Source organism: Pseudomyrmex gracilis, unplaced genomic scaffold (genome assembly GCF_002006095.1).
Source record: "Pseudomyrmex gracilis isolate BER0280 unplaced genomic scaffold, ASM200609v1 scaffold_38, whole genome shotgun sequence".
NCBI classification, from domain to species: domain Eukaryota; kingdom Metazoa; phylum Arthropoda; class Insecta; order Hymenoptera; family Formicidae; genus Pseudomyrmex; species Pseudomyrmex gracilis.
Window position 1 is genome coordinate 923,491 of NW_018020622.1, and position 72,089 is coordinate 995,579.

The 72,089-nt window shown below is 36.2% G+C and overlaps 1 protein-coding gene across 3 annotated transcripts; it reads right to left on the bottom strand.

The window, feature by feature from the left end:
• Positions 1-10,310: 10,310 nt before the first annotated feature.
• On the bottom strand, positions 10,311-35,937 carry LOC109852849 (homeobox protein abdominal-B-like). Of its 3 annotated transcripts, none has more exons than XM_020424392.1 (5): positions 35,044-35,937; positions 20,125-20,217; positions 19,889-19,929; positions 15,414-16,351; positions 10,311-10,864 (listed from the first exon to the last, which is right to left on the bottom strand). In XM_020424392.1, the coding sequence occupies exons 1-5, from the start codon at positions 35,275-35,277 to the stop codon at positions 10,413-10,415; spliced, it is 1,758 nt and encodes a 585-aa protein (XP_020279981.1). In that variant the 5' UTR covers positions 35,278-35,937; the 3' UTR covers positions 10,311-10,412. The 3 variants fall into 3 exon arrangements, with proteins under 3 accessions (XP_020279981.1, XP_020279980.1, XP_020279982.1); XM_020424391.1 differs by having other exon boundaries at positions 10,311-10,903; XM_020424393.1 differs by lacking the exons at positions 19,889-19,929; positions 20,125-20,217; positions 35,044-35,937 and having other exon boundaries at positions 15,414-18,020.
• Between the last annotated feature and the right edge of the window lie 36,152 nt (positions 35,938-72,089).

The following is a 72,089-nucleotide window of genomic DNA, read 5'->3' on the forward strand; positions in this document are numbered from 1 at the left end:
AACAAGTATTTATTTAAGCTCATACTTCGAAAAATATTTTTATTGTATTTTAGATTTTCTTCCTATTCGTTTTATTATTAAAACTTATTTATTCATGAACGTATAATATAATAAATAGAATTCTGCATGAAAATTCCAAACATGCGGGAAGAAGAAATATCTTTTGCTAAAAGCAAGTCGGCTGTGCCGTAGGAATTCTCGAGACACCGCGGTATTCTCCAATTACAAAGTTGCAAAACGGCAGACGTAGCCCGCAGCATGTTCGCGGCGGGATTCACAAAATGTCAGCTCGGTAGCAAAGCCGGTCTCGGATTAAAACGTGAAGAAACTTCAAGCACGCCGAAAGAAAACAGCCACATGCATGGCTGAGATCTAACACATGTCGCGATCGTCGTCCATATTAATCCCAATTAAAGCGAGGGTATCAAGGTACAGGTTAAAAGCTCCTCCTCTTCGCAAACGAACGGGGATACAGCGATATAATAAAATCGTAAAATGACGGCACTGACCGTGCTGGCGATATTATCCAGTAAGGGAGAGAACCGGCCATAAGAGAGAAAAAGAGAGAGAGAGAGAGAGAGAGAGAGAGAGGGAGAGAGAGAGAATCTTCTACATGTGAAGCATAAAATACCCGGTTAAATGCGCCGAACGAATACGAAAAAGTCTAATATGAAGAACCCCACTTAGGAGAGACAACGATTCTGAGTTTATGCCGCGGAACCGGACTGACCAATCGGAGCATGGGATTTCGCGGGACGAGTAAATAAATTGGTCGGGCAACGACGAGCTTCCTGGAATTCAGAAGACATCTTTTGTGGTGCGTACTTCTGAAGCTATGTATGTAGATGAACGAAATGCATAACGAGAATACAATGTTGTTGTACAAGATACTCAGAAAAGTTCAGAGGACGGGACAATCGTTGTGCTTTTGCGCACTTTTATCGTCGTTTTCTTCAGGACAAGTTAAAATTAAGTATAAAATGTTATTCTCTTCAAATAAAAAATTGATATTCACGTCCAAACTCAAATCTCTTATCAAATCCCAAGCTGAACCTGATCGCAAGCTAATCATAAAACTTTACACAAATAATTTCCTCACTTCAAATTCTTAGAAAATTTTTTCTCGAGAGAAGCAAAGGATATTTTCTAACTTTGTTCGCACCTAGTCACAAAGTAAGGACGAGGAATGCGAGAGAGGGAGAAAAAAAGAAGCACAAAGTTGCATGGTAGGAGAACGAAGTTCCACATTTCAGCGGCAGTCAACATGGTGGCCGTGACGATAACGATTCCTGCTCCGTCCGAGAGAGGCCAATGGACAACGACGGTCTCGTCCCACCCCATAATGCCCCATATACTCGGCAATTTATGCGCCGAAACGTATTAAATAGCTTTCTGCCCCGCTATATGCGCGATCTTTTCGAAGCGCGCAGACTTCTAGCCACACGGCGGTAACTATATATTAAAGCCAATATTTTAAATGCGATACACCTACATTGTAAATACTGGTGTTTTGTGCGAAACCTTTCTAAGAATAGATCCACTTGCGACATTCGGACGAGCCGTGGAGGCGATCATACGATGTATAGTGCACGTTATAACGGCAAAAACGACAAGAAAAGATACCATGGTCTTTGTCGATGACGCTAAAGCTTCTAAAGCCTCGAGACGTCTCGAGATTCAAGGAAGTTGAGAATGTCGCGAGACGCATCTTGAGAAAGCATGAACGTAAATCGATAACCAAGCACTAATCGCGCTTTCAATCGTAAATCCTGCATTATTATGTGTATTTGCCAACGCTGTGTACTATGTGTGAAGTTTTAAAATGCCACTCGATTCTTCTCTTCATCGACCTCGTCTCGCGAGGTCATGCGAAACGAAATTTTGACACAACAAATTTCAAATTCTTCCAACAAAAATTTCAGTTATTTCTGCTCGTGTTTTATTGTTAAATTATCACAATCGTGCCAAGTATATTCTGAAGTTTTTGATTCAACAGTTACATCTAAATTAAAAAATGGCGACCACCACGCGTTCGTTTCACCTCTATTTACTCGCGTGTTAATTTACAGAGAGTAATAAAGTCGCGGTACGTCAGTCGTAACCGCTCATCCAGAAATGGAAAAGTGGAGAGAAGTTTGCCAACGTCTCAATTCAGCTTGTTATTCGTTCGACCGGAATTTGAGATACAGAATTATCCCTCCCCTCTTTTCCAGACGGTCGTCTATCTCCTAATGGAATTGCCAGTCCCCAATACGCAAGTGAGCGAAGCTTAAGTAATGGTAAAATGTTTCCAAAAGAAAAACGGCAATATTCTTATTAAGTTATGTCGCTATGTTTCTCTCTCTGATTCAATTGTGTAAAATAAAAATCATAACTTCTGCGTCAATTAGACAACAGTTTAATTTTGTTGCCATTTTCAATAGAAATATTTTTTTATTAGAAGATACTAATAAATGCGTTTTAAAAACGATAAAGAAAATAGAAATATATTCGTATTTACAACATGTGCGGAAACTTATCTGTTTATTTAACAAACTACTATGCACAGAGTGCGTTCGATTTAAATAAACAACGTGAACTACATTACTCCTTTCCATCTCAAAAATTCCATCAAGCAGAATGCCGCGCGCGATGTCTCCTACTTCTCTCGCTCACTTTATAATCCAAGCGGAAAATTGCTTTTCCAGACTAACGCGCAATCCGAATGAAATGGCAAAACTGCATGGAGTCGCGACGTGTTGCGAAGAGACGAAACGGGAAAAGTATAGAAACTTGAGATTATTTCTGTGTGTGTCTCGGGAAGGGAAACTTTTATCCGCTTTATACCTCCGTGTGACACGTCGAATACGCGCTAATCCCCGAGGGAATGGAAAAGTTGGCACGCGTAAGTCAACTCGTAACGCAGAATTCAATTTGAGTGCAAACGACAAAATTGAGCTACGGAAATGTGTAGGTTAGTTTCGGATTCTGCTTGAATGTCTAGTTTCTAATAGTTGCACTATCTCTTGGCATCGAGTAGAAGATAGCATGTAAAACGAATAGTTTTCTTAGACTCTACTGACTCGGAGGAAGAATGTTTTCTTTTTCTCCATCGTTGCCATGCTTTTATTAGAATAAGTCTCACGATCATCTTTCTTTTTGTTATTTTTTTCGGACAAATGTGTGGATTGTAACTTTCACTTAAATATAACACAAAAAATTAATTTGTAGATGTCTTCATAAAATTTTTATTATCACTCTAAATAACAATATAGCTACGCTATGTCAGTTTTTATAGTATTTTTAACATATTTTTGTGTTCAACTTTGTTAGGAAAATATTCCTTCGCAATAATGTGATGTAATATTTCTAAAAGAAAAAACACCTCCTTCTCTTTGAGAATACTTGGACATTGCGTATAAGCAATGTATATAACAAAATAACAAAATACATCATTACGTAACTTGAGTAATGGAGTTTGTCTCCGTGATTGGTAAGATAATTTCCAAGAAAAAAAGAACGAGAAGAAAATGCTTGAGGCTAGATAAGTAGCTAGCTAGATTACTGTCCTAACCTTCGCATGCCGGATGTAATTACAGACAAAAAAACAATTAAATTTTTCTTGCAATGTTTGTAAGAAAAAGAAAGACAGAAAGAAAAAAAGAAAAAGAAAAAAAGATACAGAACAAGCAAAAAACGAGTAAATTAAACTTTAAGTGCAATTATAAAAAGTATAAAATATATAAACTATGCAATATTAAAATAGTATTTTTTAAAATAAAACATATACAGCTAATTAATAAGTTTTATGCAGCTAATTAATGAATTTTATAAATAATTAGTCAGTTATTAATAATTAATCGATGTCCTCTAGACACAAAATTAATTAAAATATATAAAATACTTACTTGTAATTAATGTTTGAAGATCGGTATTATTTCTGCATTTATTCAAATACTGTTCACAACAAAAACAGTTTTATTAAAGTAGAAAAACATTCATTGCAATAACGGAGTTCCAATAAGACACAAAGAAAAGAAACACATTTTCTATTTATTTAATTTTGTCACACTTTTGTTTTTTCACACTCTTTGTGTTTCACACACAAACTTATACAAAACTGTATTTAATTAAAAAACCGAATACACAACTAGCTTTTAAACTTTCAGCAACATTGTTTACATGACAATTCAAATGATAAATAATCAGTAAAAAGTAATGATTATTAAAAATAAATTTTGATTAATTTTTAACCTCGCGAGTGTTTGATCATAACAAGTCGAAGTGCAACACAAAACTGGGGATGTAGGTAAAGCCAGTAAAGAAGAAAGTTGATAGAAGTTTCTAATTTTTTTTTGCATTAGGGGTAGCATATTGAAAGGTACCGTTCTTTATGGCCGGAAAGGAACTTGACCGACTTGGAAAATAATTTTTTCTATTAGTAGAAAGTTGAACTCATGCAGTTAACGGGACAATAGGTCACAAATAGGTCAAATAGACGCGCGAGCTCTAGTTTTTTCTTTACTATAAAATGTACCGTTGTACTTTTGATGTTTCGAACTCAGCAAACGTGTTATTGTATACGAGATCCCTATGAATAATAAGTAAAAGATATACTTCTTAAGAATTTATTTGATCAGATCGTCATTTAAATTTTATTCACATTACATCATTTGTTCATGGCAATGAAAATTAATTTTCAACAATTTCTTTACATATTAATATAATAATTTCTTTGTAGATACTTACCAGTGAACATTCGGCATTTTCTTCGATACATCTGTAGAAACACTAAAATATTGCATAACAGAGAAAAAATATTATACATATATATCTGATAAAATTTAAATACTTTATAATAAAATATTTCTACACAAAGAATTCACAACAATGAAATATTGTGTTTTATATTTACAGCACGTATAGTACTACAAACATACCCAAATGCTAACAGCGATTATCGACCGGAAGCCTATTAATTGCATTATAAAAGCTACCAACCCGATAGTAGCAGCATAATAAATACTTATAGCAATATGTTTCTTTTACAAAATACATGTTTTATTTTATTAAAGTTTTATTTTATACTTTTATAATAGATGTACAAAACATTATCAAATCTAGAAAAAAAGAATCTACACAAAAGTATATATTTAGATAACTTTTAAGAGAATGTTTATAATTATTTATTTAAATAATTTTTAAATATATATTTTTAATATTTGAAACTTTGTCCACGTAACATCTTCTTGCATTTTGTCCATGAGTTATAAGTTCAATAAAAATATGTACTTACTCTCTCTGTAAAATATATTTTTAAAATATATCTATAAAGAAATCTTGCTAACTACTCACGTTTTATACGGAGGGAACTTCATGTTGTTTTCTCTGCAAATACTTTGGCACTAATATAACATATTTTATTATTGCACTTCGATACAGGAATAATCTTGTGGTTTTATTTACAAGTATATAATTTCTATCTTACGGAGACACATACTTAGTATCGTACAAATACAATTAAAATGAAAATGAATAAATGTAGGAATGAAAAAATGTGAATAAACTGCACATTTCGAAAACATTGTTTAAAAGTAATGAAACAACTGCACTTTTTTCATTTCTTTCAGATTTCATAGATTCATTATAAAGCCATAAAGTCATAACTTATAAAATAGTGTTCCTATTAATGTTTCCTATTATTTCAATTCTTAAATTTCACAATTTTAAGCACAAATGTCAATTGAAAAATTTTTATGGATTAAATAGCATTACGTTTTAATTGACAAATAGTTTTAATGTAAAACTTCAAAGTAATATAGTCTAATATTTTGTAAGCAACAAAATAAATCATAAAGTAAGCAATATATTACTCGAGTAATTTTTTATTTTAATTACTGAGTTGTAAATATTATGCCTCTATATATTATTTTTATTTATAACCGTAATGCATTTAACCACAAAAATTTGTAAAATAAATAGGTGGTCATAAGTAAAACTCGCAAAATTTTGTATTTTATAAAGAAATATAACCAACATAAACAAGTGAAAAGTTATAGACAAAATTTGATAACATGTAAAAACACCATACAGTTACAAAGTGTTTTTAATATCTCAAACTATTATACAAAATAAAATAGCGATGTTCTACCATTTTATGCATTTTTTAACAAACAATTGTGTTCAATTTCAAAAAAACTTTTAAACATACATATTGTTTTATCTTATATAACAAAAACCTTTATATTATATTTTAATAACTATATAGTGTTTGTCTCTGTGTTAAAATTCATTGTACAAAGATTGCAAAAATATGTTTCATTATTTTTTTACGCGCATAATGGGTCAAAAAAATTAGTTTTAATAAAAAAACATGACAATTTATTTATAATATTTCGTTATATGTTTATGCATGTGATATAAGGATGGAGAGTTTTAAACGGAACATTAAACAATTAATATTCACGCATATAATTTACAGATACAGCGCTTGTGACAATATACAGTATGACATGAAATAGCAAATCGATGATCTAACAGTTTGTTACTGCTTACGGAACAATACTGAACAATATAAACGGTACACAATTATAATCTTTACATTTTCTTCATATACTAGAAATAACTTCACTGTTATAATTTTTTTTATCATTTTGTCACATAAAAATAACAGAAATCTATTCTTTAGTAACTATAGGTCACAAAAGTATTTAAAAACATTTCTATACATAAAAACAAATTTACTGTCAAAACTAAAAAAAAGTGCTGTTTAACATCCCACTATTCTTTCCTAGTGCCTCAACCATGTAATATAACTTTTAGTTTTACATCGTTTGTCTTCCAGATGGTATTAAAATTTAATACAGTTTAAAACAAAATTTGTTATACCATCAATCAAGAAAATGACAAAATTTGTTTTATAAATTAGTAGATTAAACGTTTTTCTTCAAATCGGGCACTATAATCTCGAATATAAAAAAAGACATTCTTGTCAGTATTAAAGAGCGGACAAAGATAATAATTTCTACTTTCTTTCCCCGTTCTTTTACTGGTGTCTGTGTTACGTGTGCAAACATGTATGTGGATTATTGTAATAATGTTAATATCATAGGCTGATAGGTACATACAAAACAACACACAATAAAAACAATAACATAATATTAACGTGACGCTCACAATAATAATAATAATAATAATAAAATAATAATAAATTTTTTAATAATATAATAGTCTTAAGAATTTTAATAGTCGCGTAATAAACATTGTCAGTGATATAAGTAATAACTAATTACAATCAACTCTTGCAGCGAAGCTCGAACAGCACGGTAAACGCAATGTAATGATTGCCACCGTTTAGTCAAAATTTTTCCATTTCCATCGTTCCACTTGAAATTATTTATTTCGCGTTATCATTTATAGTATGTTATAATGTATTTCATCATTGTTATATATAATTAATCGTTACAGTACCGTGGCAGAACTATACAGTTGTGTGTCTGGAACTCAGTCTCTCACAATTCACTCTGTAATTCTCGTCTCATCCTCTTGCATCCTCATGCACTCATACATTCAATTTATTCATTTTTAACATCCGTGACTATTATATAGGAATTTTTTACTCAGGTATTCTCTATTTTTATTTCTATTTCTTCTTCGTACACATACGTACACTTTTTCTTTCTTTTTCTCTCTTTCTCTCTTTCATTTCAATCTCACTCTTACTTTTCATTCTCTCTCTTTGTCTTTCTTTCCTCTTCTCTCTCTCTTTACTCCTATCGATTTTTCTGATGCAGAGCGCGTGTCTACTTTTTATTTTGTACGACCATTCATATTCCATGCATATAAAACAAACACACTTCCTTACAGAAGTACGTACGTACATGCGTACGTAAATATTACTTTCACACACGCACACTCCCCAGCACACAAATTTTAACACACATGCAGAACATATATAATATATTGTAGCTATTCACGCGGACTCGACAGTCCTTTTCGTAATTTAGATAATGTTGCACCTTAGAATAGAGATCTGCTGAAACAGTTTCTTTTTTTTTTTTTTTTATTAAACATGTCCGATTAAATTATCTACTTTATACTCGCTGATTTTGTTTAAAATTATATTCCGGCCGTGTTTAGGACTTCGTTTAAAAAAGTTCGGAGAACTTTGAGTTTATTTCTTCTTTTTTTTCTCGTCGTGAAATACATAGTCACGAGTTTAAAATAAAAACAACAAAAAACCGCCGTAATACATTTATTATATTGTCGAAGATCATATTTTTGATATAAGTAAAAACAAAATTAGCAATAATTATATACAATATTAAGAGATCAACGAATATCTTTAAGATATTCAATATTAAATGTTACGTTTCCGAATTTTTTATCACCAAACGTTTTGTTAAAACCTTTTTTGTGGTCAACATACATGTGTATATATGCACACATATATATATATTATATATATACATATCTTATACATATATAAACATATAAACATTTATAAAAAAAAGCCTTTGAAATTTGTTAGCAACAACAACATAAGTCAAAAGCTTTTATTACTAATATTATCGCCACTAAAAAGAATCTAATTACACTATCACCAGCAAATGTAAAATTACTTAGCTCGTTTTAAGTACCACAACCTCTTTTATTCTTTTCACGGCAAGAATTCTGCCCACACGGGCTTCGAAATACTGAACGTACGATCTTTGACCCTGCGCATGCAATGTAATTTTTGTGAAGATCCCAAACTCAGCCTAGAACGGTAGTACAATCGATCGCTTACTAGTCTGATTACTAGGTATGCTTTTTTTAACATAAATTGTTTCTTTTCAAATATATTATAAGAATTATAGATACTAAATTTGCGATCCCCTCTTGGCAGGCGATTAATACGACATTGTGGACGTAACTACCTAAAGTTTCCGATACGCTCGTGTTTTTACATTGACCTCGAAATTTATCATTGTTCAGTTTGTCACGACAGGCATCAAGTGACTGAATAGCTGAAGGAAGAAGGATTGTAAATCACAAATTATTTTGACCTTCTTCCTCGGTCGAGAATCATAAATAATATACATTCCGATAAACGTGGACTACACTGTATGTAATGCTCAAACCGAACGTGACATTGACGATAATTGATGTGTAAATCAAAGGCTATTATTTGCAAAGAAAAAATCAAGATATTTTTATGTCGCAATTTACTTATTAATAACATTCTTTATGGTCACATCTTTGCTATATTTTAAGATAGATGTAACCGCGCAAACAATGTGTCGTAAAAAGCTTTGTTTTACTATAACTAGATATATTAACATTAGGTGTGTATAGGTACTTGACAAGATTTGTAAGTCTTTAACGCGATCGTAACCAATGTCAAAGCGAAAGGTTAATTGAAAGTACAAATGCACATGCATTTACGCGAGATCAGTGAGTCCACTTACCCCTAAAAGCGACTCGTCCAGTTTACAACCTGCGATTCTCGACGAACCATCCAGCCCTAACTGTAAAATCAATGATGTCTGATTGGATCAGTTCTCCCGGGTGTAACGACACATCCCAATCTCCGATGTATGACCCAGGCGACAATGACGAAGTAAATACACGATACGACTGGATTGGGAGAGAAAGGACTTTGGGGCGGTGGGAGAAACGGGGGTACACTAAGTGACATTAATTACCTCTTTTATACTTTTATATATATATATATATAACTGGAGAAAATACTACTGAATTACGAATTGGACAGATTGCTTGTGTGGTCTCGCTTCATGATGCGTATTACTTATGCGTAATACCAACACTCGACACCGACACTTGGAAAGAGAGTCTTCGGGCCGCTTGAAAAGCCCCAAACGCGCTCTTTTTATACAACATAGCGAAGTTATCGCTTGTTGAATAATAATAATTATAATTAATAATAATTATTAATAATAATATACTACGCGCGAATTTGTTTTATCTTTCCTTAATAGAGGCAGTCTTTGAATGGCTGCTCGACAGAGTCCATGAGGATTTTTCATCGTTCCCGTGGACGTGGATATCGATTGACGGTTTTATGGGATCGTCTCGACGCTCCGAAGCGTCGTGACGGGTTTTCTCTGGGGTGTCCGATACGTTCAGGCGGCTAATCCGTGAGGTGTTTGATGGAGAAGTGCGGGATACTGTTGAGCCACGTGCGCCAGCTGATGATGGTGGCTGCCGGTGTGTGCGTGCGCGTGTGTGTGTGGATGGACTACGGCTGTGGCGGGCGTCACACTGCCCGACGACGGCACGTGAACCGGTGTTAGCGGCGTCTGAGACTGCGGCGCGTGGAGACTGTGACCTGTTATGAGGCTGCTATGACTGCTCCCGTGGCTACCACCACCATTGGACGAGGTGTGGCTGTGATGATGATGCCCAAAGACGACCCCAGAGAAGGCCACGGGTCACTGATGATGTTTCGTAGAGCCGTTCGCGTGATGCGCCTGCGCAACCACGTGGTGACTCGAGGGTGGCGCGTGCGCGGTACTCGGATGGTGGTGACTGCCTGCCGCTGCGTGATGATTCGCATTGTTTGCGGTGGTGCTGTTGTTGTTGTTGTTCTGCTGCTGAGACTGTCGTTGACTGTTCTTCTTATTTTTCATCCGGCGATTTTGAAACCAGATCTTTACTTGACGCTCGGTTAGATTCAGATTGCGCGCGAGCTCCCATCGTTTCTGCTTCGACACGTAAGCGTTGAAGAGAAACTCCTTTTCTAGCTCCAGTGTTTGGAATTTCGAGTAGGGTTTGCGTTTCTTCCGCACCGTCACCTGACCCGTCCATTCCAAGGGGTTAGAACTGCCGCATCCGACACCCATCCCGGCTACGCCAACCCCGACGCCGACACCCGCAAGCGAACCTGCGGGAAACAACGAAGATGGGGAGGAACCCCACATCACTTAACACAATTAGTTGGCCGATTATAAAACAACCTATAGCTTCTAGCTATTAATATTTGGCAAGGGGGGAAATTACAGTTCAAAAAGTAATAATTCCTAAAGCAGATTGAAATAATAATTCCTCAATTTTACAAGAGTTTTCAATTTAAGAAATTCCAGATTATTTATTCATTCATAAGAATAATTTTTTTGACACAAGCCAGAGATTCAAAGTGACGAGTTTATTACAGCTTGTATATTGGTTTCATTTACTCGCCGAGATGTTCAAACAGATACCACATGAAGAAAGCGGTTGCACATTTTCTTTCTTTTTATGACTATCGCCAATTGTTACTAGCAAGTGGTAGAAATGAGCACAGATCGGTTCGTCAGTCTGTGTATTGGCGCGTAACCGATACCGTTATTCTTTGTTTTGTTTTTTAGAAAACGCATTTATTCTTTTTAGTCATCATCTACTACCAAAGTAAATATAATTCTGCCGTCCAAGTTGTATAAAGTAATCAAGCCAAAATGAATTTATTTACTGTGTAAAATCATTATCATCTTAAAACTGTAGATATCTGCCATTTCAAGAAAAAGATCGTAAACCTCAAATGCTGTAAAATAGCACATATATCATTTATTCAATTATCTGTCGAGTATTTAAAGGTGTTTAGATTTTAGAATTAGCAATTCTAAATGAAGGAATGCGGTGGTTATATAGCTTTTAATTAACTCGTAAAATTACTATAATTCATTAAAAGATATTCTGCGCGAGTAAACAAGATATGTTGATATATCGCGAGTACAAGAAAAGTCGTTCTTTTCAGAATCTTTACAGATGAGAAATAATAATTTTGACAAAAATGTGTACGTTAATGTATTTTGCATAGGGCGCATCAGTGATTGAATCCGCGCCTGAAACAACTCCGAATGTCAAAGTGTGCATTTCAGATATACGTGTGTACGCGCAAACGTTACTCGTGTGTACGTATATATATCATGCACATGAGGGTTGCCGCAGTCGCTCCTGGCACAGCGGTATGATATAATTGGACTGGTTTCTACTAACCACACGAAAAACATAAAGCCACAGCCTCAAATACGCAGAACCGTTGTTAGGTTGTTAGATCTGGTCTCCTAACATCTCAACACTGCCCGGTGGTTTTTAACAGCGTATAGTAGGTACGCTCCGTTGCAGACACAGAATGTGGAGCGACACGAATGCATTTGTTAAAGCGAAATATACGACAGGATGGTGTAAGGAACATACAAGTAAAGAGCCGCGCCAGTGGAATGAAGCGATTACGAAAGCTCGCGACTCATCATCCGTCTATCTTTAACTTAGCCATGGACTGGATAAACGTCTTTTTTAAAGATGCACGAGAATGCAACAAAATTGTTTTTGTTCCACGACAACAGATGTCTTTATTGTTATTTCAAGGACATTTAGATAATTGTTGTAAATATTTTTTAAAATTTATATTGCAATGTTTTTATTGTATTTTATTTTTGTGAGAGAGTGTTTAATGGGTATTATTTTAGCGCGCGCCATTGACATATTATATCAATCTGTAAAAAACTTAAAACAAGATACTTGTAATGTTTCAAATGCGTTTCCTCTAAAATCTCATTTCTAATATAGAATAGAATGTATACGAAAATTAAAATTACTTAATACAAAAAACTCAAAGACAAAGAAAAATTTCAGTATAAAAATATGTTGTTTTATTCGAAGGAACCGCGGGCCATCTATTTTTAGTCTATCTCAGATCTGGTCACACACACAAACATTGCTGCCGGATGCAACATTATCCGATCCGTCGGACCATGTGCTTTGGATTAAGCGCCGCTCATTATTGTAATATTTAAATTATTTTTCTTCGATTAGTAATAATCGAATTAAAATATTTTTGATTATCGACACTCACATACTCACATAAGGAAAATTAAATTTAAAAAACATAAAAAACCAAAATTTATAATTTAAATAATAAGAAATTTAGAAAAACAATATGTACTTTTCAATAAAATAAAAATAAAATAGATTTTTTTTAGATAATTAGATGTGCAACACAATTTTCATACGAAAAAAGTAATATATAAAAATTGGAAAAAAATTGTTCAAAAACTATTCAGAAATTGCAGCAAATTTTTCCTGGTCGACATTCAAAGTCCTGATAGAAATAGCTACCTACTCGAAGGGTTCGTATAGCTAGGGTTGTCGTGTATAACGGAGTATAATATCGATCGGGAACAAGTCGATTTCTGTTATATTTACCACATTTTTTGTTACGACTTTACAGATTAAACTTGACTAAACGTTAGATAAAAAATCGTTTAGCATTAGATAAATATTACATGTTTAATGACGTCAAAGATTTGCTTGAGCAATAATTTAGTAAATTATTCAGAAGATTATCATGTACATAAGATTCTAAAATCTTTAAAATCACTTTCCTATACGGTAGCGCGCGCGATTTTATTTCAAAGAATTAAACTAAAAGAAGAAAAATGTTTTAAATATAAAAAACACGCACAAATTATCCTGTCAAACGGCTCGTTCATATTTTATTATTCGTACAGGAATGAACAGAATATTTTATTTCAGAGAAACCGGCAACTCTCTTGATAAAGCCATATTTTAAATGCTAAATGTATTCCATCCATGATGTAAGTGCGCATAGTGATGACCCAGTGAGACTAAAAAAAGGCTTAATTAAGCATGGGCACAAATCCGTAAACGCGAACCAATAAATGCTTGCGAGCAATCTGCGCTATCGCGATACTAAGATAATATCTTATACAAAGATCTACACTAGCACGCGGACACCTGGGCACACTGTAATTCTTGCGAGATTACCCGAACTAATATGTATAGGACGGCCTGGCACGCGGATACGGTGCAAGCGGCGCGCTCTCTTGTCCCGTACGAACAGGCAAAGATAATGGAGCCGCCATCTATTGGGTCGCGCTTAAACTATACACGTCACTCCGGCTAGTATATATATTTGTATGTATATACACATATCATATAGCACGCGTGCGCGCACGCATCTCGCTCTCGTGCGCGTACAATTAACTCGCGGCTTTATTACGCAAATGCTATCTATTGGTTATCAGAGCGTCGTCGATAGTGGTCGCACAAGTACAACAAAAGTACAAACGATAAAACGCGACAACGAGCGTTGTGCCGCATGCAACAGCGATGCAAAGACTTTTTGTAAGGACAAGGCAAGCGAACGATACAGTGCGATTAATGAAATACACGATTTTTATATGTCTATGAAATTCAAATATTGTTATGCGATATATTGATAACATATGTAATTATGTAGAATATGATTTACAATCTCTAATAGCTGTGATTATGACGTAGTAAAAGTTATAATACACGCATATACCTATATTACCTATAAAAATCAGGTTTTGACAAAACTCGTTGTAACATTGTATGAATTACCATATATGTGATAAAAGACCAACTCGATACATGTTTTATCATGTAAATGTGTTTTTATGTTTTTTTTTTCATTTTGCAACAATCTCACAACAAATAACGAACGATATTCTCTGTCAGGAGTGTAACGGCGCAAATAATGGCGTTTAGAATTTATTAATTTTTTTCAAAGAAATATGAATTGACATGAAAAAGTTTGTCGTTCGAAAGTAAAAATAATAGGGAAAGAGAGTCTTGCGACACAATAATACAAGCGCCGAACAGCCGTTAGCCGGAAAGACTGAACGTCTGCACGGGTCATGGAACGGATCAGCTGATCGGAGGCGCGCGCTAGAGTTTACGAGTTACGGCCGCCAATAAACCCGCCGCCGTTCGTTGTTGCTCATGCGACGTTTCATGGGTTGCAGGGTCCCGAGAAAAGGACAGAGATGGAAGGCAGCACAAAAGAGAACGATGTGAATGAACGATGACTGCGATCTTTACTTGTGTAGTAAGTTTGTTAGAATCGTTAAGAAAGATATGCGAGAGATACACTCGGTAACAGCGAATCATGCGTGCAATAATAATAATTATTATTATTAATATTATTATTATGTAGTATGAATTAAGGACGATCTCTTTTTTTTCACGGAATCGCATTTCAAGTCTTTGACAGATTTTTCGTTACGACAAGTTAGTGAATAAGTTAAAAGGAAGTTTCATGTTATATATAAGTTTAATTTCGAATAATTTTTCCGAACGCACGCCAGAAGAACGTTATGTCAATTTACGATAGTGCAAAAAGAAAATTACTTGAGGTTTACGATCTTTTCGTTATATATAGAAGTGTGAATATATTTCAAACAACAGATAAACACTTCCAGTGCAAGTCGATCTCTTATCTATTTAAAAATTTAATTTTCAGAAAAGAATAATAATTTAAAAAAAAACCAAACTATTATCGTGAAAAATGTTTTTACTGTCACGATAAAGTTTCTAGTAGATTTATATGTAAAAAGAGATATAGATTCGAGTCTCTGTTGTGAGAAAAAGAAAAAAAACAGGATTATCGAGCCGGAATAGATACTTACCTGGAGGTGGGTAGGGACTCGAAGTAACGGGTTCGGGCGCTCCATAGTTTCTCAAACCGCCGTATCCATCGTGAGGAAAGGCACCTTCTGCAGCGACCATAGCAGCGGTGACCCTACCGCGGTCATCTGCCGCGGATGGCGCCAAGTACGGTACTCCCGCTTGCGAGTGAGGATGATGATGTCCAGCTGTGTCGACCGGATGATGATGCCTCGCGGTTGTATATGGCGTATAGTTACACCAACTCTGAGAAAAACTCTGATGGCAGGACGACACAGCTGGGTCGGCGGCACCGGAGGTGGAGCCTCCGGTAGACGATGGTGTCGTTGTCGCTCCGGCAGAGTTATAAGATTTGTAATCCGAGGTAGAACCGGCCGATCCAGCAGTTGCGGGCGACCAAAAACTAAGGGTAGCCCCGGCCTTCCGGTTGTCCCTAGACGAACCGGAGGTCGAGGTAGGATCGGCCGCCAGGTTGTAATACGTAGGGGGATTATTACCCCCGTAAGCCTGATGATGGTTCAACGATTCGCCGGCTGCTGTGGACGAGTAGTGGGAGTCCTGAGGAGGATGCGGACTGTAACTCCAACCGCCTTGAGACCCCGCCGAGGATGAGTGAGAGTGCCTTATCACGCCTGCCGCGCCCGTACCGCCTGAGGATTCTACGCAAGCAACTTCCCCGTAAGTAGAACCACCCGGTGTAGCCGTTAATCTCTTGGCGGGTATATGGAGTGGTCCGGCCGCACTGTTGCTCGCTACCGAAGAAGCGCTCGGTGAAGTTGAACTGGCGCTCGCAGTAGGCGCCGGTGGCGCTGTCGTTGCCGATGACACCGGTGCACCAGGTGAAGTCGGTGTTGTTGCCTGCTGATGAGAGCCCGGTGTCGAGGTCGTTTGCTGTTGAATGGATATGAGGGTTGAAGCTGTTGGTGGAACTGGCGGCGGGCTGTCCTCGTAAAGAGAACCGTTCATCATGGCCCACCAGGTCACCCCGGTGGAATTCCCCGCTCCGGTTGCTGTCCCCATCGGCGTAACGGAGCCAGGGTGGCCCATGCCGGAGCCACATAGCGGCGCGGCATGAACATTGTCGTACAGCGTCGCCGTTGAGCAAGCCACGTGATCGGCGATGGTGCAGATGATGACGGTTTATTACCGGTGTTATAATAATATTTATGCCGATGTCGGCGTCAATACGCGTGAATGACGGTTCCGTGACCGTCAACAAGTTCGATAATCACGACCGGTTTGTGCGATACAGGGAACACAAGAGTAATATTAATCACGTTTAAAAAAAAAGTTCACCCGAAATATGAAAGTCGTCGTGCGGTCATCATGACCGGAATAAATAAAAAAAAGTGAAATACGCGTTAGCAGTTTTTCCAATTTTCGGAAAATTTACAACAATTGAACGAAATGCGACGATGTAGATTGTCCAGAAAGTTCAACAATTAACGAATACGCAGTAAACGTGCGCGTAATGCAGAAGCGCCGACGCGATTTTCACCGAGGAACGAAAACCGGAGTGGTCATCGTGTTGGTCCGTGAATTCACAGAGTAAATAAAGAAGGCGCGTGTGGAAGAAACGGAGGTGCGAGGAAGAAGAAGAGGCAGGTGGGGATAGGGAAAATCGTGCGGGTACGCGCGTCCGACGAGGGGTTGGTGGCGGGAGAGAGGGTGTGCAGCGCCACGACAGACAGGTGGAGGGGTAGATAAACGCGGGACGGAGAAGCGGAGAGACACAAGCGGCAAGAAGGTAGACGGGGGCGCGATAAAGTGCGTGGCAAATCCGCCGACAAAAGATCCACACGCGGCAATGACGACGGCAACGACGAGGTTGACGACAACGATGATAGGATGATCGATGTGACAGCGAGAGAACCACGTGCGATGTCGTCAAACGTGTAGGTCAGTTAACAGGTCGTGTATAGCAGATTACACACGGTTGTCCAATTGGTCGATCCACCGATGCGGGATGAAGTTTTGAAACAAAAATAAAATGACACAGCGCGATTTAGAGAGAGTACATCGTTTAAGTCGGAGAGCAAAAGTTCGGAGCAGCGAAGTGTGCGCTCGATTGTCGCACGTCAGCGTTTAAAGAGAAAACGTTTAAAAAACTAGCGCGCGCTTTAAATCAGACAGGACACTTGGCAATCGTCGATGTTCTCGGCGATCTAATTCACTGCGCGACTAGTTGCACTATCATCGTCCCGCAGCTTATTATACGCAACTCGCGTAACACCCCGTCTCTGTCACATCTTACTGTCATCCCCATCGCGAAGGGATGCCGAAAGCACTTCATTCGATGTTTTGCTCGCTCACGGCTGGTATGCGCTATAGTCTATCTAATCACGGAACGCACTAGTTCGAAGCATTAAAGTCAAAGTCTTTGCAGAATTCTAGGAGTGAAACTGTGTTTTTAATCGGACCGGAATCCTTTTTCTCTTTTCAGTTTTCTTGAGATCGGTCAGGTAGTCATTCCCTTAGTGTGATGCGGCGAAGAATTTTTAGCAGGTAACAACTTTTTCGTATCGAGATATCGTGAGCCAAATACACACATGCACGACTCTCACACACATAGAACTACCCCCTTACTTCTTGCTGGCCTCGCTGAGCCGAACTGAACGTCAACTGAGAGCTCTGCCAGCGGCTTGGACTCGAACGGGCCGAAAGCCGACGCGGGCGCGATCTCTCGGATCGTTTGGTAAGTGAAGCCCGGACGGACTCGTTGTCTCCCACTCTCTTCTCGCAACCGCTTCTCGCTCGCGTGCGTTATTCTACGTTCCCCTCCTTCACACGCGTTCTAATCTGCTTTCCTTCCTTCTCCGCCGTCGCAAGCCAGTGAGCGCGCAAACATATATCAACTATCTACGGAAAAGACTACCTTCTGGCTTTCAAGTATTGCGAGCCGCGCTGATTCTCAAATATGTTGCGTTTTCTCAAGAATGTACTTTTAAGAGAGATTAAGAGAAAAAAAATTTTTTTTTAATTATCATTTATAATTCACATGATAATTACAAAACATTATATATGTATATACAAAAAATATTATCTAATACTTATAGATAATTTAATATTACTTTTTTAATTCTAATTTTTTTGTATTTTCTATTTTTAATGATGACTAAACAATTTTCTTGTAAAACTTTTTTTTTAATAAATAAATTTGCTAACTTTTTTTCTCTCTTTCTCTTTTTATTTATTTATATCTCTTTTTACCTCCGTCTTTCTATCTTTATTTAACTTTTTGTATCTTACAAATTTTTGTCAGTGAATGTATCCAAACTTTTCCCGCCTTCCTTTCTGTCACACGTGGTGAGTGAAATACCCTCATGGATCACGCTTGGTGGCAACCAGAGTTATCTTTGATAGTGTGTATGCGCATGTACACGCAGTGTGAGCAATACGTCATGGCAGTATTGCAGTCTAAATCTCGGTACTTTTATGGGCAGTAAAGTAAAACGGTCTGACAACAACTCCAGTAGCACACACGCTTTCCATCTGTATGTCCATCAGTGTCGTGTGCCACCAGGTCGTGCTGCTCACGAGAGAATCACATTCTGATAATTACAGAGATAATATTCATAATCAGAAATATAAAAATCCTTGAAATTTTCCAAAATAAATCTTTTTTTATTACAACTCGTAATTCAAGAAGACACTTTATAATAATAAAATTTCAGATTTTTAATCTTGTTATATTCTTTGTATTAATATACGAATTTATTAAATAAATAAAACTAAATCAAACATACATTAATTATCAAATATGATAATTTAGTTTTGTTCTTTTTCAAACTATTTCAGAAAAATTTGTGATGTATGATAAGACATACATTTATAACATGTTAGAGCATACTTAAGAGTATATAATTAAAAGAATATGTAATGAAAATCTAATATAACGTGCAAAACAAAAATGAGGTCGATTAAACTGTCATCAACGAGCCAGACAATGCGACGATTTTAAACGCTATTATATCGGCATACACGTGTACTAAGTAGGAAACACAACTCGTGTCTGAATACGAGTGTAATAAATCGCGCGGGAGGCGCGAGCCACCCGACGTTTGTTGTACAGGCGACGCGATCATGAATGGACTTTATAGCAGCCCGCCCATTTATAGGTAGTATGCGCGGTTTAGTAGCTATGGGCTTAATACGACGCGGTTGTATACAATTCTCCGTTTACTGTAAGTACGTACAATATGAAATGGTAGGTTTTATTTGAATTTTCGAAAATGATCATCGATTGCATCAAGCTGCAAACGTTGTCGAAAAACATCTCTATAAACTTTGTCTCTTAGGTATACGTTTGTTGACTTCGAATCGACTAATTGCCAAGTATCGCAATGTTCTTGAATTATTTAACATTTTTTATAATTTACATTCTCATGCACGAAAACAGATTGTTATTCTATTAATTAATTTCTCATTTATTATTTATTTAAAAAATCTCTGTTTAAAATAATATTATGCAACTCACCTTGTATACCGGGTAGTGTTCCGGGGAACACGCGGGAAAGCCTGCAATATTAAGCAACTTGTTAACTGCTTTATTTACAACGTGGAATATTTTATAAATAAAAAACGCATAAGAACGGTGTTAAATAAAATATTTTAAGTCAATTATATATTGTGCGTTTTTACTCGATTATAAATAATTTAGCACTGCTGTATAAGCGTATGAATAAATGCTAATAAAACGGAAGAGAGACTGACCTGCTGCTCAGCTCGAACGGGTGAAACGTCTTCTCCACGGCGCCGTACACTTTGAGGCCTTTTATTTACAAGTTCAAGGAGAAAAATATCAGCCTGAAAAACAAAAAAACCGGAAGCACAAATTTAACAAACCGTTTATTGATATCTGTCTTTCATAACAGACCATGTCACTGTGAGTTTTATATGCTTTTAGTAGCTTCTATCACGGCAGGTATAAAGTTCTCTACCTTGTACAACCATTAATGTAACTCTGCTCCATCACGTAACCTTATTTCGCTCTACCTTCTACACTCAAAGTCGTCGTTCCATCAAACCACCTCTTACAAAGTTTATTATCCACTTTATACTAAGAATCATTTAATTTGATCAAATACCAATTTCGTATTTTTTTAAAACAATATTTTCTACATTTCTAACTTTACAATATAAATAAAAACTTAACAATATAAATTGTGAAAACTGAAAATTTAGGTTATTCTTTACAATGATGCAAAAATACGAACAAGTCTCAATAAGCGCGATTATTTTTTTGAAATATTTAACAAACATTTACAGCGTCTAAAATTTGAAAAACTGTAATTTAAAACAACTATTGAAGTAATTGAATATATAGCTCTGCAATTCTCTTAGAGATAGAAAATTCAATTCAGAGAACGAATCTATGAATTTCAATTTCCCATGACTGGCGCGAATATCCCTCTGCTGAAAATAGAAATTGTGAAAATGCTCTCTAGAGGAATCCGCAGAGTTAAATCTCCGAGAGAGAAGACGCGAAAGAAAGATTTTATGCTGTGTTTCAGAGCTTAAGAACAAGAAAGAAAATACAAACGGATATCGCTCTAAAACATTTTAGTTACAAATATAACAATAACAATAATAATACTAGATCGATATAAATGAAAGTTTTTTAAAGCTTTTATAGAAGTTTCTCAGCTAATTATAGTCTAGAAAAATGTAGTTGTGTTTAATTTTGTCTAGCTTTTGATTTTTTATGAACTTACCTTTCTTTTAAATTTTTTGTTTAAATTAACATTAATCGTGAATCCAAGAACACACTACGAACTTCAATAATGTAAAACTTAATCGTGCATTTATTTCTGGTAAAAATTATATGATAATAATTTACAAATATTTTTATACAGATAACATAAACGTACTTTGTATGAGAAAAACGACTGTTTTTAGCGTCTCCCAAAAACCACCATAAAAGAACAGAAAGTTTCTTTACCTCGATCAAGGGAGAAATGGTGTCGGTAAAATGTAGGCAGGACGTGCCATGGGGGATATTACTTTTAAGCTTGTAATACGAAGGGACGAAGGAAGGTCGAAAACTGCGTTTGGCAAACTCGGTCTGTGCAAACCATAGGAGATTGGTCGAGGGCGCACAACAATCGGACACGAGAAAGCTCTTGTTTCCCTTTCCATTCCTTTCGTCACCAAGGGGGTAACGTTACCAGAATGCCCACAGTCGTGAGCTCACACGCACGGTCTACTTCGCACAAAATATTCAAAGAGAACTGGCCCATTTGTCACTCAATGCTATTCAACCCCTCTTCAAGCGTACACCGGCCTGTATAATCAAATCAGAAATCGTACATTTCTCGACGATTACGTGCCATTTTGAGCGGAAATTTGATTTATATGATAATATTTTATTTATGCTCGTATATTTGATTTTAATATTTTGTATGTAATATTTAACTATTTTGTGTAAAGTAAAATTAAATCGTACAATTGAAAGAATTCTGTTTATTAAAAACGCTCTAGTTTGTAAAAACTAAATTTTTATAAGAGAAAGAAAGAGACATTCGAAATAAAAAAAAAAAATTATGCACAGCGGATAAACGTTTTACTGTGAACGTCGTTTCGCGAGTTTCATTATCTCTCCAATACCTCATTCTTTTTCTTATCTTCTTCCATTGCCAGTTTCAAGAAGTAAAATAGAGTTTCGTTACTTTAACAGATTTAACATTTAAGTTGTGTCTATATATATATATATATATCATAGACATCAAGACACTTTCAGAGAGAGCTGTAAGTCTCTAAGAAATACCATTCAAAGTAAAAAATGTAAATGCAAATTGCTTTATCAAAAAGTGTTTTTGTTAAAGCAGATACAATTTTTGTGAACTCATAAATCTTTTATATAGCCGAAAACTTTTTTTTACCCGTTTCTCATTACGCAGCAGTTCTAAACATAACATGGCGAAAGATTTAATATTTTTCTGAGATAATTAAAAAATTTAACCCTTCTTTTATCTTCTCTCTTTCTCCCTTTCTCTCTCTGTCTCTTCCTACGACAAAAAAGTTTTAATTCCCGCAGGATGGTGAAATTGAAATATAGTGTTCAGAGATCTACCGAGAGGGTAAGAAGAAATTATTAATTAAACTTCTCCTTCCTGTTTTCTGCTATAATTTATGCAAAATTTATATTATTAGGTATTTCTCTTATTATTTAATATATTTCTTCCTCAGTTTTGAGTTATTTATTCACGATAAAAGTTATTAAATATACTATCAGCTTGATATGCACATGTATATGTGTTAAATAATTAATGCTCTCGAGAGAGACGAAAGTCTCACTCTAATTAAGGCACACCTCGTCTTTTCTTGACTCTATACATACTCTAAACGCACGTAGAATGGAAATAGTAAGTCTAGTATGCGAAGCAGCTTGTAAGGATGGAGAAGCGGAGGGATGGAAGAGTGGAATATCGCGTCTCATAATAGTGTGACGTGACGCGTGCCAGTTTCAACGGGGCGTCGAGACGCCTTTCGGCGCTTCAATGCCGTCGGCACCGAGACGCCCTCTCGTTTCGGAGGCAGACGCTATGGCCGGGCAACCAATCCTGGTCGGCGATTCGAGGAACGCTTCCAATATGGCAGTGGCGTGCGCCTAGCGGAACGAAAAACTAGCGTATTACGCCTGATGAAAACGACAAGCAAACTTTCATTTGACGCAACGCATTTTTGTGACAAATACATTCGTGTTGTAATTATTTAATTAATACTAATCGGAGTCACTGATTTGCGGCAAAGTATATGTTCTGATACAGAAAAATTTTCACGTGCTCTAGTTGTGTGCTCTATGTCTCGCCTTTTTCATCAACCGAAACCGATCGGTTATTATTCAAGTCACACTTGACCAGTTATATACGATACAGATGGAACAATATATAAGCGCGGGATATTCTATTTGAGTAAAGGGCGGAATAAGGGATGTAGGAGAGGAAAAGGGAGCTTAAGAGGGTTTGGAGGATTGAGAAAGTAGTGGTAAGCGCAGCAAGCGAGCGCTCTATATAAGTGTATGGCGACTCGGTATTGAGTCAAGAATGGCTAGACCATTTCGTGTTCCTGGGGTTGCGTCGTCATGGGAACCATCCTCATCAGGCAGCAAAGTCTCTCAGGATCTTTCTTCATTCTTCCTTTTCTGTCGCTCCTTCCACGTGGTTGAATCGCTGCCTCTCACACGTATTCTCGATGTATCATCTTTGTTTCGCGTCGCTTCATATCTTACGACATGTTCGTAATCATATCTGACGCGTATTAGACAATGTAAAGATATTCCCAATAATGCAGTCAAATAACTGTACGATAGAAAGATAACACAAACAATATTGGATGTAGTATAATAAGAAGCAAATGACATATACATATAATAGTCGTGTGACATTTTCTTCGAGGTAAGTACTCGAGGAGATCGGGGACGCATGGAAGCAAAGCTATAGATAGAAAGCTATCCGATAACCACGCCTCGCGAGATATCCAGATGCCAAGGCATTTAGCCTCATCCCCCGAACTCCCGCTTCACGATTTTACCCCGGTCTACTCTACCTCTTATCTCGGTTCATTTTGAATATATTACAGCACAGCGATATCCACGGTTTCTGCACGATTTAGAGCACTGAATATGCACCCCGTACACGTATATACAGATACTTAAGGAACAACTCTTGCAAAAAAATATAATCTCGCGATTTTTATGTGTTTCAAAGGAGTCCCTGATTTCTTGTTATATTTCAGATAACGAACCGCTGTTTTGAAGATAAACATGGCGCACAGACTCTTAACTTCGCATTTTAATCGCAGAACCTATTTAGCCTATCACACAGAAAAACGTTGAAAATAATATAAAAAACAAATACGACTTGTTTTTACATTAGCTAATGTGTTTTATATTAATTCATCTCCGACTTTTCTCTAACATAGAAATGCGATGTTTCATGCATGATATAAATGAAGAGGTTTTCTTAAAAGTAAAAGACACTCGTGTGTAATCTTTACTTTTAAGATTTTTCTAAATTCTTAACATTACACTAATTGTGTCAGAACAACGGTTTCTTTTCATTGTCATTACATCTTACTCTCTCTCTTCTTTGTGTTTTCTCATTAAATATTTACAATATTACTTCTCTATACAAAGTATAACATGTGTTAAAAAAAAAACAACTACAAAAAATTGTTAACAACGTTTATGAACAACGTTTTTAGTTTTCCGCTAATTTTATCATTTGTATGATAATCTTCTGCTTTTTTGATTAAGTTTGACACTTTTATGTTTCATTTACAACTAAACGAGTGTAGTATTTTTGAAACAAGAAGAAGCAATAAAACTCGCTTGGATAAATTTGGCTTTTTCAACTTTCGATGTATATACATATATATCGTATATTGTTGCATTCCATACATGTCCAAGTTACTATTTTTCTTTTCAGCAAATGTTCTATAAATAATTCAACTGAAATAAATAGTTCCTCCGCTGCTTCAGTCACGTTCTCTCTTCAGAATTCAGTCTCAGCTTTCACCGATGCGCATAAACACCATAACCACCGGCTGGATTATACGGCGGACCGATATAAACGCGTATACTTGTCTCAATGTCGCAATTCAAAAACATGAAGATTTTCCATATTTATAAAAATACCAAATATACAGTTGCGCAATTTATATAGATGTTAGACAAGAATCGAAATATTATATACGTGTTCTAATTAAAGATCGTATATGTATAAAAACTATTGAAAAGCTATAACTCGCATACAAATGCGTAATGTATGTACAAAGGAGTACATGTTAAAGTATATATAATCAGTACATTTCAATGACGAGGAATGTTTTCATTCGTTTTTCAAGGTTTGCGAATTTACACGCATTGATAAGTTGCACGTGCTGTTCTCTTTGGGAGTGTTTGTTGCAAAGAGCCTGCACACATACTCTCTAGATTTAAGGACTGAAAGGTCTTTTCCGAAAGACATTCGACGTGACCTGAATTTCGGCAAATTCTTTCAATAGATTTTTTCATACAAAGTGAAAGTGGCAACCCCGAGAGCAGAATAACGTATTTTTCTATCGAAACGTTAATCTGTAATTTTCCTCGAGAAACACTACTTCAAACTGTATATATTTTATCTTTTTACTCACAAAGAAAAAACTTGCAAATATAAGTACGTATGTATTTACAAAATATATATTCAGAACTAACTAGAACTAAAAAATAAGTATCAATGTCTACCTTTCTTTACTTTAGATAAATATAAAACGCTTGTGTACTTAATAAAATATCGAATAGGCGCGCGCGCCTATCGTGCGCATTGACTTTGACGTGAAATTTTGCAGATCTCTCACAATGATTTGATAACTACACCTGTGAAGGTGCTCAGTGGCTAAATCTGCGGTCCATAAAAATAGTTACAATGTTCTACCGACGCGTATGATGAAAGAGATCCGTGACGAGTCGGCACGAGCCTCTAGCGCAGCTGTGAGAAATGCACACCTATAGGTACTAAGCATCGACGGGCCGCGCGCGCGACCATAAAATGATCGTAAAAACTTAATTTTACGAGAGACATAATATATTTGCCACTACCACCACACACACCGACATCGGTATCGCCGCCGACGAAAGAACGATTGCGAGTTGCACGGCAAAATTTTGTAAATACCTACAGGATTCTGTAAGAAAGTTCCCGTGCCGAATAATCAGAAAGAGGAAAGGGGAGAAAGAAAAAAAGAGATGCGTACAGAGTAGGAAATTCTTCTTGCATTGGAAATCCTTAATTTGCATCACGGCAACGCGAGAAACGAGACTTCGTAATAAATTGATAATAAAATTTGAAGATTTATTTAGTAGCATATAAAAACCCGAAAGAATTGTAAGAGTTATAGTCTATATATTATAATTGAACGTAAAATGTGAATGATATCTTAGTAACAAATAATAAAAATATTTTATTGAAGTGTGTGTCGCTATTTCTCTCTGTAAAGATCTATAAGTAAGATAATAAGTAACTTAGTAAGAAAAGAAAAAAATAAAAGACGAGAGTAAGTTTTCCACAAGGATATTCCACACATACATAAGTCTCTTGATGTATAAGAAATAATGGAAATATAATTTTCTGTTTGTAGATATGATCGTGAATGATATATTCGCTATGATGACACATTTGTATAAGACCTTTAATGTGAATTTCTGAATATCTTGATAAAGAAGTCACTCATTGGAACACAGACCGTAGCGGAGCCGTGCCGCGAAGAACATTTCGGAACGACGGGAACTCGACTTCCAGCCTCGAACATCATTTCCTTTACGACCAATTAGTAGATTCAGAAACATACCTACCCTGCGGTATGAAAAAACGAATGGGAAGTCCCACCGAAGGAAGAAGTTGGCCCACAGCCACAAACTTGCAGTAATCTCTTCGAAACGAACTTCACGAATCAACCGGCGCGGCCTCTATCCGAATTTTTCTGGCGAATGTTAAAACGGCGCGCCGAAAACGCCGAAGTTAAAGTATATATAATCAGCCAATTCCGTGAGGTGGGTGGTCCCGACATGTGAATCTCGTTTAAAATGACCGCCGTGTCATCGGAACGTGGAGAGAGACAAAACCGCGTCGCGCTATCATTGATGATTACTTGGTAAGGGACGGATGTAAAGCTTGTTAAGCGTGCACGTGCGTATGTTTATCGACTTCCCACTTGCTTATAACAGACAAAAGATCGTTTCGTATTCATCTTTTAGCAATTCATACACAGAGCCGTAATTTTGTAATTATTTGCGATAGACTTTGTCGCGGGATTTAGAAAAATTGAAGTAATTTTTTAATCTGAAGCTATGTACAAAAATTATTTACAATTTCTCATTAATAAAATAACATATCCACGTATATTAATGTGCAAACAGTCTACCGCCAATTACTTTAACGACGCATATTAATTAGGACAATAAAGTCTCTCTTACGAGGGTGTAATTATAATATTGAATTATGGGTGGACGTTTATTCTTGTCACGCGATATTAACGACGCAATTGCCGACGTAGCCTGTTGCCGTTTATGCGCAATGTTAGACAGTGGATCGCTAAAAGCTAAATGTGAGGCTTCTGTCACCAGCAATTTTATCTGTTACCTCTGATGTCTATATTCGCTGTGTAATATCGCCGAGAGAAATATTATCGAAACGAAAAAGAGATGGAAACGCCTCAGGAAAATCAGCACGATGACAAACAGGGTGCCGAGAAGCAGATCTCGCGTATGCTATAAACGGAATAGCCAATAAGAGCCTTCCGGAATCAGGTATACGCCCCGGACAGGTGAGTAGATGCACTTTTGCCAAAGAACATTATCCTAGTTGCCAGTTGTGTATCTTACACGGAAGCCCGCTTAAACATTTTATGGGGTGGTCGGTGTAATTTGATGGCCCATAAAAACGCCTAGTCTAGTTTTTCCCGGGGCATCGTCATCCGTCGTCGGCGCAGGCCACGCGCCTCCTTGACGTTTCATGACCACGATTTCCTAAACATCGCTACATCACGCTCGGATTTACGTCTCTTTAAGCTCGGACAGTACGCGCGCAATGTTGTTGTCGAAATGTAGGTGGAGACGTCGCGTTGTCTAGTAACCGAAGCCTTGAACAATTATAATGCAATCCATTGATGTACGTATATCTGATAATGACAATTCTCCCAGAACGCGTATCGTACGTAATTGAGAAGCGAAACAATTATATGTAATTAAATATATAAATTTCACTAATAGCATCTAATATTAAACAGTGCGTGCAAAATAATGTAAAAAGATGACAAACCTATCTTCAAATATTTTTCCAAGAAAAACATCAAATTCCAAATTTTCTAAAATAACCTATAAATATTTATTTGTTGAAATCACATCTGGTGCGCCTGAGTTTTTATTTAGAACTCGCAGGTTGTTGTCGCAACCGAATCGGCAGTTACCGCCGACGGTGAAACCGATGGTTTTGCGACGACCAATGAAACGACACCGTCGTGGTATCCACTATGATCGAAGTAAGCCGAAGCTGTCTGGAAGCAGGAAACGGGAAACGTGGTGGAAATTGAAAATGTGATGGACGACGGGGCACAGGGGATAGAGATGGCAACTCGGATATGTTGGGGTGCAAGTGGAAACGTGTGCGGAAATTACAAGAGGTGCGTTTGTATTCCCTATATATGCGCATTATTATGCGTATAATATTTGTGACCAAAATTATTATTAAAAGACATTTTGTAAAAAAAACATTGAGTAAACAATTTTACAAAAAAAACCTTTGTTCAGAAAGTATCAAAATGATATTTATACGTACGCGCAAAAGAATGTCATTCAGAAAAAGTGAGATTTTTTGGAGTGACATTCTTTCGGAAAAATTAAGATTTTTAATATAAAAAGACATCTTAGACATTACTTTTATCGATATTTAACTTTCATTTACGGCTTTAGGATAGATACAAAAATGTGTGCGATAAGCGATAAACAGAGACATAAAACACTACCTAGGGTCACTGATACGCAAACGTCATGATGGCGGCTGATACGCTACATATAGTAATCTAAGTTGTGTTTATAGCTGAATATATATGCATAGCAGTCCGGTGAATCGTGGTGGCGCGAGAAACTCATTACCCCGTAGCGCAGATATTAGCATATTTAGAGACTGTTTTCCCCCTACTTCTTCTCTTGGTCCCATCTAACGTCCCTTATTTCATCCCTCCACAATACTTCTACCATTTTTCTTTAGTCTACCGACCGTTGTGCACCCCTCGGTGCTCGTAAGATACGATATAGTGCAGCCAATGCATTATCTCGACAAGAAAAACGTTTTGATACAACAATTTCATGGCAAGTTTAATGACACAGAATAAAAATCAATTCGCGCCTGACAAAGTAATTACACACATGTGTATGTAGTTTTAAAATTATATTTTAATTAAATTTGTCGAATCGAAATAACAAATGTTTAGTACCTCGAACTTCGAGATTTCCTTGAACTTTTAAATTACTACACGCGAAATAGGTCTGAACAATTCTATGAAGTGCGTATAGGAAGTACGGAGAACCGTAGAGAAGGTTGAGTAATTAAGGAAGCTCATCCTGGAGACAATTTAACTTAATGAGAAGCAGTCTGATCCATCCCCGGTATTTCTCGTTCTATTCCCCGCCTTCATTCCGTCGACTAGCGTATTACCAGCTCTCTACGTTTACTTCTACCACCGTCTTTTCTAGGCTTTATCCAATTATCCCAAACGTATACATTACATCCGCTTTCCGTACTTCTCTTATACCCCACACATTGGGTCTTTTGTATTATGAAACATTTTAGATAAAGTAAAAAATATGCAATTTCTATATATCTTAAAACACTTGAAACTACATATTTAACAGTTTTGAAGTTTACAACGTGATACTTTTATATTACGTTTTGGCGTTATTTATTATTTCTAAAAAAGGAAACATCCTATGAAATTCTAATCCAGACCTGTAGCGGCAATCCAGATTCTACGAATCGCACATGTCAGCGTTTACATTCGGTTGTCGAGAAATCGTTGATCATGTATGTATATACTGCAAATCTTTCTGTTTATGTTACTACATTTGCTCGTCAGCTGAATTATATGGTTTAGTTCACTTAACCATTTGTAGGTCGCGACTGATCTAAAAAGTTCCAGGCTAATTTTACGTCTTTCGAGTCTCAAAACACCTGTTGTTTAACATGCCTTGTACGACTTCCTTTATCTAATTTGTATTTTTACGTATATTATTTTTACCATTTTCGGTATTTTTTGTGATTTTATTACTATTCAAATACTTTCATCATTTTTAATAAAACTTATAACAAGTTATAATTTATTATAATTTTATATAAATTAGTAACACGCACATACATTTCTTTCTCTCTCTTCTTTCTCTGTCTCAAAATAAAACAGTTGCTATTTTTTCACTTATTTTCTCGAGTGATCAGATAGACTAAAATTAGATGTCTGAAGTCTGGAAGTTTTTATTGCATTCATTCTTCAGTTTCATATACTTATGAATCACTGCGGTTCAATCAACCAATCCCAGATTTGGCCATGAAACTTTAAACGGAAACACTTCAGACGACCTAACGAGCACTCGACGCGTCGGTAGTTACATGACATCTTCAAGAAGACTCTATGATAATAACTATTTGTATACAAAATAATGTATACGAGTTTCTATAAAAGAGATTTTCTTCTCTTATAGTAATTTAATACTACTTTATACACAATTAAATAAAAGTTTATCACAAGTAGATAAATAGAGAAATAAATTTATTTTTTAAAAACTATCAAACTATTTTAAATTTATACGTGTAAAATTGGTAAAATAATGTTATTAAATATAAGGCAAACTGTAAAACAAAGTTTTCGAGATAATATAAACACAAAATTATACTTTTGTTTGATAGAACAATTTTAGAAGTAAAATCTGTTCACAGAGCTTGACAAAAAGTTAAAGAAGGTAAGGGTAGACAAGGCAATAAATAATGTCAAGGTACACTACTTTGCATTTTTTGTCGATAGAACAGTCATGGCGAAGAACGACGGAATGGTTGGAAGGTCGTTTAGGGTGCTTCATGGTAACGATCTATAGAAGAAAACGGAGGCTAAAGGTCTTAAAATTATTGTTAGTGAAAATGAGAGAAGTGCTGCAATAGAAATTTTGAAAAAATATCTAAATGAAACACAGATGAAAATGAGAAACATAAAATCAAAATATAATACAAAGACATTATACTTATTACATTAAATATTTTAAACCATCAGTTATTCTAAAAGCTTGAAAATTTGTGATACACAAAATATTCTTTAGAACATATGTATTAGTAATATAGTTTTTTAAAGAATAATAATTAATATTTTTTCAAGATTTATAAAAATCGTATTTTATTATCAATATTTTAGTATTTTAAAAAACAAAAACTACTGTAAATATTTTTGTAAAAAAAAATATTTTTTTTAATGCTACAATTATAAAAATTTTAAATAAATAAGTAATTAAGTTTTTGTTATAAAACCATATATAAAGATATAACAGCTAAGTAGGCACGAGTTTATTTGGACAAGAAAGAGTAATCAAGTTTCTGTTTGATACGAACGCCATCTCTGCAAGACTGCTGAAAGGTAAACCAAACCAGACCGATAAAACAGAAAGAGCAAGTCGATAATCTTAAGAACTGTGAAAAAAAAAAAAATAGAAATACTATTTCGTTTCTTTACTTCTATTACAAAAAAAATATAAACATAGAAGCGACGAAAGTAATGGCTTGTAATAGTATAAGAGCGATGACATCATTACGAACATGAAAAGCTATTTTTCTAAGTGATGAGAGAGAGAGAGAGAGAGAGAGAGAGAGAGAACGAGACAGTAGGAAATTTCATAACTTCCTGTCAGCTTAGCGTAAATAAGGGTAAGTTTGAAAGAGGGTGTCGTCAAAAGTGCATTTGTCATAGTAAAAGACTCAAATTTTCTCACGGTTGAATAAAGTACTTAAATTTAATCCACAAAATATAATATCTACAATACTTTTATATACTATAGTGCAAGCAAAATATTATTATTTTTTATTTAAATAGCAATTTAAGTCACAAAACTAAAATTTAAAACACATATACAAAAACAAAATTAGATTTGTAAAAAAATTTCACAAAATAATAACAAGTAAAATAAAATATTTTAAGAGAATGTATATATATTTATTAATATACATTCATCCATTAATATACAACGTATTAATTAATGTATATCTATTATTTTGGATTCTCAATAAAACCGGGAGTGAGACTATAATAAGTAATCAACATAAACTTGTCGTCATTCATAAACTAGGACGTTTACATATCACTAGAATGATCCGTCGACTTTGCATACGCATACGAACCTAAACATAGGAAGTTGATATAGAAGTCTATTCTTGTAAAACAAATAATCCCCGCGGATCCGAGACACGTATCCGTCTGCGCATTGGAGAGCTTCATAAAACATTGAAGAATGAGACAAATGGAAAAAGTGTGAAATCTATATTCCGTTTTAATCATTATATCTTCATATCAGTATTTTGATTGTGTTTTAAATAATTATTTAAAAGTAAAACGTTGAAAATCAAATTCAGAAAATAAAAACACTTTTTTGTATAAATAAAAAATGTTAACTTTAGAGAAAGAGAGAAAAAAATATGAAACAGCAGTGTGTAAAGTAGAAGTCTTCAGAAACGCACAAGATCTCCTGCTAAGGAAGAAGAATATATGCGGGAGGCGAGAGATATGGAGGTGTACGGCTGCAACATCAAGTATCAACAATATTGCTTGCGGTCTCGGTCTTTTGACATGCGAAAAATAAGACGAGAACGTGACGGTATTCGCAGGAGAAGGCTTCTGCCCTTCTGGCGGGGATCCCGCTCTCCGAGACCGGCGGGTTCGTTGCAGAAAGAGTCTTGGAATTCAAAATGGCTGTCGCGGGATCGCAAGCCACTATGCGTGGGCAATCGGGCAACACACCATCTCGCGCGCTCGTCGTATGTGTGTGTCGCTGAAAAGCGTTATCTCGCAGCCATGATAATTCTCCAATTTGAATTGGAGATATAGTTAGTCTTTTTTATTCTTAGCCAATTTTTTTCACTTTATTATATATAAGAAAGACAAATTGCACATTAATTAATTTCTCTCAAACTTTTTATATATTTTACAAGACAACACAGTTCAATTGTCATACATGAGTGCGTACTAGTATCGCTTTGCTATAATATTCCATTATATGTCACGATATTCAAGCGTAAATTACAAACATAATAGTTAGAAAGGCCAAATGATTTAAAAGTAGAAGAAATCAAAGACTCGATATGAGCTCGAAAGCGGCCATGCCGCGCTCCGCGCCATCATCCGACGGCAGCCATGCTCCCTATCTTTCTCCTCCTTTCGGCCATCATATTCTCTAAGGACTGATGAATACGAACCGCGCAGTACGTTTATCTATTTCTATCATAAGACAAATGTTACCTCGCGAAACATATATTGAGACTTTAACGGGATAAAAGAAAAATGGCCAAAGTCGTAAACATCGTTCTTAACTACGTATGTATTGATTTATTATGTATAGAGAGCGATTATATACATATAATATATCGAATCATCATAAATATTCATTATGAAAAGATGTCGTGCAAGTTGACTATACTTGCAAGTATATCTATTGTGTCTATTGTAATTCTTTCATACAAGAAACTCGGCGCGCCATAACCGCCTACCCGTTCGACCACCCCGAGGAATACATGGCGGCTTTCTCGCTCACTTTCTCTTTCTTTTTCTTTCTTTTCTCTCTTTCTCTCTTTCTTTCTCTCTTTTTCTCTATTTTTTTTTCTCTTGTTGTGTAGCTTCCCTCGCACATCCTCACCTTCTTCTCCATCCCATTTTTATTCAAATTCATTGGGAAGCTCCTCCGCGCGAGTGCTCCCAGTCCGCCCGTTACCGGCGCGTTCTTTCTCTCTACCCGTTCGCCGGGTTCGTTCTTTTTCTCCCCCTTGTTTTCCATAAATTCTGAATTTTATTTAGTCCGCTTCGCCGTTCCGCCGCATCGTGTCTTTATCCCCACGCGCTACGAGCGTCGAAGCGAAAGAACCCCATCTCTTTTTTTGTATCTCGGAATGATATCGCGCGTTTCAAACGCGCGATAAAATAAAAAACATGTCGAAGTATTTCAGAAAATAGCTTTCGGATTTGAACAGCGTCATTTTTATATCGGCATTTCATGAATACTTCAGTTCACTTCATCAGGGTTCAAGAGAGCAGCCTGATGTCAAAGTATTTATGGGAAAAAAAACATACACAAAGCGTCTAAGATATTCTGAGTGTAAATATGTTGTATAAAAAGCCTAAAGAAAAAATATATACAACATACTCTTGCCTCAATTCAGTGACTCATGTGTTTCACAAACTACCAAGCGTATATCTGTATTTAAAAATTTCCTAATGTTCAAGAAAAAAAACCATGCAGATTAAAAATATAATTAAAAATATAATTAAGAAAGTAATAGAATAATAAATGCATCTCGATAATTTACGTTTAAACGTCTTTTTTTCTGTCAAAACAAGATAAAAAAATATCTCGCAAGTTATTTGCATGTGTTTGAAATGAGTATGTGCACTGGCGCGTAAAATTTTCGGACCCGGCAATAGTCGAGAATATAATCAGTGTAATTTAGATAGCGACGTTATTTTATACACTTTATATCTCGGTCTCGCAGATTCGTTCGGTCATAAGGTGTATGGCAAATGTGCATGTGTGCTATATACGCTGGAAGGGTGGAGTGAGCAAAGGTATATTCGTGCAGAGAAGAACAAAATAATGCTGAACATGTACGCCATTGGAAGATCGTAAAATCAGGGGAATCGAATTGCAGGAGTTGATAATCCTTATACGATTTTCTTCCCGCGGCACAGTTGCTTAATGAGATTGATCTTATCGCGACAAAAATCTCAACTGGCGAACAACATGTCGCAACATATAGTCGAAAAAAAAAATATGTATAATGTCGCGTTCTTGGAGACAATTTATAGGATTCACGGGAGATCAGTCTAATGTAATTGAAAAAAAATGACATTTCAACTCACCTTGCGGCTATAATAATGATAATAGCGATGCGAGGAACACTGCGGGACGACGACAGTCCAATATCGTCCTGCGTCACAGCGGCAAAAGGGCGTAGGGAGGGGATACTGCTGCCCTTTTCCCTTCCAAGGGTCTCTGTGACTCCGGCTACTCCATGCCGATTCGTTTTTCAGCTGCTGAAACAGCCAGCACACATTGAACCTGCGTTTAGCACAGCTGACTAAAAACGCGGACATTAGGCACGTTGTTTGTACAAAATTTCACAAGCATTGTATTTCTCTTTTCTTTTCAAAATTAACACAATCTCTCGCACTGTGCGTTTATGCGAATGTGTGCAATTCTCTTCTTTTGACGAACATATCGCTCAGATAAACGTTTCGGGCAAATTTGTTCTTGGAGAACACAGACTGTGCATCACAAATCTCGCACTAGAATATTTTTCAACAAACAACCGTGATGAAACTTTTAACACACTTGTCCGAACCCGGTACTTATAATAGAGACATGTAAGAGATGAACACAAATACTCGCAATTCAAAATTAGCTTCAAAATTAGTATACCAGCATGTCGAATATAGTTAGAAGAATTTTCGTGATTTCTTTTCTCTTTGAGACTCAAAATACACAAAAAAAGATGACGATGTACGAGGACAATAACGCGCTACTACTGCCACTGCACGAACTCGTTCGGTGCGTATATTTCACGTCGACCGTATGCGCCACAGAAAAACAGACAACTTCAACAAGATGTTCACCGGATCCAAGTCACGGCGCGATATCTCGCGCGTTGCTTCGTCAGGATTTCGACTGCGTCTATAGCAGTCGTGCGACAAGACGAGGGGACGTTTGGTGAACGGAAATATACACCGCGAGCTGAACGAGTTAGCTCGCTGCCAAAGCTTGGCAACTCCACTACGCGACAGACGCGTGCAGACCAGAGAGACCGTAGGTACCAGCCAACGGGATTTACTATGCTCGAACTGTACCAGCCTCTCTTTCTTGCGCTCCTCTCTTTTTCTCTCTCTCTCTCTCTCTTTCGCTCTCTCTTTCTCTTTCTCTCTTTCTTCTTCCGTCTTTCCCGCTCTGTCGGTTAAGGCAGCAGAGCAAGGCGCAGCAAGACGAGTTGTTGCGAACGACACGTAACAACGACCGCCTCTCTTTGCCTCGCACACACTACCGTCGCAAAACTGTAGGATGGAGTTAGGTCGAAGCAGGCCAATCAGGCGCCCACCGTATCTACCTGCGGACTGCCTTCTGTGTAGCACCTGCAGGCAATATGCCTTGGCCTTATACTTTGTAAAATGCCGGCTTGCGTCGATGACAGATTGTCTGCGGTCTACCTCGACTAACCCCTTTCTGCGCTTTTGCGATCCGTGTGCGCTTCTTGTATCAAACGACTAGTTGCATGCCACGCCAAACTACTGTTGAGATTTCCGCGTGTCGCACACAGTTACCAAGTTGATTTATCAACTCTGTATCAATAAAACACTTTATATAGATAGTACGTTTTTCATAGACGTATATGTTTTAGAAATAATGTGTAACTATAACTTAAATTGTGAACATTACTTGAATCTCTGAATTTGAATATTTACATTATCCAGAAAGCAGAATAACGCGCAAAGAGACAAATTTGTGAATACATTTTGTCGACGTTTCATATTTTACTCAGAATTTTAGGATTACTGAAGGATAGAAGAGAGTCACTATGCCATGAAATAGAACACCGCAAATTGAGTCACTAGCTGGTTTTATTTCGGTGCCTGTTATTGGCTCTTAACGCTCTCCCGCAAATGCGAAACAAAGGTCCGCCATTGATTGAACTTGCTAGACTCTTGGAAACGTTTACCCGCTCACTCGGACATCCATTGTGGAAATAGTATTGCTAGGCCGTTTCTCACGAAACTGTCCAGACCTCTTATTACTTTGTTTTATCATTATTATCCTCATTGCTTCCTTATTTATAACCATTCGGGCATAGAGAATGTGTAAAGACGCGCAATTTAATATCGCTTTTAAAAATTTCGTGAAAAACGGTTGTTGAACTCCATGTGAATATTTTATTGTCCAAGTCCGAAAAACATTTACAGATCTTTCATCAGAAATTTTCGTTCGTCTAAATTATATATATATTTTTTTTTATTATCGCTACTTCGTTTATCGAAAGATAATAGTTTTGATTTAAAAAAAACCTAAAAAATAAATAATTCGTAAACTTTTGTCGGTGGAAATAACTGCCATGATTTGCGATAAAATATATTACTCTTATCTGTAATATACTATGTAAGTATAATTATATCTACTTGATCAACAATCCTCAAGTTGCCGAACATAGCCAGTTCTCTGTTAATTAATGATAAATTGCGACAGCTCGTCGACAATATATTTAAAATAGAAGATAAAACCGTCAAGTATCTTTATCACTTTCAGCGGCGCGTCTGTTTTAAAATCTCGAAGAAGATTTTTTTAATTAAAATACTTCGGACACGAGCGCGCATCTCATGAAAGGTTGGCGAGCGTGAATTCTAAAATAGCGACACCGTGGAAGGAGCGGATTTCTATGTTGATGTGCGCGATTGGTTAACTCGGGCCATTTCGAGATTTCAGGTCCGGCCCACGATATCTTAATAGATTGCCTTCTACTCGAATCGTATCATGGCCGCTCCATCGTAGGAATCCTGTTTCATTTTCAACGACCATCTTGTGTGCGTGTGCCGACATTTATAATTCATATATCTACCAGAAAAACGCGATTCAAAATGTTTCTAGTGATACACCTAAAGTATGCATCTTGAATCCTAATTCTCAACAATCGAAAAATACAAAAAAAAAACAAAAATCATAAAGATTTAAATGCATTTACATCCTTTTATACGGATAAATATTTTATCACGCGGATAAAAGTATTTTTTTCATGTGTACGTTACAAATTCAAAGTTCCAAGTAGCAAGTACGAAGATTAAAAACCTGTAACATCAGAGTCGAAGAACTCTAGTCAACGATTAGTGTAAGCAATTTTACTTAAGTATATATTAGAGCACGATTTATGTTTATTATTTTATAGCGATGTAATTTGCAAGCAGTTAGAGTCAAATAGTGGCGTTTAAAAAAATAATGCGTAATTCAATGGGTTTTGTAAAGTCATAATTTATCATCGTTGATCACATCAGCCGTCAAAAAAGCCGTCGGAACACAAAGTCTGAGCCTGCAAAGGCAATAAATTCATAACTCGAAATCAAAAAAAAAAAAAAAAAGAACACTATAAAACTCCGTAGCTTATCTGTAGCAGATATTCATAAAGATTTTACCCACGCAATGTGTTCTTTGATCTTTAAGAAGGTCCGATCGGAGGGCAGGTCTGTCCTAGAAACTTTCTTTCATTATAAAAATATAATGTATGTTTAATGAACTTGAAATCTACAGGAAATTTATTAACCCTACAAATTACGCTCGATGGAGCCGACAAAAAAAAAGAACAGCAAACGGCTTTCGAACGATTTCGACGTCGTAATGAGATTTATTCAATTGCTATTGCACATCGCGCTTTTCTTTCTACGTGTATCGTGTAATGTAATGCGTGAAGACCAAGTTGATTCGTGTTCGCGTTTATTATCGTTTCGAAACAGGCCATTGCATATAGATATACACTCACGATAAAATCATTAGTCACTGAACTTTAACGTTGCATGTTATCGGCAAGGTCACTTCGCATATTAAAGCATTTACGATTGTTGTGGAACATCCATCGAATGTATAGTTGTCACGTAGAAGTGTTTCCAGAGCGAGGTATTTTATTTCAACCAAGATGATTTTATTCATTCATTCATACGTTACGTGCGATATTTCACACGATGAAAATTTATACAAATATATCTTTGTAAACGATCTTTTTTTAAAAAAAAACAATAATAAAATACTTCTTCCTACTAAGAAACAACTTTTTTGTGCCAATATCAAGTCAAGTCGATGAATGAAACGGATAAAGAAATTTGAATAAGTAAAATAACTACTTTGCAAATTAAACGTTTGCAGAATTATTTATGAGCAATCATTTGCACGTGTATATAAATCGAGAGATATAAATTTAATATGTTACTGAATCATTTTTTGTGAAAGCTAAAAACATATGTTTCAATCTTCAATATGTAATATCGTCGTTTTTTTTAAATTCCGCACAGATGTATATATATATATAAAAGTATATTGAAGGAAGTGGTCACTAAACTCAGCTGTCCCGTATTTATAAGAAACACCAATAAAATCAAGGTCGTTTTACTCATTAAAGTATTTATGATTGTGATTGTTATGGGATATCGGTTACAATTATCACCTATTTAACTTCATGCCAGACGATTTGTCTTCGGCATAGCTCAGCGCTTTACAGCTCGGTCCAGTCACTCCGATAGAAGAAAAGGGAAGACGGGGGAGAACATAAGAGCTCATAAATGCGAATTTAAGAGACGCAATAAAAACACATTGAAATCGAGAGTGAACGAGCGGAAGCACGTGCTTCAACGAGCGTTCGTCATGATTTTGTCCGTCACATTGCTGTTTATTTGATGATGCGCTTTGATCAAAACCTGTCTTTATTCTTTTGTGACAAACTTACTTGTACAGTCTGCGCTAATATATTGGCATTTATTGTTAATTCAATTGTGTAATTATGTTACGCCGATGTTGATTGTTAAAATAAAATCGTCATAATTACTTTCATCTCAAACAAATCAAACAATTACATCTTAAACAACATTGATTAAGTGTATTTGTAACGAGAAGAATATTTAATACGTATTAATAATTTTCAATAATCAGCTTTCTCAACAACAACAAAAAATTATTTTGTCTTTTATTTTGTTGAAGTGCTATGCCAGAATATTTGCTTGGCACCTCACGTATGCTGAAGTAACTCACACCCCGTCATTGACATAATCGTAAAAGTCCCGTGACCAATGTATTTTTTTCTTTTCCTTAAGAATATATAACCGAGATTGAAAAAAAATTACATTCAGAAAAACTTGTTTATTCATTGGAAGTGATGTTTATCCTTGAATTCGTCACGATACAATTTTTTCACCAGTCTGTTAATGTCAAAACGACTCAAAGTATAAGGAAGTCCCGACGAAAGGTCAAAGCTCCCATAAACCGTTTATTGGTGCCTGCAAAAACGCTCTCGAATAGGCTGACTTCTATGATGCAAACACCTGAATCGCATTTCTATTTTTGCAATTACCTTTTAGTTTATCTATTGTTTTCGATACGTTATATTTATCTCGAATCTGCATAATGCATTTTATCTATTATATACAACAATATATAACAGGTTCAATAAAATTTTTAAAAATATACTGGAAATTTTGAAACATATAATAATTATATGTATATTCTCCTCTTTCGTAGAACTAATAAAATAATAAAAACGATAAACAAATTATAACGATCTTAAATTAAAAATTTCAACATGCGTTTAGTACGCCATGCTTTGCACAGCAACTTTGCAGTCTACCAAGAAAGTGCAAATACCAGCAAACCGACTGGCAACACTGCTTTCCTCGCAGAGACGCAGTATCGACCGCGGCTCCCAGAGGCCAAACCATCTCAACCTCCGAGTTTCTCGTTCCTTCTGCAGACCAGACATCTCCCAGGATTCACGACCCCTTTACCCTTTCGCAGCTCGAACGAGTAACACGATAAGCGAAGCGCTACGGGATATAAAATTGACGCAAATATATTTCAGATTATAGCTATGTTTTGTAAAAGAAACAAGAAACAAACAAATAAGAAAAATGTTATTAAACAATTACTGAAAGATAACACTGTCGAATAATTTATGAATTTTGTGCAAAATTTAAACAGATCAGAAGAAATTAATTGAATTAAAATCTCGCAACGCGATGTATTTTGAAACAAATATAAATTTTATAATTTTATGTGTAATAAATATGTCAACCTATTTGTGGGTTATGTTTTTATTCGTGTACAGCAACTTGTTTTTGGTATAAGGCACTTTAGACGAAATATTTTAAATCGGATTTAAACAAAGTCCTAAAAGAGCATTCGTGATTTAAAGGGCTTTGCATGCAACCGAGCGGAATGAAAAGGATGCGCAAATCTTGGTAGAGTGCATTTCAGTTATGGAGGCCGGAGGTAAAGAGGAAAAAAGGAAAAAGATGAAAGGCGGGACGGAGGAGGAGACAGGAAAAAGACGGAGGGCATGAAGATGCAGGCAAAAGAAGTGAGGTATCTAATGGATGTGAATATATCGCCGTAATAAATTTCGCAAAAAGCCAACGAGGAGAGAGTGAGGAAGATACGGCAAAGGTTCTCTCGTTCGCTTGGTCCACTCTTGGCTGCGGAGCTTATTTCTTGCGGAACGAAGGAGGAAGGAGAGAAAAGCCAAAGGAAAGCCCTCATCTAACTATATCAGGGCATCACGTTTCCGGTACGTGCTCCGGCAGCCATCTTTTCTCTCTCGACCAATCGGGAACCGCCGAGCAATGGTGGGGCGAGAACTACCCTTAGGGCAAAGCGGCTCCACCCCAGCCGAGCTCTCCTCGAACGGATCAATATCGAAGTCATCCCTAACAACAGCCACCTATAACCGCGGAGCTGGGGAAAGCTAGAAACTACAATGTCGAGAAAATAGTCTTAAGGATTTACGAAGAAAATTATCGTCAGCAGTTCACGAGATTAGAACTTTCTCTTCCAATAATAAAAAAAATACAAAATGCTTAAAAAATCCATTTTTACTAAACTTTGCATAAATATTTGAAAATAGTCCTTTTTCTGCTACAAAATAAGACATTTGTGAATTTCTCTTTTTTTATCCAACGAAAATATAATCGTTGTTTGTTCTTTTTAAAGCTCTTGAAAATTCAAAACAGTTATCTATATAATGACAACGTAATATAATGACAGGAGTTGCGAGAAGCACAGAATCCCATCAGGGATAAGAAACTATGGCACAACAAGGTACACGAGGCAGACCACTTTAAATTTAAATGCTCGTTATAATGAAAACTTTACTTATTAATAGTCGTCTTACTGCGCCGCGCCATCTTGCCATCGAATAAGAGAATGTTCGAAGTTTGGCTACTGCATTATATCAACGTCCCTGGAGAATATCTATCTCGGGAAATTATCAAGTTATCGGAGATTATATTATCACCGATAAGATTGTGAGAAGAGAGAGGAATCCCAGAGAAATGTAAAATTCGAAGATTAATACAAAATTCAAATTTATATGAAACGACAAAGTAAGATTTTGTTTAATAGCTTTCTCTCGAAACAGATATTATGTCGTACTACGTCGGCAAGTGACGTGTACACTTGGTGCAATGTGTAAGCGCAAGCTGAAGGTGGGGAGTTTCTAAATTGCTACGCCGACGTGAGACTACCGCTGGAAAATTTACGAAACGCCATCTATGCGAGCACCTGGTTATTCCAAGTTTAACGACTACTTGGTCTATCGTTAATGCGTACGAAAAACGTGCACCGGATAGAGCACTAAATAAAAAAAATATTGAAGCTTCGTCATATACGCTTTTCTTTAGCAAATAATTAATTAATATTTTTTTTACTTCTTAAATTTAAAAAGTTTTATTTCGAGTTTCTACGTCAAGTTCTTTTATTTTCACACACACACACAAATAATTTTTAAATAATTTAATTTTGTTCATACACAGAATAAAGATAAAATACACTTATATCTATCCTTAAATGATCAAAATTTGATACGTTTACGTGCATGAACCAAGTAGATACTAAAGATCACGTCAGATAGCATTAAATCAACTCTCATAAAAATTGTATACATTTTTTTTTACCAGAAACATAAAACTGTGCATCAATTCAAGACATAACTTCAAATGATAAAAATAATCAAAGCAGATATGTTTATCAAATGTGTAGACTCTTTTTTCTCACATATAAATTTATAATGAATATTTTATACAAATCTAAGAGAGAGAGAGAGAAAAGAGAACACAGAGATTGCGTTAGCGTAGTTATAGCCTTCGGTTTTTTAAATTAGTCATGGTTATTATATAGAGAATATTCAACGAATAACAAGAATGTAAATTACAAGCGGAAATACCGCTGATGAAACCCTCGCGTCGATCGATCGACAGGACGAGCGGCGCACGGAAGGACGAAGAGGAACCCGAAGAAACAAGGAAAGGCCGTTAACTACGGCAAGCGGCCGTACACAAGAGCCGCTCTTTGATTATCTGCTGGTTGGTATAATAACAAGTTCATGAAGATGTTGATGCGCATGCACTGCACGCACGCTACGCGCCCTTCCCTTGCTGTGTGATTTTCGAGTGGTGCAACAACATCGCACACGTACGCGGTGAAATAATATACTGCATTTACATACTTATAGACCCACACAGAGCTGTCCAAAGGAAAACCCTTCCACATCGTGGGACGCTCCGTTTGCCATATTCATTGGCTCGTTCTCTTCTCTCTTCTCCTCCTCTCTCCATCATCAAATCGCCCTCTTTGTTTTCAGGCACCATTTGGCTCTTTGTTAAGGCGCCTTCTTCATTTTTCCGTCTCTTTCTCTCTCGCGTTCCCTCTATTCTAAAGATATTAGTCTTTTCGTCTCTGTCTTTATCCTTGCCTTAATTCTCCTCTTTTTATTTTGTCCTTCTCACGCCCGTCTTCTTTACAACTGTCTCTTCTCATGCGATCTTCCTTCCCGAGCATCTACCCAACTGCTTTCATTCCTTTATCTGGGTGGTATCTTCCTTCTCGCTTCCCGAGAGCGGTGTACAAGCGGTCACTACTGTAGCTGAGTATAGGATTCGAAGGTTAGCCCCGAAGACGTCTTATTTGAAACAATGTTCTCGCTGTGCCTCGCGGCCTGCTCGTAAATCCTCATTTCGAATCCTGAGACTCATATAAAATCCCACTATACACCGGACACCCACCCTTTCAGCGAAATATGTCACCCCCTTCCGCGATTCTTTCTTTTACGGGCTCCATCTTTTTGGGCAGGTACCTATTTCTTTGTTCATGTTAATCGTATCTGATTTTCGCCCGCAGACAGTTCTTTCCCTTTGACTCGTAACATTGTATTCTTTTGATAATACATTTTTAAATTGCTTTTGCTCTCTCACTCTTTTGACATCGATATATTATAATTGTTTCGTCTGAATTGTAATTATAATTTTCAAGATTCTTAGCAGCTGAGACAGTTGCGCAGTTGCAACGTGTGACTATTGATAAGATTCCTTCGAATGAATTTACGCGATTGAACAGGTGTTTATCAATTGCACTCAATGGCGTGATACTGAAGCGTTGCATAACACGACGTCGTCGTTAATCGATCGCGCGAAGTCACGTTCGCCTACAAGCGCGCCTTTCCTCATCTGCACCCGACAGGTGAACGACGGCGACGGCGGACGTCGCGCGACAAAAACACCGACGTTTAGGTTACATCACGATCTTCCCCAACGATAAATCAGAAAGCCTGAAGCTGCGCGACACGCGAGTCGTAATATTTAAGTTAATGGCTCGGTATAATAAAGTTAATGGCTTCATGATAGCCATTCGAGGGACAAGCAGAACCGACTGCCGCGTTTGCGAGAGTCGACGAGCCGCGTTGTTCCCGTAATGAATACACTTTAAGCATCTCTTCCTCGGTGTGCAAGTGCACGCGCAACGAGTCCGACGGCCGTATATACGCCGCCGTTGTACGCCGCGAGAGAGTTGGTTTGCATGTTGGCTCGCATGTCCCGGGCCACTTTCAGTGACGCTTCGCTCATTCTTGCGCGCGCGAAAGATCGCCGCTAGAGACTCGCCTTTATCACCTTATAAAACGAGGATCTCACGCGCGCGGGCGTAAATAATGGCCGCCGGCGCTCGACGATCTTTTCGACGACGAGAGACACACAACACGCTGAATGCGATACGCGTGTGTCGCGGAACGAAATTGCACTCTCTGCGCCGCTCTCCGATCGTGACCAACTTGTCACGGCCGACGATAAGGGCCTTTCAGCGTTTCGAAGATAGAGAGTACTTTAAGAACGACGATAGTGTCGAGAACGAAACTTACATATATTTTAAATTCATTTGTGATAATGAGCAATCGTTTCTGCCAAATCATTATTGCCAAATAGTGATTAACAGTATGATAAAAGAAATCGAATAAAACATACATATGCCACAGTGCCATTCTCGAATTACATATCTCGTTAATTTATATAAAAACTAGTTTGACACTTTCATCGTTTTTACTATATTACTGAATATTGTTTAGTTTCTTATTTTGTAAATCTTTGATTGCTTTACAAAGTTATTTCAAAACTTTAAAAATTTCAAAACATTGCATGATACGATTCTCGCGTTAGATTTTGCGAAAACAAAATAAATATGTGTGATAAGAGTAAAATTAGAAACCAAACACTTGACAAAATGCATTTTCATCGATGGAAGATCGAGAAGCAATTTTTATACACGGACAAATATAATCATAAATATGTTTGTTATATTTCTCGTCACGAGAACATGTATATATCTTCAAGGCATGTTATTAAACCTTCGGTAATATAGTAATGCAATTCGATGCGTCATATATCTCTGCTTCTCAGATTAATTTAATGATTCTAATACCAAGGGGAGAAAAGATACGACTGGGGCTATAAATATAAGTCGCATCCGCTTATCAGTATAATTTCTAAATTGCTTAAAAAAATATTATGATAGTTGTAATAAGCAATATAATATTTCTACAAGATTCTGTCATCATCTTCTTTTTTCTAAATGCAAAACTAATTAAAGCTTATTGGTCGGTAAATTCAATTCTTCTGCAACATTTTTTTAACTATCATTAAAATATCACGTAATAAGATTACATATTTCTCAAAAACAAGGAAATTTGAACAACAATTAGAATATTATAAGTTTTATTTTGCACGGACTAAAAAAAAATATTTGTTTTTTCAAAAATTATACTATATATATATTGCCTAAATATTTACCTTTGATAAGTTGCAAATAGGGTGGTGAACCAATGGCGATAATTCTTCTTCGCCACATGAGGAATCCTGTAAGAAATGTAAATGTTCTTAGTATTTAATTGTCAGATTTCACATAGATATTCTGCTTGTGTTAAATAAAAATACTTTTTTTTACGATATACAATCTTAGATCGCAACTATTTTTATATCTATATTTTTACTATATAAAAATTATGTATTCCAATGAAGTATATAATTACTTGATAAATCAAATAAATTACTGTATTCACATCAAGAAAACATTCGTTACACACTATGATATACACCGTAACTTTCAAGTTGGATAACTATTTACCTGCAGATCACCAAATATCGACAACGAACCGAACAAGCAATGGAAATGCCGTCGGCACCCAACCGCATTGACGAACATTATGGATTAGAGATAAACGCTTTCTTTTTTTATAGACGGTATTTACACTATATTATCTTTAAAGGTAAAGGCGCACGATGAGCCGTCAGCACGCTGTGCTGTCGAAACGAGAACTGAAAACTGTTTCTCAGGACGTATTGGAGAGACACATGTATAAACGAAAAGAATTAAGGTGAGTGTCCTTGGATCTCTATTCGTCTCGGCAATGCTGTTTATTGCGGTAGCTAAAAAAAATTAGAGCATTGATGGAAGGAAATCCTTCAAACAAGAAAAAAATTCTTAAGCGAGTTTTGTACAATTTTTTTATCGTCTGACCTTCGACAAAGTAAAATGAATTCTTGCCGGAATCTCGAACGTGGCTCAAGACTAAGAATTCAAATAAGATTTCTAAAGATTTCCGCATACAGATGTCGATGCAAGATAATGCACAAATGTAATTTTTATACTGTCATATATAATCATTTGTAAAATTAAAATAAATATTTTGGATGCTTATATTAGTGTCACGTGTGCAAACGTAGTTCAAAACACATGACAAAGTTACGCTATGCTATGTAAATTAATAATAAGTTATTAAAATAGTTAAATAATATAGATATCAATTTTTTCTCATTTTAACCATATATAAAATAACAAAACCTAAATTATATACATTTTTACAATGTATTAACAATGATGATATCAGTAACGCGCATATTATTAATTTTATACGTAAATATTATATGTAAATAATAAAAGTTGTAGATAAAATTATAAATAGTGGAAAACTCTTTGTGTTTAAACTCTTTGTGCCTTGCGCTGCCATTTTGACGCCATCCGACGGCTTCTGATAGGAACGCGCTGGTTAGTATAATTTAACATTCATTTGCGTTTCTAATCAGAACATACTATAAAAATGTTTGCAGTAAAATATTTTTACAAGAATTTATTACAAAAAAAACATGAGCAATATTTCTTGTCAATTATAATTTATTCACGATATTCTCACGTTCGTATGATGTCACCAAACATAAATTTTTATTTGAATTCCGTTAAAAATCTTCATTATTAATAAAAAATTGTTTGTATATAATTGTATAGGTACTTATGTCAAAAGTGATGTGTGTAAGCTATAAATTTACAAAAAATACGTTAAGTATATACATTATTCAAGAATATTTTCAAGATTTTTTATGTACGTGTATGTAGATAATTCTTTATATGTGTGAAACATTAATAAATATATATAATTAAAAATAAAACACACATTTTTATATTATAATACAGATAATGATGAAAAATGCGTTTCTAAAATATTATATCAAACTATAAAGCTAGAAATAGGAAAACAGTAAATGATTTCTCTTTCAAAGGAAAGAATATTGCATAGACCTGATATCATACGTTCGTGATTCTCATAGAAAAGTAACCATTTTCCGTGCTACATATACGCTTGATTGGTTAAGTCCAGTCACTTCGTTCAATGTTCCCTCAATGTCCACTCATCGCAAAAAGCAATCATTCTTTGACGTGACGTCATAAATCGAAAGCCATAATACCACTACGACAATAGAGAAGACGCGTACGCTGCTTTTATGTCAATACTCCATTTTATTCTATTTATTATCGCCAGGTCTTCGCAATTGAGAGATTTACAGATTAGTAAGATTAGATTACGTATATAAAATAGCAGGAGTAAAAGAGACAATTACAAAATAAATTAAATAAAAGCTAATGCTTTATAAAAATTATAATTCAAATGACTAGATCAAATTAATCAAATCGAAGTGTAAAAGAAATAAAAAAATAAATAAAAATAATTTTTTTTCTTATTAATATTTAAATAAATCTTTTGTGTAAACCCATTATAAGTTTTACTATATCTACATTGCGTTAGTAAAATTAAAATGAAGATATTATATCTTATTTAAAATTACTAAAATGGCGAACAGATAATTAAAATGTTAAACAATTCTTTTTGCATAGAGAAAATCATATCGGATGTGCGATAAACACCTACACGTATATGTTTTTACTAGTAATAATAATAAATCATATAAGAAAAGAATCTCTTTCATAATTTTAATACACTCTATTCTACCGTATAAAAGATTAGAAATCAGCTTGTGGAGGGATGTATTTCTTTTCCTACCGAATCTCGAGACATTAACAATCGACCACCAATCCGTTGATGCGACGGCAAAAATGCAGGTGGATTCGAGCCGAGAAAGGAAAAGAACGATAGGAGGGAACGAAAAAGGGTGGGCCTAGAGCACGACGGAGGGCAGGCCAAAGGAAGGCTCGTTTACCGCCTGCTAGGGCGAAAGGACGAAAGGTAAGAGTAATCGCTAGCATGCCAAGCACGCCCCGGGCCTTCGGGAGCGCGTACATTCTCGGTTCGTAATATACGACTTCCGTACGTTGATGGAATATTCGAAAAATCCGTGAACCTCGCCGAAGATAAGGCGGCGAGTAACAACTGACGAGGATATCGCCCCGTGTGTGGCTGCAATCTCGAACATACTGTTTCTATGGAAAGTCATGAAATTGAGTTTCGATCGCGTGCACCGTGGAACATTCAGATTATGTTCGTCACGTTATAGACAGACAGCCGTTTTATTGCCATGTAGCTATGCGTGTCTTACACGCGTCTCAGTTAGTTGTTTGTCATTTTAGAAACAATCCGGAATAAAGTCTACGTAGCGGTAAAATATGGAATAAACTTAACAGAGAGACACAGCAGTATAGAATGTTATTACAGAAAATAACGTTGTGGTTTTGGCAAATCTTTGTATGTGAATTCGACAAAAGAGAAACAAATAAATGACTTAAGTGTCACGAGACGTACAGTAGATTGTCGTAAGCTGACGAGGGTAAGTTAACGCACAGAAAGTGAGTCTTATCTGTAGCATATTTTAAAGACAAACCGTGCTCGTTTTGTGGGCGTATAACATCGCGTTGATGACCGCGGCGGAATGTATGCGTGTGTGTGTGTGTGCACGCGCGTGTACCAACGGAAATATTCTTTCAAATATACGATGCTGTCAGCTCATACGTGTCATTCCGAACACGGGTGTGTGTGTGTGTATGTGTATTGGTGTACAAGTGCTTCATCGAAAGGAATGCAACGCACGGTTCTCTCGGTTAAACCATCGAGACGCAGCACCACGAAAGATGTCCACCGGTTGAGCAGGATGCAGATAATCGGTGTTTATATCGCCCTGTCCTCGAAGAAGAGAATCCGGCTAACGCAAATGGCATTTCTAGATGGTGGCCATCTTTAAAAATGACGCGAGTACACCGTATATCCGTTGCTGCTGCTGCTGATGCTGCGTCTCTTATAGGGTACGCAGATGCAGCTGGCTGTAATCTGAAGCACTTCGTTATCCTTGCTTGAGCTCGGGAGGCGTAAGAGAGACTCCCTTTGCGCTCCCTCGCAAAGCCGGAAACGTCATGGATTATAAACTTCTTCAGTCACTGGCGGAAACGCCCTGAACGCGCCTTCGAACTCTCCCGTCTTCGATCGCGCTTCCCTTTTTGTGAGAGCGCGTCGGGGGAAAAGAGCCCATGTGAATATAATTATACGATGTTTGGAGAAGCATCACTCCCCCTCTTGAACGTGCGTCGTTGACTAAGTATAACAGTAATGCTCCTTCTTGCATCTCATATTTTATATACATATTAAATGCACCTCCGTTTCCTGCGTTCTCTTGAAAAATGTCCGTTCTAAAACTCATAGAATCTCGTCAGATGATCCGTACTTATGAAACAATTTATGGCTCCGATCCGTCTTCACGCGCACATAACAGGATTGTAGATTTAATGTGTAAATATTTGTACAGTAATATGTGTTAAAAATACAGAATGCTTATTTACAAGGTAAACACACGCAAACATAAACACGAAGATGAGACTGTGATTTGCGTGAAATATTTGAGAATATATATGGACGTATCAAGATTATTTTTTCTTTGTGTAACTAATCACATTTCAGCCTAAGCAAAGTTTAATCTTCGTCAACATGTCTGATCAGTAAAACAACAGGAAATAGACAGAGAGAAATAACGAGAACTTGGCGGAATTGCACAAGGGCGACTCGGAGGAAGGCAGAGTAAAAGCGAGCAACTAGGATGAGAGAAGTGGTAGGGGAAGAGGAGGGAAAACTCAGCTCGTTTCCAACTGTAGGATAGGGAAGAGAAATACGCGCTCGTAAAAGACGAAACGTAGTCCCCAAAGAAAATACGAATTAAAGCAGCTAGTCGGTGATCGAGAAAACTTTTATATAATCGCTCGGAAGGCTGAGCATGGCAATATTTCTATTTATGAATAGTTACGATAGAATTTCAACATTTTTTAGTAAAAGTTTTCAGTAATATGCGTATAAAAGATTTTTGTGCAAAAGATATTATTGGAAAAAGAATATTAATTATATTAAAATAATAATAACGTATGTAAAAATTATGTAAATATAAATAAAATAAAATGTTTTTTGTGATAAAAAATGTTTATGTGATATTATTGCGATAATATAAGCAATTTATAGTAAAATCTATCCGATATGTATTTGCACGCGTTTTTCGGAGCCGAATTGACAAAAAAACAGTACTGAGTTATGAGTGGTTACCGACAATGTTTCCCTTCTGTCATAACATAGTATCACCAGAAAGACCGCGCGAGTCTCTTTGCTTACGCATATTCACCCCCAACGTCGAGTATTAACTATAGATAGCCAAAACTCGTACTACGCAACCCGACGAGATACAATAGCGGTTTCCAACCCTTTCTCCCCAACCCTTTCTTCTCCACCCCCTCTGTCAGATTCACCAGCCTGTACAATAGCGCTGAAACTCGGGAGAGGAACGCCCGTAAAGCCCGACTCCCCCGTATTTAATTTACTGAATAATTGGAATCAAGCTGCCTCATTTGTGTGCCCGACGACCCTCTCCCACCCCTTTCCCTGAAACAACGGCAAAACCCGCCCCGCAATTTCCAGCCCCCATGGATGTCGAGCGTCGGATCTTGTGGGAGCTTGATGAGGAGATTTGTGCGCGCTCATAAAACCCACCTCGATCCATTCTGGCCCTCTCTCACGTCAATCTTTCGCCTCTCTCGCTCTTCCTATCTACCCTTCTCTTCCAGCCGATCCCAATGTAGAGGTGAATAAAGATGACCAGATAATGGAACGCGCCCGCATAGAGGGTACGGGAATTACTAGCGTTAAAAGGGTTGGCTGGTTCAACCAAATAATGTCAGGGAAGGATTCAAGGTTGATACCGTTTTTAGCTATGGCGTCACAATTTGAATTATAATGCGTTTAAGCGCACAACTGGACCATTATCATTATATAAAAATTAAAATAATAGTTGAAAATTTTTGCTAATGATAAGCAAACAAATATGTCACATGTCCTAAAATATACGTTTAAAATATACATCGTAAATATTAAACTGTGCAACTTTAATTTGTTGCAAAACGTTAGTAATATCTTTAGTATTGCTAGTAACCAGAGGGAGTGTAAGAATATCCGTCGTAACTGAGGACTTCTTAAGCTGCGCATGCGCTTTTACATTGCCTAGAAATCGATGGTAGCAGCTACCTGGTTCCAGTTTTACGTTACGATAGAGTTAAAACATTATAGAGATAAAAAATAAATCATTATGATTTTTTGTACTTACAGAATAAAGAAAATAGCTCGAAAATTTCAAGTAAAATATATTAGCATTGTTTTAAATAAATAATAAAATAAAAATTAGCAAACATACGTGTTTAAGAACAAATAAGAACAAAATGTTATATTTTTTTTGCATTATTTTATCCGTATATGTTTATGCAAATAAATCATTTCTATCGCAATGCATAATGTGGAAACACTGTGAAAAAAGTTCCAATTCAATTTTACAGAGAACAATTATAAAAAATTGTAAACTATATCTCTAAAATATTCTCTAAAATATTCTCAAAATATAACCACCTTTTTTAACATCAGTATTCAAAACTCAACAAGCTGTCACTTTTGCTGAAGTTAGAAAACTGACAGAGCTCAGGAATAACAGAATCGAGTCAAGGGAGGAACAAGACCCTGAGATCCATAGAAATGCGCGAATAAGAAAGTCGCTCGTGGTTTCTGGGTGGTCCTTTCTTTACCTTTCTCCCTACTCTTCTCTCTACCACTGTCTCTCGTTGTTTCGTTTCTCGTCGAATCGCGCAAACGCAAAACCACGAAAAACGAAACGAAATGGGAATCACGAATGCACACATACGCAAACGTGGATGCACGAGCGCCAGAAAAATATATACGGGAGATGTAGAGGTGCACAGTGCTACAAATTAACCGCGAAGTCGATGGAATTTCCACCTCTTCCCTTCGCCCCAATCCTGCACCCTCATCTCTTCTCCGACCAATTCCCTTCCCAAGTCGACGTCTCACACTCCCTCCTCGCACCAGCCTAACCTCCCCGACTCCTCTCCGCGTTATTCTCGCTCCCCCATGTTGTACCCTCCTACCGCAGACACGACGTACCAGAATGTGTCTGCTTTTCTCCTTCCTCTTTCGAACGCACTCCGGACCGCTCGCTCATACAATATGCATATACGGTGTGCATGATACGGTGTGTGCGTGAATATGAGCGCGGACATGGTAGACTCGCACAAACCACCATTGACTAGGGGGAATGTCTGATAACGCTCGGCCACGTTGCACTCGACAAGCTCAGTAATTACCCCCGCACCTGCTTGTTAGTTAGGCGGCTCGCTATACACACGGAACAATCCACATGTACATACATTGAACGGATGGTAAGATTAGTGTGTTCACACATACCAATTAGACTTTCGTGAGTATTGTATAGTTGCATATCTCTGCATTGGAGAATGCTGAAATTGTACAGGATAAGAAAAAACATGATGAACATTGTGAAGCAATAGATATAAAATTTTTTTGTCAAGTGTTTTGTCTTTATAAAAATATTTATAAATCACTTATAATTTTTGTCACTTATCTCGCTACACAGAATTGTATCTGAAGAAAAACTATAATAGAATATAATGTACAAGTTAAAAATAAAACTATATAATTTCAAGTTAAATAAATTTATTTAATTAATACATACATTTGTAAGCTTTAAAAAAATGTAAAGACAATCTAAAAAATCTAAAAAAATTTTTTTAAGTTATTTTTTATGATATAGCACATCGCGCATGTATACGCGATGTGCCATATAAAACATATTATAAAATACAACTGTTGCCTTAATATATTCCAAGTTGTGTGGTATATTGAGTAACTATATGATCAAAAATATATCTCAGTTGATACAAGAAGTTTCTCAAGATGTCGGTATTACATTGCACAGCTGACAGCATTTCTTCTTTACCAACAGAAATCTCTTAAAAAATTTCATGAGCAACATAAACAGTTTTACCTACTGTTGATGTCGATAACGTAAATTGTATACACATATTCAAGAAATTTGTAAAATTTGTTTACCATACTATAATATATAGATATAATATATATGTAAATATTTTAAAAATATATTTATCTAGTTGGCATTACTAATAATAGATTGAATTTAATTGCTATATTAATAACTATAATTTTATTTTAGTATTTTTAATAATATATACTGTTTATATTTTATTAATTGTTTGTATATTATATACATAAACAATTTGTAATATATATTTTTATAACGCCACTAGTTTTATATGTTATGTTTATAAATATAATTTTGATTATATTTAACAATCAATAATTTTAATAGTTGTAACTATATCACGATATGATAAAAACATAATATGATACGTCGATAAATTGGTTACCTGACATATCTATCACATAAGAATAAAATTTTGATATTCCACTTTTAATTGTTAATTATATAAAATACGACAATATTTATGAAGAAAAGACATATCAAAATAACGTAATAAAAACAGTTTTGTATGAGTTGTACAAATGTAATTATAAAAACAAAAAACTCAAATTTTATTGTTATCGTCAAAAGGAAATAAACCAATGGCAATAAATATAAACATAATATAGAAAAAAATTGAATTTGTCTGTAACTATATTTTACTTTTAATTCTTATATACAAAAACACTGATTTCTTTATGCTGCCACACCGTGTGTACAAGTGAGTATCCTAAGCTGCAGGTAAGTCAAGTACGCGTGCGCAGACGTTCATGATGGCCGCCGAGGACGCTCTAGAGAGGAACGTAGCGTGTAAGAGAACTAGAATGGTAGGACAGTCGTTATAGGAGCAATGGATTACAGGTGGGGTTGGCGAATGAATGTTTCGTAGACGCTATTGGTACAATTCCTATAGGGGGGCGGAGCATTATGGAGCTGAAGCGGCCATCATGGATTTCAACATGGCTGCTACAGAGATAGTGACCTATACTCGACTATGCTTCTCCACTCTGTGTTTGCTACAGAAAAAGCAAAAATATATGCTATTTTAAATCAAATAACAAGTGACTGTACATCAAAAAATGAGAGATCTACAGTCTATAAATATCAATTATACTTTATAGATAGATTATTATTAATATAAAGTTATTATTTTGCAAATAATAAATGTCTAAGTATTTTTATAATTTATTTTACTTTAATTCTCGCATATAGTATTCCTAAAATGTTTGCTTCATAAAAACATTTTATTTTGAAAGTCTTTTGCAAAATACGTAATTTATTTTTTATATAACTATTACAAACAGTGAAATTTTATGTAACTAGCTATTACAAACTGTGAAATAAATTATATCAGAATAAATATAACATTAAAATAGTTTTTTCTTTCTACGATTTTACTATAAAATTAAATAAAATTACATTTATCTATATGCTTAATACTTTAACAGATAAAGAAATATAATTAAACTAATATAAAGCAATTAATATTTTATTACAAACCAATCTGTGCTAGAGTTCTTTATCAATTTTTGCTTTAAATATTTAGTTTGGCATGAAATATGTAGTTTATCATAAATTCAACAAATCAGATTTATAATCAGCAGCGTAAGAGTATCTACTGTTTATAAAGTTGAAACTTGGAACTGTTGTATCGCATAAAACTTTGTCAAAGTTTTGGTCAAGCTAGTTAGATACTCAACATCAGCTGTGACAAACAAGAATCATCTTTCACCTGTTCATAAGGTCAATAGGTAATGTGATAACGACCGTTCATAATGGTTGTGGAGGAAGAAATTACCGTGCAAACCGACACTTAAGGTTTATCGTGTCTCTTACCACGAGGTTATGTATACTATTCTCTTAAAAGTGAACGGTAGTGAGTTGTAACAAGATTATTGACTTTAAATCCTCACGAATGGCCCTATAGGAGATTGAAGCTACAAATATATTACCAATACCAAACAGCTAAATAGATATATGTGCACATTACAAACAAGATCTCACTTTAATATCTTTAAATCTGCGAAGTTTAAAGTAGTATAATCAATTAATTCTTTTAAAATTATATTTAAATAAGTCACAATATAATTAAACTTAAAAAAAACGACGGCAAAACACGTTGTATGCATGTATAATTAATCGTGCTATTTCTGACTTATTTACCGGTTCAAAACTAATGCTCAAACAAATATTCATAAATGGAGATAATTATAGACTTCTTTTGCAAGCGTTTGAACGTAGACTTGTAAGTTATGCATACTGAAAACATTGCATGTAGAGATTAAAGATAATTTCCATCACGAACCATGGATTATTTATTACTTCACGGATAGCAATAAAGATTTCATACGCGTTACCAGTTCAAAAGCTTTTTATTTACCAACTCACCTCACTAAATCTATTAGTCGCATGTCGTGGCGGTTGATAATACACGTTTGAACGTATCATACATAGATTTGTGGACGCATGTATGAATAAAAAAAGTGCGAAGATAAGCAAACCTTTGAAATGACGTCAGTTTGTGATAAGAACAAGAAAAAACGTTGACTGACACGTCTGACATTTGTAGTAAAAATATTTACACTTGATGAAAAAGTGATAATCTATAGAGCGCGATTTCCTGATTTTTTTTGTCTTTGTAATTAAGTAAATAAATTGATTTAGAAACAAAAAAACAAACTAATCGACCGTGTATATCCATGGTAATTTACTTACAAATTATCATACGTTGTTTCTTCTTTATGTTATAATAAAAACTGTTTATATATTCTATTATTTACATAAAAAAGAACACATTTTGTTTTTTTTCACTGTGCATATATGTATCGATAATAAATTTAATAAAAGTATGCAGTGTTCGTATGTACACGAGAGATTTATATATTGTCAATATAAAATTAGACAAATATAGCCCAGAAATAATGTTGATAAAATAAATTTGAATATGCGATCATTTCAAACCTCAAGACATTTTTATTCAATTTCACGACATCGCAATCAAGCTGTCTGTCTCAAAAGTTTTTGTCCTCGATTAGCTTAAGTAGTTTAAGTAACTAATATACGCGACGGGAAAGCCAAATATATGTATACACGTACGTACGGTACTTACAAGAGAGCGCAGGTGTTTATGAGCAAAATAATAACCAGACTTTATGAAGCTTAACAAGTGAGCATTATTACATTGATCATAAGTGTAATAATTATTACATACAATGTGGTTGATAGGTCTGCATTCACATATAAATTACTACTGTCCACGAAACTGGCAATTAAAAAGGAAATAAGATAATGTCTGTTTACGTTTGCAGCATTTGCCAAAACTTATGAAAGTTATAATTTAGTAATGAATGTGAGAAAAAACTTTTCTATCTAATTATAATTAACTTTTCTTAACACATTGTAAATTATCTCTTTAAATTACGTGCGTACTTAAGTTGTCTGTTCTGTCATAATTAAATTTAAGAAAACAGATGTTTTGATTTTACCAATTATTAAATGCTCTATTGTAATGATATGTTTGAAGATATCTTGAAGATGTGTATCTTTAAATATACGAATCTGTTCGATTTTAAGATTTCTTTGTGTTGCGTTTATCGTATCTGCAAAAATATATTGTAAATTTATATGTAAATAAAACCGATTATGCATGTTACGATACAATTCTAAGATAATATCAAAAAGTACGATGCAGTGATAAAAATATGATATACATCGTAACATCCTACATGAAAATCGCATAAAACTCACATTTTTACTCTTTATATCGTATAAAATCGTAATTCACATATAGATGCAAGTCATATATCATATGTACAACAGCGCAAACTTAACGTTCTTTCAAAAGAATTGACTCGCGTGTGCAATTTACTAGATCAAGAAAGGAAAAAATACAAATTTTGAAATATTTTTTTCAATACAAAAAATCTTTGCAAAAAAATAAAATACAGAAAAACTTGGGAAAATAAGCTTCTTTGTGCAATGTTTTTCTATAAGCAAAGTTACAATACGGAAAATTTTGAACCGTTATGCACACAGATTCCACGGCACTTCGCACAGTGACTGTATCCCATCTCGGGAACTACTCGCTAATTGACGGGGCAAACGAACTAATGAGAAAGTCTAACAGGCGACCGCGGCGCCGACCTACACTCGCGACAGCTCAATTTCTTCACGACCTTCCCACTCGCGGATTCCCTCACGAGACGTATTAAAAAATCAATATCTCGCACCGCCATATAAATTACTATTTTATAAAAATTTCGTAAATAGCAAACTACGTGCAATAATTTTACCGCGTGCATCTTGTAATCTTACAACATTCAAAATAAAGGAGTATTTTTCTTTTTAAAATCATAATAAAAAAACCTTCATCGTACCTTGGTGTCTCAGCGGATCATCTGATCAGGTATTATAAAATCTTCCAGTGAAGACTCTCTTCGTAATTTGACAAACGACAAAATTAAGACTACTAAATATACACTAATTCTAATCACTTTCACTATGGTCTCTTTATATGTACAAACTATGTGTGTAAGAATTGTCGTTTATTTTCTACATATTTTCACTATCACTAAAAAATACTGAATCGTTGTATAAATGTCATTTCACTTTTTACAGCAAACTATCGAACTTTCTCTCACTAGATAACGTGAGGTTTCTTAGAAAAAACACGAGACAATTAAATGACACGTCTGTTGATCGAAGGAGATAAAGAAAGGGAGTGAATATAGTGTGAACGATGTGTCCCGCCGCGAAGGTCGACCATTGATAGCTTAGTTCGGCAATTTACGCGGAATCTTCAAAAAGGCCGACGGCCGTTCAGTGTACGAAGCTTCATGCTATGACAGCGGTGAGGATGACATCGACGACGTAGGTCACCAAAGGAGGTCGTGCGCGCGTGCGTGTCTCCAACAATGTACTCCTTCGGTACTTTTCGAGCACATAACAATGGACCACGTTGGTGAAACGAGTCTCATGATATCTAGATGGGACGTACCGCGCATTCAGCCGGTCGTTCCGACGCGCAGACTGCACGCTCCACCCTCCCGACCCCCTTTCGAACGCCACTCGATACGGTTTTGTCCCCACCTTCGGGCTGTACTGCGGTACGTTCAACCGGTAAAAGAACGCCAGGAACTCCGCACCACTCCCGGTACGTAACATTTCCCCCACCCGTGCAAAGCAACTTTGCTCCGGAGCGTTTCGCCGAGAAATCCCCACCAATCGAGAATTTTGGCTCGAACACGATGATGTACTGGGTGAGCGAGAAAAACATATTTGCGGTAAATATCTATATAGTAATGTCATGTCAAATAAAACTCCATTTTTCTAATTTCATATTAAAGCTCAGTATGATAAGATGAGGAATTCAATCAAATGAATTTTTAGTAAAACTTCTAAGGAAAACTTCATTTTTAATTAAATTAACAAATATTTGATAGAGTTATAAACTAAAATATCTAATTATAGAAATTATAGACTACACTCTGTTTTTTAAAGCGAGGAAAAAAATTAAATAAGTAACCTTTCAAATGTAACAATTAAAAATGAGAAATAAGTGACTTATTGCACTTTATGTAATTTCATAAATGTCACAAGTGTTCAGTCTTTTGTTCCGCAATTTACATCTTTTGCGCCATCATCAAAATGAACATCGCTTTGCTTTCCCTTTCTTTTTTTTATTCTTAGCCGACAGAACGCGCTCTCACGCAGAGTTCGAGATCATGAAGGAGTCTGACACTCAAAATAAAATACGAGCTAGTTCTGTCTCATGTCACAAGCCACACCTACGTGTCCATGTAGAGAAGGTTTCAGAAAACGCGTAGCTGTCCTCCGCAAACAAAGCTTCGTTATAAAAGAACTAGAGATTTTTCTCCTTGAATTTTTCTGCTTTAATAATTGATAGAACGCATTATTGTGCAATAAATATATATTACTAATGCTACTAATATTGTAATACATGTGTGCTTTTTTATAAATATAAAAAAAATTTTTTTTTATTTTTTCTAAATTTAAAAATAACTTTTTTTACTAAATTTAGTGTTATAGTATCGAAAATCTGACAACTCTTGTGCCGCTTTCTTATGTAATAAGATACATGTGAAAATAACTGTCAGCCAAACGTAAATTCGTACTACTTCCTGATGATAGAAGTGATCACGCTCAAAACGTTAAGACACATTTACCAGCATCAAGAGTTGTTATATTTATCGTGACACTCAAACACCCTTTACGATCTATTAAACATCGCGTCAAATGCGTATATTGCGCTGTGACGACAGGTCTTTTTTTCAGATTTATGCTAAAATAGTCTACCCCCCCTCTCTCTCTCTTTCTTTCTCTTTCTTTATAAATATTTCTTTAGATAATATATTGTGCGATATAACAAGATGTACGAATTTATATATATAAATTACTTACTAGAAAAATGAGAGTAAAAATTCACAAAGTGAAATAAATAACGTATTAAGTTATATCGGCAACTTATTTTGATGGCAATAGAGTAAAAAAATAAAATAAACATAAATGTCACTGATTTGGCAGTTAAACGACGTTTTGTTTAACAGTGTTAGCTCAATTAAGCTGATTTAAAGCATAATATTGGGACTTTGCGCGCATTTATCACGTAACCGAATGAGCATTAACTGCATTGCCGGATATCAACGAACCACGCGGGCCAACGCGTTTAATGCTCCTATTTCTGTTTAACTTCTCAATTAACATAACCGTGCAACTTCATTATTGCCGTTACACGCCGCTTGGTCACGAGTCCGCAGTGAATGGAAAACGCCAACTGTGTATACACGAGCCTTTTGTTTTTTAAGACCCACCTGTCACTCTCGCAACCAGTATAATGAACATGTGTGACAGCACCCTACCTAATTTCGGAATCAGTTTTCACGCCCTCTTACCGCTTGTTTCACTTCTACTAATTAAACCTATCTCTCTTCACTCTTCCGCCGAGGCAAGAAACGTGCCAAGTGACAATAATCAGTCGAAAATTATAATTGCTCACGAAGAAATACAAAAAAAATATTTGAAATAAAGACATAAAACCACGTTTTCTTTTTTTTAGTATAACAAAAGAAATATTAGACAGTATCTTTTTCAAAGATATATACATTTCATAAAATACTAGAAGAGAAATCTCTTTGCAAGAACACATATATAACCATGAATGTCAAAGAAGGATCTATCCCTCTCTTGGGGAATCCTTTGAAATCATTTTCTTTTTCTACCCGGCGGCACAGACTACAATGCCTGCATTTTTTCAAATACAGTTGTCTCCCGATTCACAAAAGAAATCGCGTGTTTGTGGTTGTCGTGTTGCCGAAAATTGGTCACGGATATCGTATAAAGTCAAAAAATGGAAGTGTGAAAGGCGTGACAGAAGAAAAGTCAAAACTTTTTGGTGAAAGCTACTGATCTTCTCGCTATGATCTTGACTACTTTCGAAAAAATCACTCGCGCAGTTGTTGGTCTGCTACCTTTTATCGGAAAGATAAATATATACTTAAGGTTTATTGAGCAGATATATCCACGCCAAAAAAAACAACCCAGTGTTTGGCTCGAACTATAAAAAAAAGGCACTAAATTTTCTTACCATTATCCACTTTTCATCATGTAAAACGAGGTTTGAATATGCTGTCTATAACAACATTGTTACGACTTGGATTGTTAATACACGACTTAGATTGGTAATATTTACGCACATTAAAAGAATATAAATCGCAACAAGATAAGATAATCTTTCATTTTGTATCGTGCATGATAAATAAATGTGTATAAGAGAGTTAGTTATATTATCTCACGAAATTGTTATTCCCTATTAAACAAATAAAGATAAATATTTTGTTAATGTAAAATACAGCTTTAATTAATTAATTCCGCGTTGTACATCTTCATTTGTGCGTAATCACACGGTGGCGATTAATTCGAAGAATCTCAGAAAGTTTGTATGACGATGAAATTTATAAACAACATCTATCATCTATCATCTCAAAAAGAACCGTATCGGTATTATTTTGCGCGAGAAAACGAACCCGAACTACGCAAATTCGAACCATTAAATAGAGTTACGATAAGCAAACCATTAACTTCTGTTATGGAGCGTCGTATGCCGCAAAATGATATCTGAATTTCGCGCAAGCGCCAGGTTGAGCAAATTCGAGAAATGAAACATGTACTTAATAATCGCTTATGCGTGGGACATTCGAGCAATTCGCGCGCAAAATTACAGCAGAAAAAAAAGACTTGATTTGAGTGATCATGAAATATACATAGCATTTTACACCCCGTGTGGTTATCACACGCGTAAATATTTGTGTAAACTTGCGACTATAATAAAAACAATTTCGAGATACATATAAATTGCAGATAAATCACCTTGACAATTAACGAGCTTGGACGTAAAACAAAGAACAGAGATAAATAGCTAATAATACAAATGAACATCTTCACACCGAGTATATTCGAAAAAAAACACACATACACACACGAAACGTGTTATAGATATCGTCAATTGTACAATCGAGGACACGTGCGAAAATGATAATTTCACAAAACAGCCGTTTTTATCGCCTGTTCAACTTCGGCCAATTATGAAACCAAAGATTATACACGAATGAGAATGTACGCCGCGGAACAGGTGAAAACTAATTTTAACAAAGCAAAGCAATGTTAAATGTTATTTAATAGTGTAGTATGTGTGTTAGCATTAATTCTCACTGTTAATCACTAAAAATAATGAATCCTGATACTCTCTAATTCATTAGCAATCTTTGTTTAATAACGGAATGACAATAATCAAGCAATCGATGTCGAGCAATAATATTGCTCGTGTAAACTACGCATAGACTCACCTTCGAGATGCTCGTGAGACGCGAAGTTTTGTGTTAGCTCGCACAGACGGAATTTTCGGCCGCAATGGACGAGAACGAAGACTATTCGTGGAGATAGATACGTGACGTTGAACGCAACGGGAAATAGAAAGGTCACCGCAGTAAATGAAAACTACGTTCGGGACGATTCGCGACTACGACCGTCGGTAGGTGTGGACCAAGCGGCTGGCCACAAGTAAACGCATCTCCAACCCTCGAGACGAATCGAAATGGGGTGCGGGTATTCCGGTCGCGGTTCCGGGTTTTCGCGGACCTTGCGTCGGCGTCGTTGCACCCTTGCGCGAGCGCCGCGGCGCAAATTCATCCCTTCCCATCCGCAGGAGATCGACGTAATAGATATCTCCCCCTTCGTCTACGTGCGCACAACCCTCCTCGCGTTATAGTATTCAGGGTTTCCACTACCGCTATCAAATCCGCGACCGCTAAATATAGTCGTCAACGTACGTGGTCTTTGCGAAAAAGTAGGTATATAACGTCTTTGACAAGCCCCGAATTCTTAAATTTACACTAAATTGTAAGCAGATGTTTTCTCGTTTTTGGCTCTACGTATTTTGCGATTCCCGATATTAAAAAAAAAAATATTATTTTAATTGTATTATTTTATAAAAATATTGTCGCAACGCGCGCAGATATTCGTCTTTCAAAACATAGTAATCATACAACAAAATGTATTATTTGCCGATGATTGTACAAACGGTATTGATTTTGTTTCTATTTGGTTAGTTGTGTGTGTATGTATGTGTGTGTGTGTGTGAGCAAATTCTAGTAATTTATCAACATGTAACAATACCTCTAGTTTCTCGCAGAATTTAATTGTCTTTACTGAACATCTGCCATTCTTTGTGTTTTTCTTCTGATTCTGTTACGGCGAGTTCTCCTTCGCAGTCATCCAAATATAGTGTAGCAAGACGAAGCCGTTGGGAGGCGTAAACGATTTTCTTTCCATTGCAACGATAAAATATATATCGACACTCTTGCGTTTTAACTATACACATCGGTATGTAAGACATAAACGTAGCGCGTAATTTTCTTGTAACTAAATGAAAATAAATTCACGACCGACTAATGGTATTCTGTTCGACAGGCTTTGGCTTAAGCCTTCGTGGGGTTTTATGAACGCAAATTACAGAGCTCGATGTGGCCGCCTTCTGCCAACATCGACACTCTCGGTGTTCCGAAGCCTTGGCAACTTTTTTAATTTCACGGCCAATCACTCCCTGTCCCGCGAGTTTCTTTACCTCTTCTCCGACGGCTTCGAGAATTTTTCTGCTACTGTATAAGGCTAATCCTTCTTTGATAATCGCACACAATGGAATTTTGACGACGACGTCGCTCTCTTGCGAAATAGACAAAACTTTCATCAAGAGTGGCATTTACGGAATCGTCGTTTAAGTACAAACGCTAACGCGGTTAGAACTTGACGAAGTATAAAATGGTTATCTACTTCGCAACTGCCAGCATATCTTCCTTTTACAATTTTCCACCGAACTCGCAATCTCTTTCTCATGATGTTTTTGCCGATCCTTTCCGACCATTCTGCTATTCTCGTGATACTAACATCCGAGTCTGCACGAGTCTCTCTCTCTCTCTCTCTCTCTGTAATTTCCGGTCGTACATTCGCTCCCCATGTTTTTATCCCTATCAGCACGTTTAATTAGCGACCCATGAGGGGAGAGAAACGGCGAGCTAATGCTCTATTGAGCTGCGCGTAAGAGTGGGATATTGATTTGACTTTTGACTTTTTGTTTTGATCGTAACACCAAATGATCAACAATTTTCACATTTTAATCCCGCAATAAATATTCAAAAAATTACAAGTACCCACTTTGATAATATAAGGATACCCTAAAACCTCTTCAATTTATTAATATTGCAACGATCGATATCATCCTCAAAGCGTCCATAAATTTTCCCATCGGTGTGTGCACGCACACGTTTTCTCTCTGGTGGATGGTGAACCACCAACAGCGGTGCAGCTTCACGAGGTTTCGTGCGATGGTAGGCGGAGGCTGGCTGAGCCGGGTCGATGTTATGCTCGCTCCGGTGCTCTTGGCTAACACCACCATGACCGTGGAACGATAGAAACGAATAGCGGGTAGGGGAAATATAAGGGCGAAAGCCTGTAGGACGTGGCTGGATAGGTTAGGGGAGAAATCGAAGACAGGAGAGGACGGGAGAAGAAGGAGGAGAAAAGCGAGATGGACGAGAGCGCGGCAAGAGAACGAGAGACAAAGAGAAAGAACGACCAAGAAGGAGCAAGACGGAAGAGAGAGAAAGAGAAAGAGATGAAACACGTTCCGGTGAGATGGGACACGAGGGATTTATGCCGTTGGCTGTCGTCAGAGGGTGGATTGCGAGCCGCGCGGCATAAATAACGACACGACAGCCGCCACCACCGTCGACGCTGTATACGTCCGTCGTGTACGTACGTACATAGGTACTTCGTTGTCATATATCCGCGTCATTCGAACTTAACAATCTTGGGAAAATATGGATGCGCGCTAATAAATCAATTTAATCACAAACGAAATACGCGCGACACGCGCGAAATTTCCCGGTAAAGTTCCTTTTTTTTCTTTTCAACCGATACGCATCGAGTATTCAATCGCGTGATGGGAGGAAAAGGCCAAAGATGACGCATCTTCGTAACGAGATCGCGAACCGTCGATAATTGGATGGCTCTTTTTCCCGATGATACAGAGTAACCGCGCGTGCGAACACATCGCTCGATAATTTTCTTATGCGCATGGGCTGTATTCACAATATTCCCTCTTCACGTCTTGTTTAAGATCTCATAAACGGGGCACTTACTACAGCTCGAACTGCTTCAACTGAAGGAAGGGTGACATCGGTATGCGACATCGGCGTGCCTGAAAAATAACTCTACGCCGTAACGTTGATCCAACGATTCTCATTTGGATGAGACGCGCGTGAAATGCGACAAGCCGATAATTAATTAACACAACGATTTATTGACGTATCAAAGATTGTGTGACATTCACGACAAAAAAAAAAAACATTTTTATTTCGATTGCGCGAAAGATAAACAAATTAAAACAGTTTTATGCAAACTAATATCGCGTATCTTTGCATACAGTATATTTCTGTGTTGTGGTTTGTCAACGGAGCTTGATTATCAGCTTAGTAAAGATATGCGAATGCGATTTTATGAACCATCAATTTCTCTGACATTTTTCTGGTGTGTCTCGTTATTTCTATTCTTCTCAAAAAACCTGATCTCTCTTCGTGAATCCAGTCCGTTCTCCATGTCAGACTTTCAAATTCATGGCGGTTTCAGTTATCTCCGTAACTCGTCAGTATCTTCTTTTCCCAATGAAAAGTAAACAAAACAAGAATCGAGAAAGATATATTTTTTAACTCCGCAACTTATCTCATAAAGTAGCATTGCCTGAAGATACATATATATTCGCTTTTTATAAAAAACTAAATTTACAGCAAAACAATGCAACATAATATTAAGATATTGTCTACATAATATATTGCGGTATTTGACGGTTGTTGATTAAATCTAGATTTTTTCGATTGCAGTTTTTCTTTAAAATCTAGATATTAAAGCACACTGGTGCTTTTCATCGTTTCTATTTATTCTTGATCTTTAAAAATAATAAACTTCTGAGAAAATATTTGCTCTTCTTTAACGAGTTGTTTCATGCGTGAGAAGGACAGAGAAGCGGAAGAATCCTTCATGAGGAATAAAGAATCTTTCATGAATAAAGGATGAGACACAAAATCCTGTGTAGTTAGACCGGGGACTCGAAACGACGACGATGCGGACCAAGTCTTGGTAGCTTCGATGTACGCAGCCAAGCTTACAGCGCCATTAAAATAAAATAAAGCCTCCCTCCACTTCTGCATCCCACCCCAGTCTACTCGCAACGCTGCTATCGGCTGCCGCTTTCGTCTTTCACTTTCATCTTCTCTTATCCTGTATGTTTTTTCTTCTTCTTTATTTCTCTCTCTTTCTCTCTCTCTCTTCTCTCTGCTTCTCGCTTCCTCGCTCTGCTTCTTCCTATCTCTCTCTCCCTTCTTTCTTCTTACAAAAGATATATATTTACTATCTCGTTCCTACCTTCTAGCTGCGTCTTGCCATCAGCATTTTCAGAATGTTGCCAACGTAGACAGCCAGGGCGTAAACGTGAAATCATTGCTGAGTATACGAGCAGAAGAACCGTCTATATATGCCTTTTGAAAGGGTCCTGCAATGTTCGTACAGAAGAGAGATCATGACGCTTATAATAACACTTAACCGCCGGCGGTGAATGGCTGCAAGTTGCAACTTCTTTCTTTGTATCTCTTCTTTCCTTTTCGACTGCTCGCGGTTATCGGTCAGGGCGGTATGTTTGACGTTTTGTTCTTACTTCATTGTTTTATGCAATGGACGTGCGTGTAACGCCTTTGTTTTCGGATTTGTATTGTTCTTTAATATATGTATATTGAAATATTTGAAGCATTGCTACATTACGAAAATAAGTTCGTTCACGCTTTGAAAAACACAAATAATGTGAAATAAATTGATAAGCACTTCTCGTTATAAAAAGTGTTGTTATGTAAAATATGATGTATAAAGCTCGTTGCAAAGCATGCAAGAACATCGTTATTTAGAATGTTTATGGCGTATTATTTACTTTATAAATGCGCAAGACGTGCGATCGTAAAACGCGGCCGTTTACGCTACGATTTGATTAATTGAGTAATAAATAAATTGCTACGTTGTATCGATACCGATTGCATATATTTTACGGCTTGGCAACTTAAAGTTACATTGTGCTCTCAAAAAAAGATTTTCAAATGTAATCTAATTCCAAATAAAATCACGAAAGGATCCGTGAAGAGAACAAAGATAAATATCCGCTTGTCACAAGAATCCTACGCTCATTCCTAACGGAATGATTCTATTAGCGATACTATTAACGACTTGTGTTTATTATGCTTGACGCTCTTGCTTTTATAGTTATAACTTCAAGTGTATCTCTCTTCGTTGTTTTACTAGTTTGCTCGCGTGAACAAGGGTGATTGACTCCAATTAGATTCGATATATAAATGCGTCTGACAATATTTGTCTTCTAACGAATAGCAAAAGTCTTTACTTTTCTTCAGTTTTTTTGTATTTTTTTCTTTATTATTTATTTGTCATTTTAATAACAACTTCTCTTTACATACTATTGTCCATAATTGCTTTTGCGCGAGGAATCCTCAATTGAATGATAACGAGAGAGAAAGAGAAGAGGATCACGATATTATTTTAACTTCGTCTAGAGGGTGGGACTTGTGTACTTAAGGGCGGTGACAAATTCAGGGAGAGAGGATGATAAAGGAAATAAAAGCAGAGAAGGGTGATGACAGCGCTCTCGGAAGAGGGAAGATTAGACGGAAGATCCGGCGAGAGAGAAAGAGAGAGATAGAGAATCCGGATATTAGCAACACATACTTCGATACGGGGAGGCACATGAATTCTACGAGAGTACTGAAATGTATTTTATATGTATAATACGAGCGCTCTCGATAATCCAGTCCCCTTTCATTTTCGTTTCTGTCCATAAATCTCAGCAAGTAAACGTCTACTCACGCGTGCAACATTGTTGCTCACGCGATTTCTCAGGAAACTCCTTACGTGTCTTACAAAAACGGCATTGAATTTCCTCTCCACTGAGCAAATTTATCCTTACAATGCACCGATCAAAGCTTAATGATTAACGATGTCATTAAAACGCACAAATAGACAGTTTAGTATCTCATTTGGAGTTGCAACATAGTGCGAGTCGTATACTACTTTGATTTAATGATTCGGCAAAAGAACTATAAATAAACTCGCAACATTGTTGTCAAAAATCATACGAAAAGATGTATTATCACACTCTGAGAACACGTGTGTCGGGTTTGCAATTATGTAATTTTTATATCCTTGACGCAAAGAAAAGTTTTTTGAGTAAAATCGGCTATCTCTATGTATTTTTTATTGTCCTCAACGAGACAGAAAAAAGAAGGAGAGAATATATGCGATATAAATTCTTTTTACCTTAGATTCGTCACGGGTTGCACTTCGGCGCTTTTCTGATACTCGAGTAAAAATATCTGAAGAATGAAAACGCGCAAACTATACATTATATTGTTCTGAAATTCTAAGTAGGTAGCGCGCACGTGAAATATATAGCGCTGTTATGAACCAGCGATACAGGATAAAACGCTACCTTGGCTGACGGTTATCACGAACAAATGCACAGGCGATTTAAAGTGAGTAGCAAAGATAACGGTCAACGGGTTGTTGCTAGTCTTAAATTCCAACTATCGGTATAACGATTATTTTGAACATATCAAATTATTGAAAAATTCTCTAATTATGTTTAACATTTTAAATGTGTTAAAAATTTTTAATATTTTCTCTTTCTCTCTTTGTGTTTGTCCAAAATCTATAATTTATGAAAAAAACAAAAGGATTAAAATAGGATTCTATGATGTACCTGTATTTTACTGTCTTTATCGTAGATTCTAGTCGTGTACTAAAACGAAGATTACAACATTGAGTATGTGCGGAATTTCACGGGGACGTTCTTATGATTCTAATACCTGAAGTGATATCGCCGTTTGTACTCGGTAACCCTCACCGTAGACCCTTCCATGACAACCCTTGACAATGCGAAACGACAAAATTGCTGAAACTACGGTTGTGATTACACATGCGGTTGCGAATTCCGAGATATATTCACGGTCGTAGTTATTACGAAGTTTACTTTCGCGACGAAATGTTCTACCCTTGTAAGCTATTGTTTAAACGTATCTTATTTACAATTCATCAAATCGTATATGCGATAGCGTGCACGACAATATTATTCCAGAATTTTTTAAAGTAACAACAGTAGATACTTCACAAAAACTAGTAGTTATAAAGACAAAAATTATTTCGATTTCGAGTCACTGATATCTCGAGATTTTATTATTTATTTGCGTTATGACGTTGCGTATAGCTCTGCAAAACGCGAAAGAAGAAGAATACACGCAGATCTTCAACCATAACGACGATCGGTGGCCATTGCTTCAGTCGGAAGTCAGTCTTCCCGAAGCGCGCTCGTTTGACTCGTCATTTGATGGGCAATAGACACTGGGTTGACCGTTCGACTGGTCATCCAGCAACCAGACAAACGTGCTCTTCTTTCTCTCTCTCTTTCTCTTTCTTTTCTTTTTCTCTCTTTCTCTCGTGTGTTAAACGATTATTTTTGTTGACGTCGTAAATCCTTTTAAACGTGGCACTCGGAGTACCCTGTATATCCACACGTACATACGTCTCCCTCGAGAACTATCGCTTGATATCTCACTCACTCGTTTTCCGACAATCGCTTTGACCGCGATCACAACGCGCGTCAACGTCTTTCGTGGGTGACCTGATTTTCTTTTTTTTTTTTGGACTCGTAGTGCTCGTCACTCAGTAAGAATAGTCGACGTTTTCCCGTTTGATCTCGTTTTCGCACGGCAGAGGTGAAAGTCTGCACTAGGCCATTTTGAATTCAGCGTAAAGTCTGCTATGCAACCGCGCGATATTTAGCATTATTATTTGACTACATTTATAAAATGTGTTGACAAGAAGATCACGTAAGAAGCGACACATTCAAACGCTTTTCCTATTTTATTTAAAAGATTTAAACCTTACTCAAATTCAAGAAAAAACTTTGTTTCAAATTCAGCGGTAAAATAGATGCAAAGTCGAAAGAGTTTAAGCTAATCTAAACCTTCCTTTGTTAGTAGACAGAAGGGTCGGTTTTGACTGAATGACATAAAAGCGGTTTTTGTTTTGACTAAAAATTCGAAAAGAAGTTTTTCCCACAAATATTTTTCTTCTAGAAAGATATCTTTGCAGAAACACAAAAATCTTTGAAGCAATCTAACATATAGAAAGAGAAATAATATATTATATAGATATCAATTATTGTATTATAAAACTCGAGCATCCCTGTAATTAATTACGTCACTTAAGTAACTAATTATTATATCATCCTACTTATTATTCTATTTTTCTACTTAATTTGTTTATCAAGTTGGCGAGAGATACAACAGCTACTATCTTTTACGGTTTTAACGAAACCCATTCTAGTTGTTTCCGAGAATTTTGTCGTAGATTTGCTCAAAAAGATTGCGAGTCGTAATCCGATTAACATAGCACGCCGCGCAAAATAAGATTCATTGTAGTCACAAATCCCCCGTAAGGATTCAACATTTAACGTTGCCTACATACTACGATTTTACAGCGGCCGACGTAACAGCTGCTATATATTTACACGCTATGTATTTACGACTGTCCACTCTGCTCCGTGCTAGCACGCTTTGAAACATGAGCTAAACGTGGCTCAGTGATACAGGCATATCGGTTTTTAGGTGCCGCGGTCCTAAAAAGTTCCGAAACGTTGGTGAAAACAAAAAGCGTCGGATAACAACAAAAGAATCCGAATTTGAAAATTGCATTCGGTACGGTATATGTATCTAGCTTGTTTATTTTGATGGCAATTAAACTATTCGCAAGGAAGATAGAATGGATGTTTACGCACATTGCATTTCGAAAAGAAAGACCGCTGGTGTAAATAAAACGTATAGATATATGTTTAAAACAAAAAAAAACTTTTGTTTATGGCCAGAATCTGTCACTCCCGCAGACCGAAGCGATATACGACATATATTCGAAAAAGAAGAAGTATACCTCGCCATTTTACCCATTATAACAAAAAAGTTCCAAACTAGTTTCCATCAAAAAGCACAAATCATTTGGATCTACCATGACACTTGGTTTTAGTGGGCGCATAGCAATGGCAGGAACTCTCGCATGCTAAAATATACATAAAAGTGTTAGACATTCCAGAGACAGAGTCGGCTTAAAAATTCGATCGGGACATAAAAGAAGACTGGATGAGCAACCAAATGTCTCCGACGAAAAAATGAAATGTGTTTGAAAAGAAAAAAAATCAATTGCTATGAAAGATTTCCGCGCGTATGAGAATAAAGTCTGGCGAGAGGACAAAAGTCGTAATTAACACTTGTGGTTATAGTGCGAAGTGAGAATCTCGCATAATTTGAGATTCGTTACGTTTCATGGCTTGTTATAATTACGACTGAAGTGCCTAACCACACACATAACCGTATCTTACATCTTTCTCGTTACGTGATGCGAGAAATGCATCAGAAGAGATACCTTCTTTATTATCCGTCTCGTTCTGTCTTAGCACAAGTTTAACAGTGAGTCAAAATTAGTTAACACACACATGTTTGTTATGTTCTTATTATACTCACAAAGTAACGTTTTATGTATAATTTCAACTAATAATTTCGACTACAAAGTAGTCAAATATTGCTATAGAT

Bases quoted from the DNA above. Each gene is read 5' to 3' on its own strand.
- LOC109852849 (XM_020424391.1), bottom strand. From the start codon at position 35,277: ATGTCCGCGTTTTTAGTCAGCTGTGCTAAACGCAGGTTCAATGTGTGC. The intron at 20,218-35,043 runs GTGAGTTGAAAT...TTTGTTTTTCAG, and splicing joins ATCATTATTATAGCCGCAAG to GCTGATATTTTTCTCCTTGA. The intron at 10,904-15,413 runs GTAAGTATCTAT...AATTGTGTTAAG, and splicing joins GAGTCCCTACCCACCTCCAG to TGATGTGGGGTTCCTCCCCA.